This window comes from Saccostrea cucullata, unplaced genomic scaffold (genome assembly GCF_032062105.1).
Source record: "Saccostrea cucullata isolate Sc308-1 unplaced genomic scaffold, CSIRO_AGI_Scuc_v1 ctg583, whole genome shotgun sequence".
NCBI classification, from domain to species: Eukaryota; Metazoa; Mollusca; class Bivalvia; order Ostreida; family Ostreidae; genus Saccostrea; species Saccostrea cuccullata.
In genome coordinates this window covers 35,844-96,791 of record NW_026919895.1, presented here as the reverse complement: position 1 = coordinate 96,791, position 60,948 = coordinate 35,844, and the positions used below count along the sequence as shown (strand labels likewise).

The following is a 60,948-nucleotide window of genomic DNA, read 5'->3' as shown; positions in this document are numbered from 1 at the left end:
AGTCCAAGTCCTATTGGATACTGCTTATTGGATACAAAAAAAGTGTACACACGAGAGAGCATTATTTGGGTAGTTACTGTTCAAATCTTATTGGATATTAATCCTCGTGTCCGTATTTTATTGGGTTTTTTCTTATTGTTTTTTATTCATTTCAAATTTATTATATATTTAATATTTGCTGGTAAATTCAGACAAGACTGAAAACCTTTGGTTTTGAACCCATATTTTTGTCAATTTCTGTGATATAGCTCTTTTATTGTAACACCTAACTAATTTGTTCTTAGCAATAAGGATATACACCTGTATATTTCAAAATAACTAATATTAAAATATATGAATACTTAAATGCAAAAAAACTGAATTGTGAAAACACAACTCAACACATCTCAGACTCTGTTTAACCTTTCTTGAATAACAAAATTAAGTATTTAAGGAGAAACCTTTTTGAGTCATGACCAATTAATAATAAGCAAATGCCCATTACATGTTGGACAGAATGAAGGTATCCAACAGGCATTGGACAGGTGTCCTATACCTGTTGGGTTGTATTTTGACGAAGGGATTGAACTACCCAAGAACAATTGAACATGTGTACATTGTCCAATTCTAGTTGGGTTTCTTGAATCTCCTCAGCAAAATACAACCCAACAGGTAATGGACACCTGTCCAACTCCTCTTGGATATCTACATGTACATCCCACCCAACAGGTAATGGACACTTGTCCAATTCTTCTTGGGTTTCTTGAATTGTTTCATCTGAATACCACCCAACAGGTAATGGACATCTGTCCAACTCCTCTTGGATATCTACATCCTACCCAACAGGCAATGGACACTTGTCTAATTCTTGGGTTTCTTGAATTGCATCATCAAAATACAACCCAACAGGTAATGGACACCTGTCCAACTCCTCTTGGATATCTACATCCACCCAACAGGTAATGGACACTTGTCCAATTCTTCTTGGGTTTCTTGAATTGTTTCATCAGAATACCACCCAAAAGGTAATGGACATTCGTCCAACTTCTCTTGGATATCTACATCCCACCCAACAGGCAATGGACACTTGTCTAATTCTTGGGTTTCTTTTATCTCCTCATAAAATACAACCCAACAGGTAATGGACACCTGTCCAACTCCTCTTGGATATCTACATCCCACCCAACAGGTAATGGACACTTGTCCAATTCTTCTTGGGTTTCTTGAATTGTTTCATCAGAATACCACCCAACAGGTAATGGACATCTGTCCAACTCCTCTTGGATATCTACATCCCACCCAACAGGCAATGGACACTTGTCTAATTCTTGGGTTTCTTGAGAATCCCCTAATCAGAATACTACCCAACATGTAATGGACACCTGTCCAATTCCTTTTGGATATCTTCATCCCTTCAATAGTATATAAACTAAAAGGTATTGGACATTCTTCTTGGGTTACTCAAATTTTTTTTTCATAAGAAAGAAAACCCAATAGGTATTGGACATTGGTTCAACTCTTCTTGGATACAATGTATTACATCCCAACATTAGAATAAAACCCAACAGGTGATGTTTACCTGTCCAATTCTTCTTGGGTTACTTATACCCTTCATTAAAATTGTCAAATTTGTCTTGGATATTTATACTCTTGCATTAGATTGCAAACCCAATAAGTATGACATTTACCTTCCCTAGCTGAATTCAAATTTATCTGCATAAGCATACATAAGTCCAAAACATATTTAATACTTTAATTCTAACATTTCACATCTCATTCAGTGTACACTTTACAAATGATAGGAAATATATAAGCATTTTGCGCCTAAACTATTTGGCTTTTAAAGAATTTTATAACCATGTTTGCAAGATTTAAATTTAAATATTGGAACTTGGAGCAAGTCATTACAGGTAGAGCAAGATGCTGAAAACCATATTGATAAATAGATCACACCCTTGATAAAATATTTGCCTTCAGTTGCTAAGATTGTGTTGTACTATATGGAAAATTTCTATAATCCTGTTTATTACAGATACATGTACAATGCATATTTTCCCTGAAATAATAAAAATACTTCTGAGATGTAAAAGAATAGATTAAATAGTCACCGATGTTAAAAGATATAACATGATCTCATTAATCTGGTTTGGAAATCACAAACTTAGTTTTGAAGCCGATAAAACAGTGTCGCACCAGAAAACCCAGTTACAAGTACGATGAATGAATTCGTTGTATCAAAACTTTAAAATAATTGATGCACTATGTCCAAATCTTTTCGACAAAATGGGATAAAGATATTAAATCAAATCATCACTGTTATAAGTCTTAGAACTAGAGAAAAGTCATTACATGCCCAAATTTTACATATAAGACTTTGATCCTATATTTCAATAAATGTCAAAATGGTTTTATTTTTGTTTCTGTTCAATACTTTCTTCTTCAGGGTCTCTCATGGCCTATACTGTATGATACCTCCATTGACCCTGCTCTTTTACATTGCCATATGTTTATCCAGTAGCAGTGGTTATGCTCAGGCAATCTTTGAAATATTCCTCATTTCATGCATCTCCTTCAGTTCTGCCTCTGTCCATTTTATTCATTCTGCAATTAGATAAAGGTATTTCTTTGCACAAAATTTAATTAAAATTGATTAAGCTGGATAGAAGTTGAAAATATGAAAAATTACAGTCAAACAGTTTATGAATAACTTTCAGCACATCAGACATGAGGTAGTGATCCTTAAATAAAATACACCTACAAGATGAAGCTGTTTTATTCCTTTGAAGTGATATCTAGTATTGTTTCTTTTCCTGTATGCCACCTCTATCAGAACAAAATGTTATACATGTATTAACATAACCTATGACCGTATAGTATCCCAGTATTTACTTTACAATTAATTAAGTTCTGGAACCAACCCTCAGATGCCCTTAAAACAAATGATTCTAAACTGGCAAAGGTAAAGGGCATCTGAAGAATTTAAAATAAAATGATAGTACAAACAAGCAAACAGTGTGCATGAAAATGTTGGCAAACACTAAAAAAATACTAAGGTACTTTCTCAAACTTAACATGAATACTAAAGAGGTTTTATGTAGCTGTATTGCACATACCAAAAGCTTTCCTGTAGTTAAAGGTTGGTTGCCTAGTAGTTATGTAGTATGTACAAGTTTTTCCCTCTATCTCTTCTAATTTAAGAAGCGAAAATGTCTCTAAAAATCTTATGGTTGGCATGAAGTATCCCTGTTCATTTTACTGATTACTTACAATTGTCCTATTTCTGAGGGTCATCTTCTGATGGGTGTGTTCTCTGCAATGTTCACAATTGAAGTTCCTGTTTGACCTGTTAAGTATTGAAAATCCTCAATGAACATGATTATAGTTTTAATTTCCATTGTAATTATTGATTACTTTTATTAAAAAAAATCTAAAACAATTTATTGTAACATAATACTTGGGAAAATATTTATGTAATATAAGTGGAAAAAAGGAATCATTATCTCCAGTTATCCTAAAATCACAAGTAAGCATTAATCATATAAATTCACATACGTAAACCCATTAGCTTTTTGTGCTATTAAATCATAGTCATCGCTGTACAATAAAGGAAATCAAGTACTAATCCACAGCTTTGTGGCAATAAAGTTACTATCCCCGAGTAAAAAGTATAGAGGCAAAAATTAAAAAAGTAACATTGAAAAAAAATTCATCGTGAAAAAAGTGGGCCCGTTTCATCAAAAGTCGTAAAGTTAAGCCTTAACTTAGGCGTACTTCCGGGGATTACGCCAAAATTTAGTCGGGCGTAATTTGCGTTTCACCAAGTGGCGTAAGTCTAGTCGTAAAAGATACGCTTAGTCACAGGACTAAATCCTTGACAACGTTGCATTGCGCAGGCGCAAAAACATAAACATTGCACAAAGCGTACAAACATGTGTAAATTGTAGCACGTCAAAGTACAGAATAACACAAGTTATAGATAAATTAATACTTGCACTAATTGAAACATGCATGGGTTTATAGTGTTATGTAAGAGACATGCATCTTTTAAGAAACCAATTTTAGTTTGTTTTTTTTTACAATATTTCAATAATAAAAGTCTAATAAATTGAAAGGATGAAAAGGACAGTACATGTACTTGTATTTCGGAATTAAGCAAAACTATTCATTTTGGAAATTTAATTACACCCATACCTCCTCTTCCCGAAATTGATACAGGTTAATAACTTCGCCTTTGATAATAAATTTCATGATTCGATAAATACTGATTCTACTGACAAATACTAATAATTAAGTTTGAGACAGAATAAGATTTAAAAATTTTAATAAGAAATGTATATGCAAGCAAAAATAATGAAAACAAAATGCAAACGGTTTACATATGAACACATTTTGAGTCAAGAAATAAATTTTACACGTTTACTACTATGGTACATGTAAAATAATCCTCTCTGTATTTATTAATTTTTTATCAATTCAATTGATTCATAATTGTTCAGTTATAGAAAAAAATTCTTTACTATCTGCAGATTAAATATTATGTACCGTTTTAATAGTACGCAGAGAGAAAGAGAGAGAGGGGGGGTTGGAAAAATGACTACAAAGATATTCTTACAAAAATTCTTTGCTTGTGTGGTGTCTGTCTTTAAAATTTAGTTACAGCTACTTTCTATTTTGTTTTCATTAAAATGTAAGTAATGCAGGAAATCAAAAACATGTATATTTTCATCTTAAATGTGCTTTATATGCGCTCAGATTATCTTATACTATGTAAAATTTGCTCTTTTAAACAAAATTATGAAAATTAAAGATGTCTTCTGCATCAATGTTTGTCTGAGAAAAAAAATAGGAATAATTCATTCTTGAACTTAACTGTGTAATTATCACCATCTTACATCGATATCATAAAAGCAATAATTTATTACCACTTTCAAAAATCTCTCATTGTCTATGAGACCCCAACCCCCTCCCTGGGTTGGGTTCTATGATTCGCCGGGAACATCACTTGTCCCAGATACCTAGGAAAATAATTACTTTCGTCCTTAACTAAGTAATCTGTACATTCACCGTTAATTAATCTGCAAATTCGGGAGATTCTGAACCCTCTCTCCGACCCCCTCTGGATCCACGCATGTGGACAAGAAGTAAATAAGAAATGGACTCTTCAAACATGACAAAAACTATTTGGTTTTAAGATGGGTTATTTTTTTGAATTTTTTTTCTTAAATGTAGAAAATTACATGAAAGATGATAATTATGCTTTTGAAACCGATTTTTTTTTTTTTTTTTTTTTTTTTTTTTTCAGAAAATATGCTGTTGGAAAATATTTTTTCAAAATAGACAATTTTTATGGGTCTCTTTTTAGTAAATGAAAAATAAACTAGAGGTACCGTAAGCAATGAGTTCAATAAAAGATATCCCCCCGCCTTCCATATAAATATAATGGCAGTGTCCATGTTTTGCTGTGGGAAACCCAAAATATGTGTCGGATCAAAAAGTTCAATAATGCACAATGGTAATATATAATAAAGATTCTGTGAAAATTTCACCAAATTTCAATCAGTGATATGAAAGAAGTTGCGGATAGAGATGGGTACCCCCAAAGCGTAACAGATGGACGGACGGACATCCCGATTACTAAATAGTATATACATGTACATATACATGTACCGTCCCGCTTTTCAAGCGGGGTGTAGAAATACAGTTATATATGTAAATTGATTTACAATACCTTAGACATACAATACCACAATCAAATGTGTATGAATGCATTGTCAAAACGTAAGAAATCTCTATTAAGACAATCTTTTCTTCTCAGCAGAAATTTATCAAAATATTATTTGAGTATGTTATTACTCAAATCAACTACGTCCCCAAGTAGTTGTAACAACCCCCCCCCCTCCCCCTCTTCATAATATGTATAATTAAATAATGCATTGTTTGTATTTTAAATTCTTCTTAGAACCTTACTTTTTCTTTAGAACTCGCCAAAATTAATAAAAAGGCCTTATTTTAACTTTACGCCCTAACTTACGCCTACCCATGAGTAGACGTAAAAGTTTGGCCTAAATTTAGTCAGGCATAACGATACACTCTTTAATGAAATGCAAATATTCGTGCTAGTGCCGACTTTACGCCGGCGTAGCGCTACGACTGGGCATACGACCTTTGATGGAATGGGCCCACAGGGTATTAACTACAGATGATTCTTTTTAAAATTAAAGTTTAATTTAATTTTCGCTAGTAAAATTTAATCATATATAAATTAATGATTTAAAAAAATGAAAAAAATATTTTAAATATTCCTTTTCTGGTCATTCACTAGTTCGTCTAATTAAAACGAAGCAAAAATCATTTTGTTTTCATCTTGAATCATTTAAAGTCATATATGGCGTATGTACAATGAAAATTATTAGACTACAATTATAAGAACTTATTATTTGTATCATTACTTTATATAAACATGATAAAGATAGAAATTTTCCGTAAATTACAAAATCTAAGTCAATTGCGTTATAAAGGTATCAAAATTTAATTTGGATTCTCGGAGTTTTCTCCGACTTGGAAGAAAATATAAAAGATTTAAATAACACATTACAGAGAAGTTCTCCGTGCTCCGAATTGTATGAAAAGCTTTAATTTAAATGTATTTACTATATTTCTTTACTTAATTTTGTATTTTTCAAAAATATATTTTTTGATCAGTTACGCCATGGCTTTAAAAAACGCTACATAATTGCATGACACTTATCATTGAGCTGATTGAGTGAATGTTATGTATATAATTTAATAATGGGATATCTGTGAGGTATATATGTACAAGCAAATATTGCTATATTAAACAAAGGAAAGGGGGGAATTCAAATTAGGAAATAAAAGATCGTTTTTAAGTAAATCAGTCTTGTAGTACTGCAAAATGGATGCAGTTGTGGAGATTTATGGATAATATGAGCATGCTGTCTGGAATATTTCCATATTAGGGAATTTAATAGCAAAAAAGAGTGAAAATACCGGTGGTGCTTTTCATGTATTACATGTGTATTTTAAAATTCCTAATAGCCCAAGGGGATTCCTCAGTGCAGAAAACCACTAGGCCCATCCTCAAAAATGGAAGCCCCGGGTGTAGCGCAATGCTAATTACACACCCATCATGTGAAATAGTTATAGTAGCCCTATATCAATTTCAGTATTGTTTTAAATCAATTAAAACAAATGACAAAAACAATAATTTTAAAAAAAAAATCAAAATAAAGCAGACACTCAGTCAAAATCAAAGACAGAAAGAAGTAATGTTTTGACTGAAAGTTTTTCGGTAATACAATGAATCTCTTAAGTTACATATCAGATGAGATAAACTTACATACAATTATTTAGTTGTTGTCAATTATCCCATTTATCATCATCTCAGCTCAGTTTGCGATTGTAATACTGTCTACATGAACCGATAATTTACAGCTGATTTATGAACACATGATTGTTAAAATTTTCATTTCCCTTTCCAATATACATTGTCAGAACATACTTAGTTGGTTATGATATAAAATTAAATAATAAACACTTTCGATTTATTAAAGATTATCTAACACTATACGATCATTTACTAAATATTTTAATCTTCAAATAAAAATCAGTAAACGACAAATACTTCTCGCCCTCAAGAGAGTTAAAAAGACAGAGAAAATTCAAAATACAAACAAAAGCAACTTAGGATTAATTGTTCCGATATATCTATTTTGATTTTGTGTACAATTGTTTTCAAAATTACATTAAAATCAATTTTCCTTAAACAAGAACCCAGCAATAGATAAATATTAATAGAATAAACTTACCTTTTCTCTTGTCAATCAGAAAATCTTGTTGACATTAAGTGTTTCTTAGTCGCCATATTTTTTTTCCATGAAAACAAACGTTGTTATGATCAGGATCAACGGAAGTTGATTTTCGGAACTCTCGAGAATTTAGAGTTCCGAATGTAAAACTGAAACAACAAAACACGGTGCGTCCGTGAAAGCAACTTTTTTGGACACTTTTTTGGACAAATCGTCGTGTCCAAGTTTTGTTGGGTACTAACCTGCAAATACCCAATTAGGGTGTTTTAAGCATATTCAGCGACACTTCTTATTGGGTATACCCAATAAGCAAAAAGTACCCAATAAGTACAATCTTGGCATGAAAAATACCCAATAAATGCACTCTCGTAAACACGGACGGACGGACGGACGTACAGACGGACGGAAATACCGATTACTATATACCCTCCCGCTTTTCAAGCGGGGGGTATAATAAGGGGAAATACATGTAAGACATTCTTTTTGATATACTGTGGGATGTTATTGCAGCCCGGAGGACCGGGCTGCTCTATACATATAAGTTTAAGTGTTGGTGTATGGGGATTGAGGTGGGAGTAGTTATTCAGAATTAAAGGTTTTCTAAACATTGAAAAGTTTGTTAATCAGAATGTTCTTTCCCTTTATAAATTACGAGATACATAATATATTTACTTCCATAAAGTTAATCTTTAAAAATATTTATGTTTTTCATATTTAATATATAAAGTTGTTTATCATTTACAATCGAAAAAACGACAGATCCCTTTTTTTTAGAACGTCGAATTTTACTTCTCGTATAAAAACGTACTCTGCACAGTTTGTGTTTTATATTCTAAAATTGAAAATTAAATACATTTTTGAATATAGATGATGCATGTGCCTAACTTCAATTTATATTTTATGCAGCCTACATTTACTCGAGGAATTGAAGTTTAAAATGGTATCGTTTTTGTTTGATATTTATCCGACTTTAAGTTTTCAAATATTCGTGACTATCGTCTCCATCAATTAGACGCATGCCTTTTCACACATATCGAAGCGGTTTGATGATCAAGACTCATTTCCATTGTTTACTTTATATATTTCCCGGGCGACAATTGATGATTACATAAATGTTTTCTTGTAGTACTTTGAGAGAGAGAGAGAGAGAGAGAGAGAGAGAGAGAGAGAGAGAGAGAGAGAGAGAGAGAGAGAGAGAGAGAGAGAGAGAGAGAGAGAGAGAGAGAGAGAGAGAGAGAGAGAGAGAGAGAGAGAGAGAGAGAGAGAGAGAGAGAGAGAGAGAGAGAGAGAGAGAGAGAGAGAGAGAGATTATCCAATTCTATTTTGAATAGATTTAAACTTCCGTATTATTAATCACCAGATTGAAATCTCTTTTAATCTTGAACAAAAACATTGCTGACGAAGTGTCTTAAAAAGCTCTTTAAAAGACATTTTGTTTACATTCACTGCAATGTACGACATGGATTTAAGAAATTGAAATGTATTAACCTTAAACCTTTAACATTTCATGAAGACTGGTTTTGTAGATTTATCCAATTTAATCTCAATCAGTTAAAATGTTTCAAATAAGGTCATTTTTCTAGTCTTTCCACATAAGAGTATTTGTTTTGTAAGACGAACTCCTCTCTATCTTGTCAGTTTGTCCTTTTTCAATATTAGTTTTGTTGCAATGATCTTTGTATACACTCTGCATATATAATTCAAAGCAATATATTATTTTAGATACGTTTTAGTACATCCAGGGTTATCTTATGTTATCTCATGCAAATTTTGCAGAAATATAGCCCAGTATTTGTGAGATGCGTATAAAAAAAATTGTGATTTCTAGGATCTAGTGATAGAATATTTCATTAAGGTTATATACAAAAATATTCTGCAGCTTATTATCAGGAAGCAAAGGATGGTCGTGGCATATTTTTCATTCAATATAAAATTATACAAAGAGAAATATTCTGCTTGTTTCTTGTAATAACAAAACATGGACACAATGTCTCTGCACATGTATGTTCGTTTTGCATATGTCATTTGTGCACCGAAAATGTTTCATCAAGTTGTGCTCATTCTAAGTTTCACATGATCCCAATTTTCTCTGTCTTCCAACAAATTTGTAGCTTAAAAAAAGAATTCTTAAGGGTTTCATTGTCTGGGACTTAAATACTTGAAAGGAATTCAGATATTGCAATTGAAAAGTTGTGAGTGGAAACAAAAATCAAATATTCGGTGAAATTAAAAAGTTTAAGATTTCTTTATGTTTCTCAAATGTTTATACCAAAGCCATTGTTTCAATCTTCGAAAAATAAGTCGTTTGGAGCTACGTTATATTCGTCACGTGAACCGTAACCATCGATTTTTAATTATATTGAGTGAAACATTATGTTGCTAAATAAGAATAAAACATAGATATTTGGCATAAAACACAAAACAGTAAATTGTTTTAAAAAATGAATTGCATCATACATACATGTACATGTGTATCAATCATACAAAAGTGGGAGCACTTCATATCTGATAGGTTACTTCTTGAACAAATTACATGTACTTTAGTTTGAACGTATTTACGATACCAAGCAATTTTCGAGAATGAAGTCACCTATTTCACCTCTGGAATTTTCAAAGATCTGTATTTTAAACCTTTTTGACAGAATTCTATTGTTAAATGAATTCATTAGATCATTCACGTTCTTTATAATCACCTTCATATATTGAACTGTGTATTAAAATTGATAACTTTTACTGACGATGTACTACATGTATCTAAAGAATTCAGCTATTAGTATATTATTATTAAATCTCTTACAATTCAAGTAGAATAAAAATGTACACATATCTCATTAAAGTTAAAATTGGCTTCATATGAGTTCAATATTTACAGGGAATGCTTACTCCTCATTGGCACCTAATCCCACCTCTGGAATTACAATGGGTTCATGTTTTATGCGCTATTCACATATCTGAATTGCATAAATATATCTTTTTAAAGATTTATCACTGTTCATTATCTTAAACTCAAAAGATGTGTATTTGTTTTGAGAGGTGATTGTCTCCCCATTTCGTCACTGCTTCTTTGCGTTAATATTAGTTTTATTCCAGTGGTCATTGTACTTATGTCGATCATAGATAGTTCACTTCATTCAACTATAAAAAGATACAATGTGATCTGAGAGAAAGTTCCTTGTTTCAGGCAATTAAGACACTAATCAATAAATAAACTTAATTTGCGTGGACAAAAATAAGTCTTTACCATGTATGACAATAGGTTTTGCTGCATACGGAGTTTATGTATATCTCAGTTGATTCAATACGCAAGAGCATGCTCAATTTGTAAAACGTGGTGAATTATTGTCAAACAAGTTGATGAAACAAGATTATCAGTAGTCTCGTTTTAAGTCATCATTTCGTAGGTTCTATGTTGATACAATGAACTTGTCAGCTAATACAATTTATCATTGAGTCAAATGCTCACTGACGTTTTTCATACTATTTGTTAGTCTATTATTTATACACTGAATTGACCTATTCTGTATTGTTTTATGGACATTTGCACTGGAGGTCCCTGTTTGCTCTGCTCCTATTCTGTATTGTTTTATGGACATTTGATCTTGAATGCTGTTGGTTATCTCCATATATTTCATTTTTGTTAATACTTAAACACAGGAATTGATAATTGTGTATGCTCATTTCAGTTCAAATATGTACAAATACAGTTACACAGAATAGTTCCTGAAGTCTCTCTAATCCCTTTTGTCAGATTGCTCAAAGTGAAAGCTTTCACAGGGCCTTCTAGACAACATAACTGAAAAACTTTGAGATCTCACTAAGTTCTTGTGGTTATATAGGAGACACTTCAGCGCCAACCTTGTTAATTTGCTTTTTCCCATATAACTCACAGTTTCTCCCTCATTCGATTCTTTAACTTTTCATTTTACTAAATCATGATCAAGTTTAATGAGGATAGATGGGAATGAATGACAGTAGTTGTTAAAGGAATCATATGGTTGCATATATGTGATATAAAAATGTTAACATCCTCGTATTGTTTATATTTATTTGAATCAACTGCTCGGGAAAGTTGGATAATCCTTATGTAGTAAATGTTAAATTGAGTCATAAGCCTGTAGTGGGATGTTTGACAGACGAGAATGAAGTTTTTTTTTTTTTAAAATATATAAAGAAAAAAATATTATGAAAATTAAGGCGGCCGCCAGACATTTATATCATTAAGCACCCTAGGATAACACAATGTAGGTTCAAGTTTGGTTGAATCATGGCCAAGTGTGAAAGGATGGTGCCACAATAGAAAATCAAAACTTAACATAGAAATGTACAATACAAATCAGAAGTAGAGCAAACACAGACCTCCAAAGCATCAGAGGTTGGATCTTGTGCCATAAAGGAGTGAGCATCCCCTGCCTACCGGTCTTACCAACAATGTGCTCCTTGTCATGATCGGGAAATAACGGGAAAATCCGTAGACCAATAAGTGTGTAAATAATGGCACAAACAATCAATATGATAAATGTCAGGCAGAATTTGACTTAATTGTAGGTTGTGTTTGCGGATTGGTCATTGAACATTGTATCGACAATAGAATTATCGAAATGATGACTTCTAATTGAAGTATTTCTCTCCTTAAAGCATTACCTCACAATTTTTTAGTAAACATGTATTAGTATGCATGCATTCAAGAAGTGTTAGTGCAAAATCTTTTTTAAGTTGATAATTTCGAGTAAAAATTTCCCCAGGACAAACAATGCAAGATTTTTCATATTGATGTTTACTATCCCAAGCCAGAGTAAATTCAACTTTAATTTGGTAATGACATTGTTCTGATAGGAATGGATGACGTCATGGTTTAAAAATCTTCATCGAAAACTAAAAACTAAAAACAAAATCATGAAAAATCTGATGAAACATACATGTAAAAGGATCAAAGTGGCTTGTATGAGCGTTTTTGTCTAAGAACCTCTAATGTGACACTTTTGTTTACATTCATATGTACTTTTGCAATTAAGGAAGCTCTAAACATTAACGAAAACTTTTTTTTTTTCAGAGAAAAATATATCATATAAAGATATGCATATTAAAACTTTTTCATTCATTTAGAACATAGGGTACATTGTACATGCCTTATTTGCACAGGAAAAATGTTCAAAGATAATGGACTATTTGTGAGCAGAAATCACTGCTGTTTACTTTCCTTGGGAAAAATAATGAAAATGATTAATTAAACTTTTTACTCTTGGTCTTATATAATGCTAGAAATATTTTAATCTACTAAAAAGTATGTAATTAACGGTAAATAACCATTTCTTTAATATTACATCTAAGGACAGATCACTATAACTGCATAAAACTACCCAATAAATAGAGCTCTTAATGTGCAGTGTTTAGAGCGTCCTTAAAACAAAGAAAATCGCTTTAAATTCTTAACGTAATACCAATGTTTCCCTGATATATGTATTCCAGAAATAGTGTTTGACGCTTTCAAAATCATGCCAAATCCGGCGCTCTCATCTTCAGTCAATATATTTTTTGATTAGAGTGAAATAGTCCTTTGTGAATTCCGCTATAATAGTGTAGGTGTTTCAAAGTGCTCCATTTGATTTCGATTATACAAATCTTGATTTATGGAGAATAAATTTAGCATGGATTCCCAATGTCGCGACAAAACCATTTATTCTTATGAAATATTGCTTACAATGCATGTGTATTTCTTGTTATAAAATGTCAGAATGGTGTCTGCCTTGCATGATTAAAATGGCCAAATATCGCATAACTATCATTTCTTTCTAAAAAAAAATGTATTAGAAATATTGCTGTTTTGATCTAAATGCTTATTTTGAGAAAAAAACATGCCTTAAAAATATATTGTTTCAATCTAAATGCGTATTTTGTAGATTTATTTGCACTCTTATTTTATTGATGTTGATTCGGTGTCGCGATACGAGAAATGATCTAATAATTAGTCTTTATTTTTTAAAAAGACCTATGATTTATAAATGATGGACAGGCTAGCTCTAAATTTCTTATCAATATCATAATCATTGAAGTTAAAAGTTAAATTTATATGAATTTCATCTTTATACTGAAAAAAAAAAAATATACGAGGGAATTCAAAATTACATACTAAACTTTTTTCAAAAACTTTTTAAGCGATATATCATGGAAAAATCTACAATATGAATTTTAGCAAAACATCTGAGTAATCGAAAATCAACAACAAAAATAATAATATAGCATGGTATCTTTAGTCAGATTCATTTTTTAAAATATAAAATTTACAAATTTGGTCATGGAGCTAGTTAATTCTAGTAAATGTAATTGTGTACACTATATTGAGAAAACCCGAATTGTAAGAAAAAATATTCAAGTGAAGCATAGTTCCACCATAAATATATGGAGATAACGAACAGTATTCAAGCAAAACAGTCACCAAAATTGTAGGAAAGCAGAAAAGGACCTCCAAAACTTCAGGGGTGAGATCAGATGCCATGGAGGAGTGAGCAACCCTTCGCGACCAGTCACACCCACGGTGTGCTCCTTGTCATGATCGGGAAATTACGGGAAAATCCATAGACAATTCAGTGTGTTAGTAATGGTCTATCAAATAGTTTAAAAAACGATAGTCAGCATTTGATTTAATGAAAAATTGTATTTGCTGACAAGGTCATTGTATCGACCATAGAACTTACATTTAACATAGCATATTGTGATTTCTAAATGGTTTCATTGAAAAGAAGTCAGTTACAGAGAAAATAGTTGTAGTATTCTTTGAATACTCTCGAAGCACAGAAATTTTGAATATTCTTTGAATGTAGTATTCTTTGCATACACGCGGAGCACAGAGAAATCCAAATGTCGGATTAGGTGCCTAAGAGGAGTGAGCATCCTGACCCGTCACACCCAACGTAATTCCAAAGAATCGATAAAGACTGAGTTATTATTAATATTTTATAGCGACTGGGTAGTATTTTGGAGTATTGAAAGAGAAAAGGGGACCTTAAAGATCCTTGAGCTTGTTATTTTAAATATCAATGTTCTTCATTGGGTATCTTGCAACGAATAGTCGATGATATTGGAACTAATTGCATTGCGCCCTGTTAACAGCAGACCTTCCAAAGTGTAAAACACTTGCTGTGGTCTTCAACTCGACATTAAATCAAATGCATCTATATAAACGAATGTTATCAATAAGCAATGGTCACTTCAGTTCATATTTGGATTCGATATATCCCAGTGATCTTGAAATAAAAAACACCACAGAGTCTGGCGCATCTGTTTTATATTTGAATATTATACTACAAAATAAACGTTAATGGTATCATAACAGCCAAACTTCATGATGAACGTGGTGACTTTTTTCTTTTCTTTTTTTCCCCGTCAAATTCCGTTTTCATGTAGCAATATATGCATATCATCGTTAGATGTATATGAGGTTACATCTCCAAGTTTATTCAAGATGCAAGAGGAAGCACTACATACGAACAACGTTTAAAATTACGCAAGCTAATGACAATCAAGTTAATGAATCATGGATTTTCGGCAGTCTCGTTTAAAGTCATTATTAAGAAATTTGTATCGTCGAAACGATGTCATTGTTGGCAATTTCAATCAATAATCAAGTTGAATACTGAGGGGTTTTCCATTCTAATCGTTAGGCCACAGTTGACGCACTAACAAGTTGCACACAGATTTGTAAACACCATGAAAATCATACAAGCTATATTGTTTCAATCGTTGAGTCACGAAAAGACACAAGCAAAAGGAAAACAATGAAAATGTAGTAAACTGAAAAATCAATATTTTGGTTTTTGGATATTGATTTTATATTTCATTAATGAGACAGGACTATATTTTATATTTTCCTCGTTCAGCAAATTTATCAAAAACTTCTCCAGTTCTGAAATTTTATATCCAATTACAAAAATACTTTTCCCTCTATCCTCTTTTTCTCTCTTTATTTCACTCACTGATAATTATTTTAAGATGATAACCCTGGTATATTAACCATGAAATGTCACTTGAAATGTATACATTCTTGTCTCTTGAAAACAAATATCACGGATATTGCTATGGGTTCTGGTTTGCAAGGCTTTGAATGATAAAAGAAAGAAAAGATCGTTTTCATCATTAACAATTTCTAAAACAAGGTAGGTTATTGACAGGAAAGTTGATGAAACAAAAATATCAGCAGTCTCACGTGAAGTCATTATTTTGTAAAATTAATGGTAGATACAATTACCTTGTTAGCCAAAACAATTTATGAATTAACTCTTTATTATCTCTCTTCATTGAGTGACCAGGTTTTTATGTGAGTAAAAATAATAAAAGGCAAAGAAAAATTATGGTCAATACTTTTCAATACTTATTTTTTCAATTAATAAAAAAAGACTCCAGGAATAAGTCCACTAATGAAGGCAGCCTTTGATTTAATTTCTTTGGTTCACCAGAAAAATAATATACAAAGCTTTTCAATGGACACTAATGTTTTACATAAGATAAGCAAAACCGAGTCTCCTTGCACTCATGAAAAAGAAATCAAGAAATATTTGAAATCAAATAGGAAGCATATCACACTAAACTGATATAGAAGTATTGAATGCTACTATTTTGAGACATCTCTCAGAAAATAATATGATTGTATTCACAATCATCGATGATCATTATCATGACCATGGGTTATAAAAGTCGAGATTGTGGTCAGTGAACTAACATATCAATAAAAATCATATTTGTAGACAACGTCACAAAATTTACTACCCGTAAAACAAATGAAAACTGCAGCACAAGTAAATTACATCGAATCAACTTGAGGTATTTTAATCATAAGTTAATAAGAATACATGTTGTTCTTAAATTAAATGATCGATACAACAGGATATGTATCTATTTTCAAATTTGTGTTTCGGCTGACTCAATGCTCCATCATTTTCTAGATGAAATATGTGGATGTTAATTTCATAAAGTGTTGAAGATCTCAAGAGATTTGGTAACCTATAACCGACATGATAAATTGCAAAACAGGTAACTTCCAGCAGTTTTGCAAACTAATCACCATATAAACCCGCTATTAACATATTTTACTTGTGAAAGGCATTTTTGAATTTGAAAATAAAAGCTTGTATTATCATGATTACATCGCTTTACTGTTTGACCTTAGATCCATGATAAAAAAACCTATGACGGAATACTAGATTAAATGATGCCATTTTTTTTTTTATATTGATCGGGTCCGATAGCAACCCACGGAAAAGACTGATATGGAAGCACTGATGGCAGAATCAGAGAATTAATCAAACACATGATTGGACATTTACAGAAACACTAGTGACAAATTTAGGCCAAGGGTCAAAGCTTTAGAGGAATTAAAAACATCCGGAGGGAAAAAAATGTATTGATTATAAAGCATGATGTTTCATAGATTGGATTAGAAAAGAAGTGTATAGACACCGTCTATTATCATCAAAATCTCATTTGTGCGAGATGCTTTCTTACGGAAGGGTTTGCTCTACCGGAAATGCCGTAATACGCTTTCCAGCAGATGTCGTAATTTTACGGCACAATCGTTAGTATACAGATAGCTCTGTCGTATAGACTCTCTAAGCATCCTAGGAGAGATGATAACCGCCATCGAATTGTTTATTAAACCACTGATAAGAGAATGCCAGAAAAGGATTGCGTCATTTGAATTCAACTTCACAGGTAGGAGATTTTCAAAATTAATGAGTTTAACACTTAAAAATTGATTAAAAAATTCAAAAATATTTTTTGTCTGCTTTTTTCATCATTACCACGAGATAGAATATTATTATTTGATTTTTAATATTATTTTAAAATATGGATATTCACAATCAAATTCGTAATCAAGTTAACATTAAAAATGTAGATAAAGAATAGCAATCCTTTTTCTTCTGACCTTAGGCAGATGGGGATAATACTGGGCGACCTCGAATAATTTATTGTGATGGAAAAGAAAGAAAGAAAAAATTAAAAGATGCGTAAAGGCTCAGTTATTCACTATACTTAATAGCACTTACTTAAGCATAAAAATTCACCATTCATTTATCATATATATGTGTACTTATATGATTTTTTGGGGGAATTATCTTATTGAAGAAAGACGACGTGGATTTAGTACGTGTTTCATTTTTTTTTATTCTTATAATTGAAGATATACTTTGATGATAAACCTTCCTTTTGGTATTTGTATCTGGTAACTGACGTATACCGGGGTAATTAAAATTTATAATAATTCTTTAAAAATGTCGGCACCCGATTCCACCTCTGATGTTTTAAAAGTCCTTGTTTGCGCTGCTCAAAGATATCTATTGTTGAATGGACTTCTAAGCTTGAATACTGCTCGTTATCTTCATATATTTCATGACAAAAGTCTAAAGAATATTTGACAAAAAATGCTCCTTTTATTATAAGTTGCAATATATTTAAAAACAAATGCGCCCGGTATTTGATTTTTTATATATATTATTTCACACTTTATTCACACATTTTTTTATTTCACACTTTAATTCATCCATTTAACAGCTTTTTTTCTATTCTACGAGACATACTTTATCTAGGGGTCGTACATGTAACATAAAGGGTACTTAAAGAGGCTGGGTGGTTGTGGCCATTTTTAGACTATTTTGATCTCCTTTAGAAGAAGAGCTCCATATAAAGATATAACAAAATGATCAAATTTTAAAACTAAAATTTATGAAATTTTTCTTTGCCAAATGATTGTTGACAGCTCGTACATATCACAAAATTTAAGTATATCAATAAAGGAATAATTTGTACCCCCTTAAATACTTATGTTACGACCCCCTGATTTGTTTTCAGAATAGTGCTTGGGGCATATATCTATTTGTGATTTCTTTTTAATGTCCGAGTTCCGGGCTTAAGGAAACCTTTGCAACGGAAACAATTTTTTTTTGCCATATTATATATATTTTCTACCTATCGATTGTTGTTTCACATCCCATTCGAGAAGACTTTACTTATATCGAGACTCCTCCATACATGTATATCGGTGAATTTCCACAAATTCTGATCTTTACCCGTCTCTAACGGCCATTCAGCTGTAAGGTCTCATCCGAAAGACCCGCAACTTTCACTACAAGGTGCCGAGCACATAACAAAGGAATAGTTACTACATTTTTTAACGACATAGGTCAGTCACGGCCGAGATTCGAACTCACGACCTTCGGAAGACAGACTGAGCGCTCTAGCGACTTATTTTCTATCTATTAATAAATAAAGAGGAAATATACAACTTCATTTAATTATTGATTGATTGTATCTTGTTTAACGTTCCTCTCGAGAATTGCTCTGCACTTAGGGCCCTTGAGCAGGGAGGGAGTTTTTTCGTGCCAGCACCTACTGCCACAGCATTCGGCATTATTTCAGTGATATCTGTACGTCTGTTAAGCGGTCTTTCACAATGTGTGTAAGACATTCTTTTTCTGCACGATCTCAAAATGCCCGAGAACTGCGGTACTTAATAACGTTGCAAGTTTTTGTTGCATTTTATACTTTAACAATTACTTTTACGAAAAAACTATATCATTTTGCCCTGCAACAAGAGGTTTCTATGGCATTTTATACATGAAAACCTCTAACAGGAGGTTTTTAGCTCTAAAAGACCTATATTTTTTTTTCAAATTATAGACAGCTGCTTTCTTAAAAAATAAATATAGAATTTGTAAATATAATCTGCTTACCTTGTCATTGATAATTTTCAAAATTATTGTGTTAAAACATTCCAATTGTACACACAAGTATTCAAAAGTTAAAATGAAAATGATGCTTGAGTCTATGATTGACAATATCTATCTAAATTTTAGAGATCAGGTCTTCCAACATTCTGTTAGAATACCCATAGTTACCAATTGAAACCCGTTTAATATTTATCAGACATATTTTTATATTCTTGTGAAGCATGTATTATACAAACAGTCTACATATAAGACAAAAAAAACATATACCGTGGCCTTCAACTTGACATTTAGCTATATCATCCACGTATTATCAATCAACAATATTTACTATCATTCATATGTCGATTTTTGCCTACTCATTATATCACAGTGATTTGTAAATAAAGAAACCACGGAGTCTCACAAATAAGATAAACGTGACGACTTCCTTTTTCCATTCGTCAACTCCAATTACTTATGTAGCAAAATACATTAATTTATGACCTGCACAAGGGGGTTATGTCTGTAAAAAAGATGGAGATAAAAGATGGAGTATTCAAGCTCAAAAGCCCATAAAACAATACCAAATAAGCTCAGAGCAAAAACGTCCCCCAAAACATCAGAGATGGGATCAGCTGTTATTGAGAAGTGAGCATACCAGGCTGAAATTTATGACACAAGAATAGCAACAGTTTTGTTTGAAGTCATCCTTGCGACCAGTTTTTTTTTGTTAATATAATGACTCACATACATCCTTACTTCGAGACAACTGCTGACTGATGTTTTTCATACCAACGGATACTCCGTCAGTTACACACTAAATTGTTCATTCTGGCGTTATATAATTTGATCACGCGGCATATTATGTCATATCTCAAATAAAACTAAAAAAACGATATTTTAGTTCATGTGACCTACTCGGACTTTGTGTTACTACAACGTCAAATAACGTCACAATCAGAACTTTCCAAATGTTTCGCGCAGTTTGCTTTACATAACGATACTCGTAAAGTCTGATCATGTGACCTACTGCGAGTCATTAAATTTCATTGAAATTGAATTTCAATATAAAAGTATTGTCATATAAGGAAAGACGTCGACAATTGTAAATATATTCTTAATTGTTTTCGTTTTTTTTCTCTCGATTATAACAAGCAGCATTTGGCGACTGTGACCAGTCGGCAGGGGATGCTTATTCCTCCATGTCACATGGTCTGCATAGCACCTGTATTACACGTTCGTGTTTGCTTGGCTCCTGATTTGTATTATTTGAATGGACTTTTGAGCTTGAATACTGTTCGTTATCTTCATATCTTTCATGTTAAATGTTAAAATAATTTCAAGCATATCTGTTATGGTACACATTCAAATGCGGATAATACATCAGAAAGGCTCCCTACGTCATTTACAGTAATTTTTTTCGCAAAGTATTTGACGCTTTATGGCCTAAAAGGATGTTATGTGCATTAGGTCATATGGAGTAACTGAAGGTAAGGAATTTATATTGCACTGATTGTCTTTCAGGTCGAAAGATGAAAAGCCAAGCTTAATTTTGTACTCCCTGCTGCATCTACATATTTTTTCAGTCGTCATGCCCTCTTAAGTTATTTAAATTAGAGAAATAACTTTTAATTATATTCTTCTTCGGAACATACAAATAAAATTCAGGAAAGTCGGTTACGTTAATTTTTCCTCAGAATATCCTAGCCCTGCTATGTTTTTAAAACAATAAGCATTGGCTTATTGTTAAAGGAATTCGAAACGGCATGTTTATGAGACAGTTTACATGCTCCGAACTGACTTTCTTAAAAGTCTTTATCACAAATTAACCAGACCTTTTGCACAAGGATGAGACATTGATTTCCAAGAATGTAATTACAGGCGACGTTTGGAAATTTAGACTTAATAACTCAGTATATATCATTGACACGGAACAAGTTAATTAACATTCCTATCATCTTGTACATATTATTAATTTCTTTATCCCCGTAAGTTCATAAAACGATTGGATTTTTTTCTTGCGAAATAGACAAATGGTCCTGTTGGAAATAGATTTTCTTATCATCAAGGATATCTAGTGCTTTTTGATTAATCATTCACAGCTTCAGTTCAAGCGATTTCTCTGAAATTATAACCTTAGCGTAATATACTAAGGGACTCATTAATTGCACGATCTCTTAATTATATATAAATGACACAATACAAAGTCAAATAGGTTACAAAAAGTATGAATAAACTTAATTACATGTATATATAAATGACAAAATGCAAAATCAAACCGGCTACAGAAAATGTAAATGATCTTAAAATATACAAATGACACAATGCAAAAATCAGATAGGCTACGGAAAATGCAAATGATGCTCTCTGTTACAGTAAAATACAATTTTTATATTCTCTATTGACTCATATGAGAATAAAAAAAATATTTCTCCCCATTCATAAATGCGGATGAACGTGTACATCATTCTAAATCAGTAAGCATAGTTAATCCTTGAGGACATTGAATATTTGTCATAGGATCGATTGTTTTTTATTTTTAATATTCTTATGCATTACTCGTGTTACGCTTACCCTTGAGATACAGAAAAAGAATGCCATCAGCAAATCACTTAATACCAATTTGTCTATGAAGTCCTTGATGCGTCATACTACTACTGCACGATGACATCATTTGCAGATATGAAATATACAAGAGATAACGAACAGTAGTCAAGCTCAAAGATCCATTCAACAATGCAAATTTTGGAGCAGAGCAACAAGAATATTCTAGAACATCAGAAATGGGATCAGGTGCCATGGCTAAACGAGCATCCCCCGCTAACCGGCATTTTACAAATAAATATGTAATAATGTAATATTTCTTCGCTTTATACAAAAGGAACACTTCATAGGGGACAGAAGGCATTGAATTTATCTGCATTTATTATTTATCATACAACTATCGAAATAAAGACATTTAACAAAACTGTTAAGATTTTTGCTTTACCAAATTGTTTGTCAATAGCTTGCCTCATTTTACTTTATACATAGAGCACAGGTATCATTTAAACTAAAAGATATTAAACCTCATATCCTGGTGACGAGGGTATATTCCTACATAGATAAGGTAATTGACGATTGAAAATTGAAGTCATCACGTTTATCACGAACCTTTATTCCTAGGTTACAGATTACCATTAACGTCTTTTTCTAGTAAATTAGTCATAATTATATGAAACAGTTGTGTCAGATTCTGTGGTATCGTTTATTTTTAAGATTGAGCTCATAGATATTTATCGTGTGAACAAATGGAAGTAACTATTGTTGATTGAGAATTTTTACATCTAAATGTCACATCTTTTATTACTCTCATGTATAAGAATTCAAAATAAATTCTACTTTATATGAATACAAATTGAGGCGTGTTAATATGTTAACAACCAAACGCAATTGTTACCCGTGGAAATTTCGACAGATTGTAAGCAGACCTGGTCTGCAAAACACATAAATATTATCAATAAGAAATCCAACCATATTCTTATTATCAACCTCAGAGTACTTTTGAGAACAATCAGAATGTTTTTAAGAGTATGATTCTGCTAATGACCAGGAGAAGATAATTAAAACTAGTTCCATTAAAAAAATAGCAGCAGTCAATGATGTTGGAAATTTTGAACTTTAATTCATGTTGGGTACTGGTTTTACATAAAGTTGAAAAGTCTTAAGTTTTGTCGAATTGATTTCTGTACTTTTTTGTGGTTTCAAATTATATTATCCAAAAATCAATTGGAATTTTGAGTATCCACTTCTTATTAAAGTACATCATTTCTCGAGTTTTTAATGAAGTAGGACTGAAGTTTCTCCTTTGCTGCTGCTAATATGTTAGTGAGAACTAAAGAGAGAGGCTTGGTAAAAAAATTCTGGAGCCGGCAATCTACCTTATTTTGTAAGGATATTTATGAAGTTTGGGACTCCATCATAAGGATTCCATATATTGAAAAGAGGTGTTCGAAGGGCTTCAGCAATGGAATTGGTTTAAACACACTTTGAATATTTTATAGACCATTGAATAAAAAAGAAATATCCAGCTTTTAAGGACATAACGTTGTTTAAACTTTCTTGTCTTTTTGTTGAAGGGTTCCAAAACTGAAAGGAACTGTGTGCTACATTTAATTACCTATATATATTGTGGTGTATACAAAACAAATTTGGATGAAAAAAAAACATTTAGAATAAATGTTGGGCTATATTTGTATATTATTCTTTGAATTAAACAAAGTGTATCATTGATTAATATTCTTTTCAAAGCCCCTGTTAATACATGTTGATTTTTTTTTGCCTATGAATATCTGATGGAACTATTATCCTAAGATAAAAATATATTGAAAAATGATCGGTAGGAAAGGTATGATGCGCATGTCCTTAAAGGTAATATTAAGTTCACTATTAAATCCTTACGGTGGGTGTGACCGGTCAGCAGGGAATGCTCACTCTTCCATGGCACCTGATCCCACCTCTGATGTTTTGGACGTCCGCGTTTACTCTGCTCTAATTTTGTATTGTTTTATGGACTTTTGATCTTGAATACTGTTCATTATCTCCATATGTTCCTTTATTGAATTTTTACCTGTTACTCCAGCATGCTTTTTTTTTATCAATATTCTCACTTTTGTCCGAAAGCTACAAATATTGTTTTGTTACATATTATTGTTAACAGTTTATTGAAAAAAACCTGAAGCTCAAAATATGAACTTAAAGAAACTAATATGCTTTAAAGATATATAAAAAGGAATATTTTATTTTGATAAAAGTATATATGTATACATTGTGCAGAAAAAAATGTCTAATTCGAATAAATATTTTGCAATCCCAAATTTCGCTTAATATGATGTCAACTTTTAGTCTTGTTCAGTGTATTAATTTGTTTAAAGTGTTGTCTAATGCATAAACAGCAATATATTTTTTGAAACCATTATTTGACCAGATAACACAGTATTTACTCTGTATTTATATACACGAGTTCCAATCTCCGCCATTTTTCTTGACTCAATAATTCTTGCATAATATTATATATTGGATGTAAAAAATGAGATGACAGTTCTCCAAGTTAATTTTCATTGCTGTATTCTGTGCAAACATTATCAGTGTTTAAGATCAGAGTGCATATGCTTCAGGTAATATTTATTGGTAAATGCACTATAAATTGATTGAAAAACGAGAATGTGATATCTATTTATTTGTTTTATGTGCATTGATGCATTTGCACCATAATTCCATAATGTAATTAATGTTTATTATACAATTAGGTTTGTTCATAGAGATTGGCAAGCAATCACTTTAATTTTGCGTTGCATAGCAAGGGCAGATTTTTGAATTGAAGATTTAGCTTTTTCCGGTAATAAAACACATACAATGTTAACTGACTTTTTAATTCCCATTTTTTTTTAGGTGGCGTATATTGTAATGGAACCGTTGATGATTTTGGGGGTTGCTTCAATGTTACAAAGGCAGGACAGACGGAAAAGATACAATGTCCATTTTTCTTCAACAAGAAAGGTACCAAAATCTATATCATGGCATAGAAAACTCAATTTTTTACAACTTTATTATGTGACCTGAGCAACTGCTCACCCATGTAAACGTTCAAATAATGTAGTTTATTTATGTATAATGTTACAAAAACTTTCTTCGTCAAGCTTTATAATCAAAGTTTTCTTTTACGAATATTTTTTTTTGAATGTATAACAAACAAAAAAAAAAAAAAAAAAAATTGAATTCAGTATTCATTTCGCTGGATATACATGCATATACATCTTAATATTTAGTAATTTGAACTGTTTACATTAAAGAATGATAAAAAATATACATGGTTGAAAATTTTGAAATACAATACAATTGCTGATATCACATTACGGAAATTAATAGGAAATTCATGCTGTTTTGATTATTATAAAACGTAACATCATCATTCGTAGAAGGTGGATTTAGGCTGTTATTATGATAGCAATTATTAAATTTTTTCCCCTTTAATTTCGTTAGTTATTCTCTACATAAGACCGTTATTAATATGTGAAAAGGAAGGAAGAAAAAATATATAACAAAAATTGTATTGACGTTATTCAAAGTTGTAACTGAAATAACAATTAGTCTGTATAATTTCAATTTGAATTGTTTAAGGTATACTTTTTTGATAGAGTTCATTTTTGTTAAACTTTTTCTGTAGGTAAATTATCTCATTTTAATTTCATAATTTCTGTAATTTTACTTATTTCGTACTTTGTTTATTTTAAATCAATGCCTTTATTTCCTTTCTAAATAAACTGATAAAAACCTAACATGCGCCTTGCTGGTCGGTTAATTACATTATGAAGACACGAAATGAGATTATTAAAACTAACTTTTAAAAAATCTGAAAATGTCAATATCATCTAAGATATATACTAAAACTTTTTTTCTCAAACCTTTGAATATTTTTTTCAAAGAATCCATTAAGGCAATTCCAGCCAAATTTTAAACAAGGTGCATAACTGAGACGGAATCAATTTGATCGTACATTGTATGCTGTGTTTACGTCCCGTTCTAGATTTTTCCATTATTAAGGGATGTCACCATGTTCCGGTGAAGGGCTTCAAATTTAGAAAAATTTTGAGATCATCCATGTGAAATTAGGCGGAACAATGCAATATCTTATGTTTTCTTGTTAGGTTACATAGGGAGCTAGGGTTTGCCAAAGCTGCAGAACTGTAGTTCTCTGCTCGAGAAAATTCGGACGGATAAAACAGATCCATGCGTTGTTACGACCTTCGATTTTTTGTCGCCGATTTTTTGTCGCTCACTTCATGTATTATTTCTTATATATTATGTTTTCCCCAGCTTCATATATGATATCCGATGCGTAAATCGGAGGTTTTTTTTACAACGCATGGATCTGTAACTTTCTGCTTTATCTGTCCGAATTTTTTTCAAACAGAGAGCTATATTTCTGCAGCTAGGGTTTGTCACTGTAATGAAGAAATAGTTATGCTGATAAATCATATAAAATTTTCTTTTCTCTTTATAAAGATGACTTTTGGCAAAATACTTATTTCTAAACCTTACTTCATATTATATTTATATTTCTTTTTATCATTTCTTAGGTTTTGTATATAAAACGTGTTCAGCGAATGGAGAATGGATGAAAACTAACTATCAGAATTGTAGAAATCTAAATTTTGTAAGTTGAACATTTCACCTATTAATTTTACCATTGGCCATGCAACTTTGTTTTCAAGTACAATCTATTTTTTTTTTTTTGCATGAAGCACAGATTTTTGTTTTATATTTGTTATCAAACATTTTTCATGTACATTGATGAACACAATCTCAAAAACGCTTAACAGTTTTCACGAAGTACACGCAACAGTTACTTTTTTGAATGTACGAAAAACTTTGTGTGAAATACGGATCACTGTGACCGGTCGGCAGGGGATACAGACTCCTTCCTGGCACCTGATCCCACCTCTGATGTTTTGGAGGTCCGTATTTGCTCTGCTCCTATTTTGTTTTATGGAATTTTGAGCTTGAATGCTATACGTTATCTCTGTATATTTCATACATTAATACAATAGACCAATGACATGAGATTGTTTCAACATTGTTTTCTTTCAATCAGATGAAAATTCCTGTTTAATGTAAACTCAGTTTTCTTTATAAAAAGCCACTTTAAGTCAATTTGGTAAAAAATATTAGTTTTTCACATAACATACACAGCAATATCACATATTATATACCTTAAGTGATATTGCTAGAAGTCCTTTTGTCTTCTTTTGTATCCAGAAAGAACCTTTCAATAATATTATATTACAGTCATCAATATCACAAGAATAATGAACAAATTCATTCATTTGGAAATGTTATTAGTATCTCAATGACCCATCACACACAATTGTTGAACTCTTAATAACCTTGGTTTTCCTTAAGGATGATAACATGTCCTTAACAAAGGCTGGGTTATCGTTCTTCGCAGTGAATGCCTGTTTAGTTATAATTAAGACAAACATTACCTGAAGGAATATAATAAACCGTAGGCAGAAAAGAAAACAACATGTGCAATAATACTCAGTGGTTTTGAAGATTTTTATATATGAACAGCTATATACAAAAAAAAATCTTGAAATGCAAAATAAAAGAATATTTAGATTTAGTAAGGGATTAAACATGTGTAAGGAAACATTCCATAACATAAAGATAGCTAAAATGATTATCAATTTCAATGGAGACAATAATATTTCTCAGAGGGTTTAAAATGCAGTGTGGCTTAATAAATGTGTTTGAGAGTTCTAAACAAGAAGCATGAAATAGTCATCAAAATGAAAATTTATTGTTATAATGATGGCATAAATAGCGTGCCCGGTGTAATTTTTATTTTCTTCAAATAGGATCGCGTGCCCGATTTCATTTTTATTTTCTACCAATAGGAAGAAGACGAAGCTATGGCTCCTGTTTATGTCTTTATCGGAGGATATGCTGTATCCATCATTCTCTTAACACTATCACTCTTCATTTTCTATTATTTCCCGTAAGTATTCAGGCAATACTGCGATAAATGGAACGTGCCACTGCATGAAGACTACGGTCTTTGTGGAAGGAAAAATGATAAAAGAAAAAGATATTTCTATGCTAAATCAAAGCACAGTGTTATGTATATATACAACAAAATCAAACACAAACGAGTTTTTTTATATGCTTACAAAAAGTCTGATAATACCACATGGCCAAATATCTTATACAAAATCAGATGCGTAGTTTACAAAACAAAGTTTACATTGACCAATTGCAATATTATCAAACGTGTAATTTCACTAAAGATTTCATGATTCATAGACATATTTCATAAATAACATAAAAGGCCTACATTAGGTAGTTATTTTAATCACAAAATGAAAGAATTTACAAAGAACTGTATTTATGTGAGATAATTAATTTGAGAGAAAGCAAAAAATCTAAACGATAAATATACCTGTGTATTTATTTATCTATATTAGAAAATAATTTTTATTTATCATTTAAGTCAGCTACAGTGTGGACGAGTGACCATCCATAAAAACCTCTTTCTGTCCTACATCTTAACTGGAATCACGTGGATTCTCTATTTCGTTGTGGTCACATTTGACGGAGATGTGCTTCTAAGAAATCCGGTCTGTATACATGTAACATACGAGATGATAATACTGAATATGATACTTGTTGGAAATGTATTTTATGCCCTCGCATAAAAGATTCTGTGGAATATAGTTTTTGACCTGTCTCAGGCTGTCTGTCAATCTGTCTATTTGTTTGTTAATCTGTTTGTTCAAAAATATGCACAAAAAGCATTGCTTTTGTTTGTTTGGAGCTATATTTCTTAAATACCAATTCTGTATTTGTTTTAACTAGGCCTTTCTTTGCGTATCAAAGTATTTGAAATCGTGACCTCGAACTTGGATTTCGACCCAATTAACCTAATATTAACCTTTGTCAAAACGTTTGAGCAGTTGGTGCAAGGGCTTTGATATTTCTTATGGCAAGGTCTTTCCGGATACCTTTATTTCAACCCTTTCACCTTGTACTTGGGTTTGAATTTAGCGTTTAAAAAAAACAAACTTTAACGTTGACTTTAACTCTTTAATTGTAAGTGTTTTTGGCTTAGATATTTCAAAGGTATATTCAAGAAGAAGATTTTTAATCTCTTAATCTGATCTGGTCTTTAACTTGAATTTTGAGAAACTTAACCTTCAACTAAAGTTGACATACGGTGGGCATCACTGGTTCACAAACGCATCTTCCTTTTGATTTTGACAATCAAAATTATGTAAAGTGAAGTCTTTGAATTCAACTCCGACTTGCAGATCAAATCAAACCGTGTTTTTCAAATGTAATAAATGTCGATGAAGGGATACACAATACTGATTCGTAAGTGCAGAAATGATTTAGAAATCTGAAGACGATGATAATATGGTACATGTATCTTACTTGGAATTTAAAAAAAATTGTTCAAAAATGATATGCTTAATATCAGATATTTGAAGGCTATGTTAAAGAACAAGTCCATTATATTTTACTCATTCTCTTACTGATAGTGCAGTGAACTTGTTTTTAAGGAAAACAGATAGAACGGATGGATGTGAAATATCTTTTATAAGGAAACTAAATCTTTTCTCCATCTGTGAAAGAAATGTATTTCTTAATCAAATATATGGATTTTCAGTTTTTCTATTAATATTATAATAAAATAACCCGGCAATTTTTTTTTATGATTAAGCAAGTTACCGTTGTAGTAAGATATTGACATTTCTGTCCATTTTACAGGCTTGGTGCCAATTACTTCATGTAATTACGAACTTTTGTATGGTATGTAATTACTTCTGGATGTTTTGTGAAGGTTTCTATCTTCACACCATCCTACTAAGAGTATTTGGTACCGGAAGGAGGCTAATTGTCATGTGTCACGTGACCGGATGGGGTATTTCAATATTTTATGAAACTTAATCAGTTAATCTTGAATTCAGAATAACGCTAAATCTTGCTATGAATTTTATGTTGGAAAAAGATTCTAAAACTAATATTTCAACATGTACTGCATTTCATGAGCACATTATTATATAAAATTTATAATATTATTTTGATGTAAACTCCTATTTTTTATTTCTCTAATAATAAACCTATCATTTTTGATAATCCTTAGTATTTCCAATCATACCCACTGCAATTTATGCCACGATACGAAGTTCGGATCCATCAAAAAGTATAAAGTAAGTTTTCCTAAACATACAATAAAGTTAAAAAAAATCATTTCAAAGCTCTTTTGATTGAAATAAGACCTATTCCCAAACATCCAATCTGCGTAAAAATATATAAATTTTTAGCTACTCTATCGAAAGGGCTGTTCGTTCAAATACATGTAGCTATATGCAATTTGCAAGCCTTTAATAACTATCAAAATTACTCTTCTTGACCTCATTATTGCCTCATTATTACCTGTTTGCTAGGTGTTGGAACCCGTATAGTGATTACCTATGGATAATATATGGACCCATTATCGGATCACTTCTGGTGAGCTTTTCTCCCCATAGATATCTTTGTTGTCTTTAATATTCGGTTTAAGATTCATGATCACACAAGATAGTTCTTAACACATTTTGGATGATAAAAATATCGAAATTATACCTTAAAGCATAAAAAATTAATGGATATTTTTTAGAGACCTTTAATGATCGAATAACGAGAGTATTTTCAATTCAGATCATAGGTAGTAATGTTTCCGAACTATAACTGTTATTTTCAAGTTCAAACAAAGCAAATGTTCTTTCAAGGAAGAAAAAATAATCCAGTAAGAATATTAATTAAGAAAAGACTCTAAAATTACTTTTTCTCATTTGAAGTTAATGACTATTCATGATTTTAATCCTTAATCCCGATGTTGGCTTTGATTTTTTTCAGAAACCATGTTTATTAAAGGTAAAATACAAATGGTGTTAATTTTTTTCCAGTTAAATGCATTTTTTCTAATCAACATTGTTCGGTTGCTAATGACAAAACTGAAAAGAGTTCCAGAGGCTGCTCAAACAAAGTAGGTGTCGTTTTATAATATTTAATTAAGAAAAGATACATATATTTAACAAAAGTGTCATTGTCTGCAAGTCTGCAGGAGAAATAACACTATATGGAATACGTTATCATAAATTTCTTTGTTAAAATGCTTTTGAAATTATTCAATTTCAGTCAAATTCCAATTTTTGTGCTACAACTTTTGTGTACATGTAGTACTTCAAGTTAAAAGTTTTTATTTGAAGAATAGACATTAAGAAATAATAGAAATTTATGTCTTTTTTTTTCAGGAAAGCAGCCAAAGCTACATTGGTTTTAATACCGTTACTCGGTCTTCACAATCTTCTTTTACCTGTTCGACCAGATGATGGTTCTTCAATGGCGGAAGTGTATACTTTCCTAATTGCAATTTCTTTGTCTCTTCAGGTATACCTCGAAGCATACGTCAATGCTTGACCACGTGATTTTTAAAGTTTCAATTTTATTTAAGAAAAATCTAATCAATTTTATTTTTACAATTTTCTTTATTATTATAATATTTATTTATTATTTCTTTATAATTATAGTTACAAAATTATATATGTAAGAATAACATGTGGTTCTTTTCATTGCAAAGAATTTACTAGAAATTAAAGTTTCAATTTCATCTAAGAAAACATATAAATGAAATATAACACGTTTCGTTATTATCTAATATTTATTTTTCATTTCTTTTTTTAATCATAATTACATGTACAAAATGATATATGTGAGGGTTACCTGTTGTTGTTTCATTGCAAAGAGTTTACTAGTACTTCTGTTTTCAGGGATCTTTTGTTGCGGTTATCTTCTGTTTGTTTAATGCTGAGGTAAATATATCACATTCAAGGCCAATGACTGTATAGTATTCTACAGTTTACTGATTTATCTTTAGCCCATGTATACAATAATTTCTTCAGAATACTGCTATCACCGTACTTTTTCTATAAAATGCAACATGACAAAGTACTTCGACCGAAAAGGCAGGAGGTTAAAATGTAAAGATTGTGAGAAATAAAAATAATTTGCCCACTTAAACTTCTGCTTAAATATGATTATTAAAGAAAAAGGGAAGCAAATGGGGTGTTAAAGTAATAGATATAAATTTCTTATTCCCAGTTTCATATTTTTAAAATCAAGGTTACAACGGTATTAAAGAGGAAATGGCAGCAGCACATGTTAATGAGAGGAACAACCTGTATTAAAATAGGAAGTACTCACATCACTTCCTACTCTATGACGGAGAATGGACAGGCGGACGTCATCACCGATAATATGACGGAGGTACTATAAAAAGAATATATATGTACCTCTTTCTTACTTAATGGTGCAGTACTATTGTTCTTAAAAAATAATGTATAAGACAATTTAGAACGCAAAGTTATGAAATATTTGGATATGACGAACAGTATTCAAGATCAAAAGTCCATTAAACAATATAAAACAGGAGCAGAGCAATCACGGACCTCCAAAACAGCAGAGGTGGGATCAGTAGTGGGATCAGGTACCATGGAGGGGTGAGCATCCTCTACCGACCGGTCACATCCGCCGTGTGCTCCTTGTCATAATCGGGAAATAACGAAAAAATCCGTTGTCAATTCAGTGTATAAGTAATGGAGTAACAATAAGTATGAAAAACGTCAGTCAGCATTTGACTCAATGATAAATTGCATTTGCTGACAAGGTCGTTGTATCGACCATAAAACTTTCGAAATGATAACTTTAAACGAGACTGCTGAAATTCTTGCTTTATCAACTTGTTTGTCAATAATTTACCTCGTTTTAGAAATTGTTCATACGTAGAGCATGCTCTTGCGTATCGAATTAACTGAAATGTATAAAATCCGTATGCAAGTGGTGAAGGTATATTGTTACATAAGTAATTAGGGAGATACTGATAGAAAAGTTAAAGTCATCAGTGCTTATCATAAAGCTTGGTTGTTAGATTACCATTAACGTCTTTTTCAAGTAAAATATCCAAATATGAAACAGATGTGTCAGACTCTTTGGTATCAAAAATTAAAATAGAACTTACTATATGTTCAATGCGGGATAAATTTTGCGTTAAATCATTCTTTGAGATAATCATTATAATAGAAAAACCAATAACTGACTGTTTTCATTCTTAAAGATATTGAACTACAAGAATATTTTCATCTGACCAAATTAAAACAACTGAATATTTTTGTGTTGATCTTTAACACTGTTTAAAACTACTGAAAAAATGCTGACATTTTCTTCTTTTCAATATATTTGTAGGAATCCAGAAAGAATCGCCCTGTGAATGTTTAAACACTGGCCGCCATGAAATGATTGGTTATTATGAAAATCTGTGTGTGAAATATGTCCTTATGTATTCAAATTATTTTTTGTTCCTGTTGACTCGGTTACCAAACCTAAAAGAGTATGTTAGAAATATGGAAGGACTGGATGGATACTTTAAAAATGATGTCGCTATGTATAAACACCAAAACTCATTATCAAAATCCATGACATGCCATGTACCAACCTTTGCCTTGTTTTGGTCGACTGTCTCTCAAGTATTATGCGGACGTTAGACTTTAGCTACAACACATAATTCAAGACAAAAACAAGATGCTCCCAAATTTTTTCTTGTCCTTTATCAGTCTTAAATAACGATTTTATAGTATAACATTGTAAACAGGAATTAACATTATTCTGGGTTAACTGGACATGAAAAAACTATATTTAAAATAAAATAAAACGTTTTATACGATTCAAAAGATTTTGAATGATTCAGTAAGGTAAACAATATCTGATATAGAGACCGTTGGTCCTACATTTAGTTGAAATAAAAGACATTTCGATGAATAAGATTTACTGAAGGAAACTTGATGTTAAGATCAAATAGAAAGATCTTTTGGAATATACACCATTCAGATCAGACAAGCTTCACCGTGTGTACAATTTTGAGTAGAGTAAACACGAACCTTTTAAATTTCGGAGATTTTATTAAGTGCCATGGAGGAGTAAGCATCCTCTTCCGACCTGTCACACCCGCCCCTTGGTTCCTCATCGGGAAATAATGGAAAAATCTGTCGACAATTCAGTGTTTCAATAATGGCCTAACAATAAATATGGAAAAAGCCAGTCAAGATTTGACTTATTGATAGATTGTATTTCCTGACACGTCATTGTATCAACCATACGGCTTAGAATTGATGTTTTCTTGTTTCATCGACTCTTTTGTCAATAAATTATCTCGATTTAGAAATTTTTCATACATTGAACTTACTCTTCCGAATCGAATCAACTGAGAGAAATAAACCCAAATAAACCCCGTGTGCAGACTATAAAAGCATACTGCTGCATAAGTAAAGTAAGTTGACGATTGAAAAAATAAAGTCATCACGTTTATTATTAAGTTGGATAGTTAGGTTACCATTAACGTTATTTTCTAGTAAATTATCAAAGCATGAATGTGAACCAATTCTCAGTTTTAGTAGGAACCACAATAGGATAGCAAACAGATGCGTCAGTGTATGATACATGAATCAATTAAAAAATGTGTATCATACTTTCTGTTCTGTCATCATTGTCATAACTAGTTGCAGAAATGAATTAAAAATGAATTAAACGTTTTTTTTTAAATTCAAATCATACACCGATTTCAAAACGCCAAAGAAGGTTTGACTTTTAAATTGGACAATGATGGATAACAAGAAGAAAGAAGATTAAATCCCCTTGTAGAGTTTTTGTTCTTTCCTATTGCAGACAAATATACAAAAAGGGTTGCGTTAAGAATTTGGACATATGGTAAAAAATGATATTCCCATGATTATGTCAAATTAATTTACTAAATCACTAGTTTAAGACAAATTTTCTATAAGTGTAGCTTACAAACATTAACAAGGTGGATCACATGTTAAAGGAAATGTCGATTGCCTAACTTTGGAAAGTTACACGAGTACTTTTGTAGGACATTTGAGCAGTGAGGAATCTTTTTCGTGCTTGCACCTGCCAAAGATTATACGGTCGTCATCTGATGAAGAATAGGTCTTCACTTCAAACAATGATCATCCTACCTTAGACCTTAAGACCATTCCTTATCTGCCATTCTAGAGCAAACGCTATAACCATGTAGTCGACTTCAGACTTATTAAAGACAGATGAGCTTTTACATGAGACGACTGGGCTCTGTACGTTTACGTCAAATCGAAATTAATTTTCCAGTAAAAATGAATGGCATGAAACCTTGTATCATATATCAGCCAAGAAGATACTTCAGATCATGTATGATAAATTTTAGTAATTTTTCCTGATTAATATTGATTAATTTGTAATTCGTCCGAGAGAGAGAGAGAGAGAGAGAGAGATTCACACTAATGTATAATGTTAATCAGACTGATAATTACAGTACATATGATTAACTGGTTGTGCACTCCCAAAATAACCTATGAGGTCAATTAGCACAATAAGACTTTGAGCGATATGTTTTTTTCCTAATTTAATTTGATAATCTGCTTAACAGGTGTGCAAAAAGGATCCCGATGATAGCCTATTTGCAGCTAATTGATGAACTATCAAAACTTTAAACCTCGTGTATATCACACCACTGAAACACAAAATTAGTGTCGATTCAAGTGATTAGAGGTACGTGGCTGATGGATACCATTTTCTTTGAAAAATGTTTTATATTCCATTTGGGAATTTCTCACTAAAAAGGTGTTACTATATATACTAGTGAAGGGTTCAAATTTTAACCTTTACTCTGCACTCAAGGCCATTGAGCAGTGAGGGTTTTTTATCGTGCCATCGGCTGCCGTGACAAAGGGTATCGGTTTCTAAAGTCTCCCCCGAACTTTAACTTTTTGGCGAAGGAACTGTTGCTAACTATTTATTTTTGATCCGACTCACTCTAGGTCGGGGTTCGAACCCACCACCTTTCGATCACGAATCTAGGGATCTATTGACTGACCAATACCTTGATGGTCTGATCATGTTCTAGCAAATAAATAAATGAAAATTCAATCTGGTTATGTTAACAAATCTAAGATCAGGGAAAATATATCCTGGTGACAATTTAGAATGCGATGAATGAAAATTTCAATTACCAAATAATTACACGAATTTTCCGTTATGTCCTGATCATGAGGAGGAGCACACACGGTGGGTGTGACCGGTCGGATCGGCAGGGGATACTCACTCCTCTATGGCACCTGATCTGATGTATTGGAGGTCGAGATCCGTGTTTGCTCTGCATATATTGATTTTGAATACTGTTTGTTATCTCCATATGTTTCATGACACTGGCCACACTTTTTAAATGCGAATTATGTCCCCTATATTAGATCCACACAAGCAGAAATCGACAATTAGGAAGATCTCAGGTGCAAGCCTTAAAATGAATTCCGGTGAAGTAATTATTGGACATATTTATGTTTTTCTTATCTAATCAATTGATCCTCGAGCGGCTGTAATGAACACACAGCTGTCTTAATAAGTAAGACGTAGTACTATTGCTATAATTTTGTCTTTTCCTCAATTACCAAAATCAATGTTATGTTATTATATCAAATTGGTTACAACCCTTTCTTTATGACAAGCACTTGTCCATAGAAACTATTTCTTCGCGTACATGTGTATCTCAAAAGATGAAGAAGACATACAAAAGACGCTCTTCTATTCTTTAATTGGAAGATTTTTAATGATGATTTGGAGACATTTTTCTTCTATTCCTATATAAAACAAATTTCGTTTTCTCAAGGCTATTTTTAAGGGAAAAAAATAAATGAGGCCACCAATGTATATATTTGCGTCATGAACGCCTATAGAAATATTCTTTGAAGAAGATCCTTGTTTGGTTAAAACTGGAGAAAAGTTACGGTTTTAAAATGACATACGACACAAGCAGGCATCACGTGAAAAATAGAAGAGGAAGCCAAACAATATTTGATCAGGAGATCTCTAATTTTACATAAAGAAACGGTGAAACGGTGATAAATTTCCGTAAAAGCCCAACATTCTTGTCATAGAACTTACTAGTCAGAAGTTTCAAAGAAATGCAGTTTCTTTGTATACATTCAATTTTAATATCTGATGGCTGAAAACCGAATTTCATAGCTTGGTGCTATCGTAATTTGTTTTCTCAACAAAAAGTCTGTCTGCATATTCAGCTTTTACGAATCCAACGCAATTTCTTAAAATTTGTCACCCTAAAAAATGGGAAAAGCTTGATTGTAATACGGCATATTTGAATTCATCTCACAATATGCGTCGTTATCAAAACTCTATCCTTTTATTATGTGTCAATGAGATAAGCCGGAATTTATTTTTCCATTCATACAGTGTCGATACTTAGTCGCTAGGTTTACGGGTTATCTCCCCTTTTCTATGCATCAATGAAAGTGAAAGGTGGGTAAAGAAAGTATCCGATTTATTTTTACTTTGTTTTGTATTATGAAATATTTTATCATAATTTCCAGTTTTTAAAGTTAAGTTTAGTCAGATAAGTAACATGGATTATCCTATATACATTGATATTGCTCGATGGCAAATATTTGATTGGATTGAAACAGATCGATTTGCCACCCGTCCATACTTTAACGGGTGAAACACAATATAGGGCGCATTTAGAATACCACAATGTTATACATGATTTTAAGAAATGTTATTTTCTTTACATGCAATTTATTGTAATTCATTTATAGGAATACTTATAAAGGACTTGTGTGCAAAATTTTGTTGATCTAGCCTTAACAGAATTTAAGTAAATGCAAAAAATGTACCCCCAAAATGACTATTTTTCAGCGTTATGCGGTTGCGCTTTGAAATTACAGCATTTTTCAATTGAAATAATTGTTAAATATCATACATTTTCATGCCACTGATCATTATCAGACTTTAGAATTTATTTTACAAATTATTTTGGTGCTTGAATTTTCAGTATTGAATAACAACTTTTGAAGATATGAAAGAAAATGTAACAGGGGCGCAATGTTATACATTTTTCACATAATTTTACCCCTCTCATTATGCCAAATAGAAATAATGTCCATATTATTTAATTTTTCAGATTTATTGTCTAAAAACACAGTATTAATGCTCTGCTACTTACAGAAAAAAAGTTGGGTTATGTAACCATTGTAAAGAAATTTCATCATGTTTTAATGTGGAAATTTAAGTTTTTACAAAAAACTGTAGTGTCCGTAACCACTTAAATTATGTGAAATTGGAAGGCTCTACAAATATCTTAACAAATTTCCTAAAGAGGCATTTCATATAGATGCTGAGATGTGTTGTAATTTTCCAGATCATCACCACTGTTTCTCTGTTATGATCACAAATGTGGTTACGGACACTACAAAATCCTGTAGTGTCCGTAACCTGTACTTGAGGCAGTTTGAAACAGGCTGTGTTAAAACACTAATGCTAGTATATTCACAAAAGTCTGAGGTTTGTTTAACAAGTTAATCAATGTACTTTATTTTTTCTCTCATTTTGATAATGCAACTTATTTGGGAAACCCAGATTGCACCATTCCATATACAAGAACCTTGGTGTTACATCACCTTGATATTGGCAGATGCTATTGACATCCTAGGATTTAAGTCAAATAGCATTTCATTATTTTTTCATTGTTTTAGTCAACTGGTGTTACATTTAAGAAAATCTTGTTAGAATTCCTCTATTTAAGGTTAGGTTTCATCCCATTTTAAATAACTTATATAGTGTAGTGTCCGTAACCCAAAAGTTGAAAAATGAATATCTTTATTTTTTCTCCATAAAATTTACAGATAAATTTTTGAACCAGTGTATTATTAAATTTAGAGATAAAAAGGTGTTTATTGGCTGGAATTCTTTTAGATTAGGTGTTTTTTTCCGTTACTGCTAGAACTTAAAATAATGACTGGGCACCCAAAATGACATAAAAATAGTTAAAAATTATCATCATGAGTTACATAATCCATATTTCTTGTAATATATTGCATCAATTGTCTAGTTGCTTATTAGGTAATATCTTAAAATGTGTTAAATGCAAGTGAATTTGCATTCAAAATGTTAAACAGTAGGGAAGTAATTTGGTTACGGACACTACAAAAAAATTCAAAAAAGAAAACAACTAAAATTACACCAATTTCAGATAAATTATTGTATATTTAACTGTTTGAAGAAAAATAGAATGCTTCATAGAATAAAAAAAATAAATTAAAGAAATATAAGTGAGCTTTATTCTTCAAGGTTTGACTTTTCTACTTGCACATAACACCTGTATAAAGTTATAAGTGTATATATTTATTCAATGTATATTGGTTATGGTATGCTTTTATCAGATGAAGTTGAGATCCGAAAAATAAAAAAAAATCGGGAGAAACAGAAACGACAAATAAAATCCTGAAAAAAGTTAGGAAAAGGGCTGAAAAACAAAAACTTCATCCTCAAGCCTGTGAAAAATTTAAGTATTGTGTAGTGTCCGTAACTGTTAAATTTGGTTAATTGAATTCGTTGATCAGTGTACCTATATTCTAAATAGTTTTCATAAAACTTTAATGAATTAGAGAACTTCTCTTATACACTTCAGATATATAGTTATGTGAAAAAAAAAAGTTTCAGGATTTCTTAAACTGGATTTTTTTTACTATTGGCATTAGTTCTGCGAGTGAATTGTTTTTACTTGAAACAATATCTAATTTTCATGCATTTTGTATTTAATAATCATTTAAATCTGATTTCTAATAGTTCAGAAGTTTATAAAATGTTTTTTTTTACCACAAACCAAAAGCCAATCATAGATATTTGGGTCTTGTAGTGTCCGTAACTTAATGAAGCTATCAAATTATTTTAGAAAATAATAAAAATGATATTTCCTATTTTAATGGAAGTATTTATATTTCAACAAAGGCATAAAAAATGTTATTTATAAATAGTTCTTTCTTTATTTATATTGGTTTTAAAGAGTTCACATAAATTGAAATACTACCATTTTAAACAAAAATGAACAAAGTAAGAACTGTTTTCATATTAAAGTATAATGCAACCTTTTTTAGTACAACTTTTGTCCATATTTTGTATTTTTATATGTTGTTTGTTTGTAAGCAGTTGAAAAAATTAAAGTTTATAAACAGTTTTCAATATTTATTTAAAAAACAACAACACTTGTAGTGTCCGTAACCTGTGTAAATGAGGTTATCATCAGCTTGTAAAAAACAAAGTTCTAATGTGAATTTCACAAAACCGTTTATGTTTCAGATCCTTGAGATAATCTAATTTTTAGAAAAAAAAATTTTGGACCAAAATAAAGACATTAATTTTTTACCCTCAAGTGCAACCTTACTGTCCCCTTTATTGTGTTTCACCCGTAAACACTGGCACATGGTACAAGAGATAACAATATGGTAATAATAACCAACCTCATCAGCAGATTTTGAATGAAGAAAAGCGTACTTAGTTAAATAATATTTGAACAAAATGAGCTAATGTAAAAATAGCTCTGAACTTCAACTTTATTCGGTCCATGTTATTCAAGGTCATTGGTCAATAAAGATCCGTACACATGATAGCCTATATTTAGATACTTACGTCCCTTGACCTATCTTTAGGGGATTTAGAAATGGGAATATCCATGTTTATAATTCTTACAATATGAGTATGCTTTTGTAGCTTTTGGTTTGTTGCATTTATCAGTTTATTTGAAATATTTTGTGATATTTTAAAAAATAAATGTTCAAGGATAGGGCTACCCTAGCTGTGCCATACTACCTTTTTCCTTAAAACAGTGAATAAATAGGAAAAAATACAGATTGAGAATCAATAAAAGTTTGAGGATAAATCTATTGCATCATGTCTTTAGAAATGTTATTTAGCTACATTCACAAAGGGACATATATAAATTTTCATTCAAGGCCATTCAACTTTAACAAGGGTCCAAAGAGAGGCATGAAAGATATGGAATTGCGACAAAGCCAGTAATCAATTGTGAAATAAAATAGTTTGAAGTAAAATACAGAACAAGTTGTGGTGCTTTTGAATGTTATATTACAATAATGCGTTTTATGTATATGAATTAAACATCAAGTAAGATGTGTATTTGTTTATACATATTTACAGTTGTACACATGTTATGATAAAACTCAAGGTAAGTAAATATGAATTATGACTAAATAGATTTTGAGTCAAAAATTTCAGTTGGATGAAAGCATTACAATGAACAATTCAGGCTGTAAAATTGGGGGGCATGGGTTCCATCATACTTCAATGCACCCGAGTTGAATTGTACATTGTCTGTCAAATCTACATAATAGTTATATTAGGACCAGCAGCATCCTCACCTATTCGGATATCACTTCTCTTAAGGGGCTTGACAAGGAGGACAACTTCAGACTCAACCAGAACAATAACAATGTGTCGGGTGAAACACAATATAGGGCGCATTTAGAATACCACAATGTTATACATGATTTTAAGAAATGTTATTTTCTTTACATGCAATTTATTGTAATTCATTTATAGGAATACTTATAAAGGACTTGTGTGCAAAATTTTGTTGATCTAGCCTTAACAGAATTTAAGTAAATGCAAAAAATGTACCCCCAAAATGACTATTTTTCAGCGTTATGCGGTTGCGCTTTGAAATTACAGCATTTTTCAATTGAAATAATTGTTAAATATCATACATTTTCATGCCACTGATCATTATCAGACTTTAGAATTTATTTTACAAATTATTTTGGTGCTTGAATTTTCAGTATTGAATAACAACTTTTGAAGATATGAAAGAAAATGTAACAGGGGCGCAATGTTATACATTTTTCACATAATTTTACCCCTCTCATTATGCCAAATAGAAATAATGTCCATATTATTTAATTTTTCAGATTTATTGTCTAAAAACACAGTATTAATGCTCTGCTACTTACAGAAAAAAAGTTGGGTTATGTAACCATTGTAAAGAAATTTCATCATGTTTTAATGTGGAAATTTAAGTTTTTACAAAAAACTGTAGTGTCCGTAACCACTTAAATTATGTGAAATTGGAAGGCTCTACAAATATCTTAACAAATTTCCTAAAGAGGCATTTCATATAGATGCTGAGATGTGTTGTAATTTTCCAGATCATCACCACTGTTTCTCTGTTATGATCACAAATGTGGTTACGGACACTACAAAATCCTGTAGTGTCCGTAACCTGTACTTGAGGCAGTTTGAAACAGGCTGTGTTAAAACACTAATGCTAGTATATTCACAAAAGTCTGAGGTTTGTTTAACAAGTTAATCAATGTACTTTATTTTTTCTCTCATTTTGATAATGCAACTTATTTGGGAAACCCAGATTGCACCATTCCATATACAAGAACCTTGGTGTTACATCACCTTGATATTGGCAGATGCTATTGACATCCTAGGATTTAAGTCAAATAGCATTTCATTATTTTTTCATTGTTTTAGTCAACTGGTGTTACATTTAAGAAAATCTTGTTAGAATTCCTCTATTTAAGGTTAGGTTTCATCCCATTTTAAATAACTTATATAGTGTAGTGTCCGTAACCCAAAAGTTGAAAAATGAATATCTTTATTTTTTCTCCATAAAATTTACAGATAAATTTTTGAACCAGTGAATTATTAAATTTAGAGATAAAAAGGTGTTTATTGGCTGGAATTCTTTTAGATTAGGTGTTTTTTTCCGTTACTGCTAGAACTTAAAATAATGACTGGGCACCCACAATCACATAAAAATAGTTAAAAATTATCATCATGAGTTACATAATCCATATTTCTTGTAATATATTGCATCAATTGTCTAGTTGCTTATTAGGTAATATCTTAAAATGTGTTAAATGCAAGTGAATTTGCATTCAAAATGTTAAACAGTAGGGAAGTAATTTGGTTACGGACACTACAAAAAAATTCAAAAAAGAAAACAACTAAAATTACACCAATTTCAGATAAATTATTGTATATTTAACTGTTTGAAGAAAAATAGAATGCTTCATAGAATAAAAAAAATAAATTAAAGAAATATAAGTGAGCTTTATTCTTCAAGGTTTGACTTTTCTACTTGCACATAACACCTGTATAAAGTTATAAGTGTATATATTTATTCAATGTATATTGGTTATGGTATGCTTTTATCAGATGAAGTTGAGATCCGAAAAATAAAAAAAAATCGGGAGAAACAGAAACGACAAATAAAATCCTGAAAAAAGTTAGGAAAAGGGCTGAAAAACAAAAACTTCATCCTCAAGCCTGTGAAAAATTTAAGTATTGTGTAGTGTCCGTAACTGTTAAATTTGGTTAATTGAATTCGTTGATCAGTGTACCTATATTCTAAATAGTTTTCATAAAACTTTAATGAATTAGAGAACTTCTCTTATACACTTCAGATATATAGTTATGTGAAAAAAAAAAGTTTCAGGATTTCTTAAACTGGATTTTTTTTACTATTGGCATTAGTTCTGCGAGTGAATTGTTTTTACTTGAAACAATATCTAATTTTCATGCATTTTGTATTTAATAATCATTTAAATCTGATTTCTAATAGTTCAGAAGTTTATAAAATGTTTTTTTTTACCACAAACCAAAAGCCAATCATAGATATTTGGGTCTTGTAGTGTCCGTAACTTAATGAAGCTATCAAATTATTTTAGAAAATAATAAAAATGATATTTCCTATTTTAATGGAAGTATTTATATTTCAACAAAGGCATAAAAAATGTTATTTATAAATAGTTCTTTCTTTATTTATATTGGTTTTAAAGAGTTCACATAAATTGAAATACTACCATTTTAAACAAAAATGAACAAAGTAAGAACTGTTTTCATATTAAAGTATAATGCAACCTTTTTTAGTACAACTTTTGTCCATATTTTGTATTTTTATATGTTGTTTGTTTGTAAGCAGTTGAAAAAATTAAAGTTTATAAACAGTTTTCAATATTTATTTAAAAAACAACAACACTTGTAGTGTCCGTAACCTGTGTAAATGAGGTTATCATCAGCTTGTAAAAAACAAAGTTCTAATGTGAATTTCACAAAACCGTTTATGTTTCAGATCCTTGAGATAATCTAATTTTTAGAAAAAAAAATTTTGGACCAAAATAAAGACATTAATTTTTTACCCTCAAGTGCAACCTTACTGTCCCCTTTATTGTGTTTCACCCGTGTGCATACATGTAGTAATTTAGGACCTCAATTGTTCACTAGCTGATATGGATAGGATTCGCCAATTTTTTTTTCAATTAACTACTTGTATATATCTAGCTAGGCTAGCTACTACTTTGCTGGTTGATATATATCAAAGGGTTCAGATTAAGTAAGATGGGGTCAAAGGCATGTTTCGCTTATATATTCTTTATTGACAATTTGGTTTAGTTCAAATTATACATAAAGGAAATAAATGAAGGTCAGGCTGTTCGTTCATTTGGAAGCCGTCTCCAGTGTATATGAACATAATTATGAATTTTCTTAGCAGGGCCTGTACCTTAATTGAGTAGGTTTGATGATATCGAAGAGTGCGCATGCGTGAGAGTGTATGGTCGCTGAAAATTTCGGCAGGTTAATTTTGTGATTTTTTGTTGAAATTTAACGTTGGAATTGTATTCCGGATTGTGTCATGTGTGTCATGTGTACCTATGAGTTCTGGAAAATCCGGTAAGAAGTCCAACAAAGGACGGAAAAGAAAAAAGGACATTAATGTAAGTAATGAGGAAAATCATACTAAGGTTAGTGTGCTGAGTACTTCTCAGACGGAGTCCAGCGATAGTGACAATCTATTCAGTGAAGTGGCCAGAGATTTAAGGGTTTGTTTTTCCACACCGTTGAACACAATGAATACAATGAATCCAAATTCAGCAATGAATCCAATGAGTGCAATGAATTACAGTGTTTCCCCTGTAGGTTATCAACCCCCCAACCCTTCCTTAGCCCAGCCTGCGGGTTTTATAACACAAACTGACTACGGAACAAAAATTGATAACCTTGCTCAAAAACTTGACCAAATGTTTCAAAAGCTGAACAAACTTGACAAAATCGAGTCTAAAATCAATTCATTTGAGCAAAAAATGGTAGGGGTTACCAGCGATGTGACTGAATTGAAAAAAACGGTGAGTGAATTAGAGAAAAGTGTGAAGTTTACTTGCGATAAGGTAGATGAAAACGAAGTCATTGGTAACGAAATCAAAGACAAACTACAATCCATGCAAAGTCTTGAAAGATCAAATGCTAATTTAACAGCAAAATTGGAAAATCTGAGTTCTGAGGTAAAGGAACTTAATAGTCGACATATTGAATTACAAGCTCGGACAATGAGGGACAACCTGATTTTCTACGGAATTCCTGAGACTGATGAGGAAAATTGTGAAGACAAAGTAAAAACATTTGTGCAAGAAAAATTAGAGATACATCAAAATGTAGAATTTCATAGGGTCCATCGGATGGGGCGCAAGGTACCTGACAAAGTGAGGCCAATTGTCGCAAAATTTGTTCTGTTCAAGGAAAAGGAAATGGTGAGGAAGGCAGCATATAAATTAGCAGGAGATGAAAATAAACAATTCGGAATCAGTGAACAATTCCCCCGTGAAATTAATGAAAAGAGAAAAAAACTTTATCCTTATTATAAAGCTGCGAAGCAACAAGAGAGGAAAGCGCAACTTATCTTCGATAAACTTATCATTGACGGGAAACTTTTCACACCCGACGAATCAGACGAGGAAGAAGAGAATGGTAACAATTTAAAATTGCCACTAGGACGTCATACAGATCCGCGCCTGTCAGCAGCGGCCGCGGAATTTACACCGAGACCCAGAGGTGGGGGCCGAGGAGGATCCAGAAGAAGACCGGGACGTCGTAGATAGGAAGACCATGGAGGGTTTTGTGAAGACGCGTCCGGATATTTTAGTGAAACATCAAACTCTGAGTCTGACTCTCTTGAAAATTCTATCAAACAGCCTGGTAAAAACGTTATAACAAAATCTTCGGATACAGTGTTAAAAATACTTTCTATTAACGTATGCGGTATAAACAGACGTCTAAATTACCCCGAATTTACCGAACTAGTGAACCATTACGATCTGTTATGTTTTACTGAAACCAAAACAGACGACCTTGACACCGTTGAGCTGAAAGACTACGTATTGTTATCTAAAAATAGACACGTATGTGCGCGAGTCCGATCAGGTGGGATAATTGTTGGGTTTCGCAAATCCTTGTCAGAATTTATTACACCAATAGAAACAGACTGTAAATTTGTTTACTGGTTAAAGGTGAAGGGTGATTTGTTTAAATGTAAAAGTGATGTTTTATTTGGTATTGTATATATCCCTCCACAGGGATCACTGTATAGTTCTCCAGAGGCATTTGATGAAATAGAACTAGAGTATTTAAACTTAATAAATCAATTTGATTTTGTTTGTATGACAGGTGATTTTAATGCTAGGGTGTCTGACAAAAAAGATTATTTTGAACAAAATGAATTGTCTGAATACGAAATTACTTTAGATGAAGATTGTGATAATTTAAGCGATGTTAACAAGTTGGGTACATATAATGTAAATATTGACAGAAAAAATAGTGATAAAAAGACAAATGCTTATGGATATCAGCTACTGAATTTTTGTAAGGCAAATAGTTTATATATAATGAACGGTAGAGTACCAAAAGATGAAGAAAGGGGGAAATTTACAACTACAAGATCAAGTGTTGTTGACTATTTCATATGCAATGCTGATTTTTTTTAAATTTGTAAGACATTTTGATGTATTAGATTTTAATTGTTTGTACTCGGATATTCATATGCCCCTGACATGTCATCTAAATTGTATTACATGTGGTGAAAATGAATTAGAAAATGTGCCACAAAGAAATTTACCAGAAAGAATTAAATCGTGGGATCCCACAAAATCGAATGAATTCTGTACCAACATAAGTGCACTAGAACTGCTGAATATTGAGCAAACTCTAGACAACAAAATATCAGACCCTGATAAAATTCATAAAAGCGATGTAGATCTTCTGTTTAATAACACGGCTAATCTATTACTATCCGCGGCAAAAACTACATTTGGTACATTTTTACCACGCACTTTTGATACTGATAGAAATAAAAGAACTAAACAATGGTTTAACGATGATTGCTACAAGGCAAGAAAATTTTGTAGAAAAACTAAACGTAGATACAAATTATATGGATCTAATATTTTCAAACAACAATTGGACGATGCCCAAAGAAAATATAAATCTACTCTAAATAAAGCATACAAAGATTATAGAGCTAAATTGCAACGTAAAATCAAAAAACTAAGAAGTTCAAACCCAAAAGAATATTGGAATATTGTAAATGGTAAAGGACCTAAAGAGCACCATAACATAAATATTGTAGATTTTTATAATTATTTTAAGAATGTTAATGAAAATGAACACGAATCAGAAGGTTCAGATGACGAACTAGACAATCATATTGTGGAATCGTTTGCTGATAGTTCCTTTATTAATGACCCTATTACCCCAGATGAAATTCTGAGTGTGGTGAAGACAATTAAAAACAATAAATCTCCAGGACCTGATACTGTTATAAATGAGTACATTAAATCTTCTATTAACGTTATGGTGTCGCTGTATGTAAAATTGTTTAATCTAGTATTTGATACAGGTATTGTCCCAGAGGCATGGTTAGCTGGAAATATAAAACCAATCTATAAGAAAAAAGGTAGTTATACTGATCCACAAAACTATCGTCCTATAACGTTGTTAAGTTGTCTTGGAAAAGTTTTTACATCTGTATTGTGTAGAAGAATGACCACATATGCGGATAATATTGACCTTATTAAGGAAAACCAGAGCGGCTTTAGGGCAAATTATTCTACCATTGATAACATGTTTGTACTTCATTCATTGATAGAACTGACATTATTTAAGAAAAAGAAATTATATTGTGCCTTTATTGATTTTAAAGCTGCATTTGATAAAGTATGGCGAGTAGGACTGTGGAAAAAGCTTGTAAAATATCATATAACGGGAAAATGCTTTAAAGTTATTATTAATATGTATAATGATTGTAAGTCTAGAATATCTCATAACAATGATTTTTCTGAATATTTTCCTTGTCAAAACGGAGTTCGCCAGGGTGAAAATTTGTCTCCTTTTCTTTTTGCTTTGTATCTAAATGATTTAGAAGAATTCTTAATAGAGAAAAATGTTATTGGATTGAAAAATCTGTCTGAAGAAATTGAACAAAAGCTAGATGTATACTTAAGAATTATGATTATGCTCTACGCAGATGATACTGTATTGATGTCTGAAACTAAGGAAGATCTCCAATATCAACTCAATTGTTTTCAAAAATATTGTGAAAAATGGAAATTACAAGTGAATGTTGATAAAACAAAAATTTTAATTTTTGGTAAGGGCAGACAATCTTCTAATGTAGTATTTACTTACAATAATAATGAGATTGAAATTGTAAAAGAATTTAAATATTTAGGAGTGTTTTTTTCAAGAACTGGTTCATTTTATAGTACTAGAAAATATAGTGTGCAAAGAGCAACAAGAGTTATGTACGCCATAATAAAAAAAGCACGAGAATTAAATTTGTCCATTGATTGTCAAATTGATATGTTTGATAAAATGGTTATCCCTATCCTTTTATATGGTTGTGAGATATGGGGATTTGAAAATGTAAACATTATTGAGAAACTTCAACTAAAATTTTGTAAACTTATACTTCATCTTAAGACATCTACTCCAAATTATATGGTTTATGGCGAGCTTGGTAGATATCCATTGAGTGTAAATATTAAAATGAGAATGATAAAATTTTGGGTAAAACTGTTGAAATGTAAAGAAACAAAATTATGTCACATTTTATATAGTTTTCTATACAGTTCATCAATGTACAACAATATTAATTGTAGTTCTAAATGGATTGAATGTATACAAAATATTTTACAAGAATGTGGTTTGAACTATGTCTGGATGTCTCAAAATGTAGAAAATGAAAAATGGTTGTTAAATATAATTAAGCAAACACTCATTGATCAATTCATACAAAACTGGAATTCAAATTGTGATGCATCAAGCAAAGGCAAAATTTATCAGTTGTTCACAAATAGTAATTTTACATCTAGGCAGTATTTAAATATCAATGTGTCAACTAATACTATAGTTACATTAGCAAGATTTAGAACCAGTAATCATAAATTACCCATAGAAATAGGCCGATGGAGTAATATACCCTCAAACCAAAGACTATGTACTCTATGTAATAATGATATTGGAGACGAATATCATTACATTATGTCGTGTCCAGCTCTACATGAAAGTAGAAAATTGTTAATCCCATCAACATATACAACTCGACCAAGTGCTTTCAAGTTTTCAAATTTATTTTCATGTAAAAAAGTATCCGTTATCAATAACCTTTATAAATTCATTACTATAGTTAATAAGAGAGTTACCCCTCCAGGTTAATGTATACCATACAAATACTAAAGTTTTGAGTCCGAACATTATTTAATCTAAAACAATAAATTTCAACTAGTTACACTATGTAAATCTATTGGGTTTATTATTGAGAGAGTTGGCTGCTTAATTTAGGAAACTGTCATTTTTTATTGTTGGCTTTATTTTTCTCACGCATGCTGTATTATATGTATTGTACATAATTTGTGTTTGTATTTTCTCTATACTGTTGTACGGTTTACGAGAATAAACTATTGAATTGAATTGATATCACAATATAAACACATACATTTAATATCTTCTCACCCCTTAACTGCATAAAAGCCTTGCATTTTATATAATTGTGTTTAGTAAATGAAAAGTTTTGTACCATCTTAATTTAACATGAAAAATCAGATAAACTTGTTTTACTAAAATTATTATATAGATTATTTCACAAATGCTGATTATTTACACAGAGATTAATTTCAGCATGGGCTTTTATTTCCTGACAATGTTCTAAAAACATATGGGTCTAGTCACTTGTTTATTAATATTTATACAAGAAGAGAGTTTTAGGTATTTAAATATAATTCTACAAATAAAACACTATAAAAAGAAATTAAATAAATAATAATAATTTATAGGCTAATTGAAGCACTGTAAAAAACTTGTCAAGATTATTAGAAATTAACATTTATTCCTTCTTTCTCATTAGGGAAAGTAAACCTTAAAATAGGAAATGCAACTTAAAAGTCCCTGAACTTTTATCAATTGTACTCAAGTTATTCAGTTTTGCAAATTACAGAGTTCTGCAGGTGATACAGTCAAAATGCAGGCTCATTTGAATAAGGCTCACAGTGCTGGTTCTTTCTATGTTTTTTCCTTATGGCATATGCTGCATGAATGGTCATGCAATAATAATAAATAAATCAGTAAATAAATAAAATAAAAAAAGGTTATAATAAGACTTATAAGGTGTAAACTGGGGCTTAATTTTTTGTCAGTGTTGGTTTCTGCGGTGTCTCTAAGTTGTAAAATAAAAAAAATTGCTACTTCACACAGATAAAAGTTTCTTCAGTTAAAATTCTATATTCACAGATTTTAAATTTACAAAGGGTAAATTGTCTAGGTAACTGGTTTTATTTATCAGGAATTATAAAATAATAAGAAAAAAAAAAATGAAAATAAAAAACACTTAATGCGAGATTACCTAACAGTATAGGAGATACAAATTCTTTAGGAAGGCGGGGGGTGTTAGACACATATTGTTCCACAGGTTATGTTACAGTAAATAAATAAATAAATAAATGAATAAATAAAAGCTTACACATATGCATATATCAGGGGCATTTCCTCATTGAAAATATCAGTTCAAACTCAATTGCCATTGGCATGTAATCTGATATGTGTTTATCCCTCATTTGAGCTGTTAGCATAATTATTTTATGATTACAGATTAATCTCATATGGGATTAAGATGCATTAGTCGGTGCATATGTACATGTAGTTTACATCCATGTATTAGCTAGTGGGTACAAATACAGTTTAGCTAGGGTATACAATTACAAATCCACATGTGTGTAGGAGTTAAAGTTTCATAGTACTAAGATTAGATATTTTAGGGTATTAGATAAAGGATAGGTTTCCACTGACGTAGCATATTAATTTTCATGCTCTCTATCATATATCCATTTTTTACAGCCTTAAAAGGAATTTTGAAGTCTAAATAACCTATTCTATAGCATATTTTTGCAGGGGGAGGGGGGTACCCTCCCTAAAATTCACAAAGTAGGAAGCTTAAGGTGTGATGAGATCATGCATTTTTGATAGAGCATCAGCTGGGAGGGGATTTAGAATAAAGGTTTTAGTCATATGTGTCTTACATATCTGGTGCAGTCCATCTACATTTACAAATGCTTAGGGGTAAATACAAAGCACCCTATTGTCTTTCTTGGCTTGAAAGGTAATTAGTATATACTTGGCTTGAAAGGTAATTAGTATATACAAGATTTAATCAATTTTAAATGATCCTTGGAAGAGCTTGGTTTCAAAAATAAGTGGTACATGTATAACCTCATTCCTTCAGAACTGGCAAGATACATTACAAAATATCAGAAAACATGTTCTGCAGTTTACAAATTTTGGAATGTGAAAACTCTTAAAGTTATTGCCAACAATACAGGAACAGCATAATCATGCTGAAAGGGGAGGGGGGGGGGTTAAAGAGTATAGGTGCTCATTCATCTTTTTTGTAATCTCTGCAGTAAGTATTTTACAATATTTTTTTTTCAAATTACCTAAAAATTAAATAAAAAAGAAATGAAATTCAAATAAATAAACAAATAAATAAAAAGGGGGTGGGGGTAAATCTACCATAGATAAACCGTTTTTTCTACATAATTTTCCTACATTAGTCCAGTTAGTTCTTTCTTGCTGACTCAGAAATATAACTGGATATTAATAATAGACATAGAGACCCAAAGCAATATAACTTGGAAAGATATAAAATAAGGGGGGGGGTGCGTTAGGCACGATTAATTTGAAGGGAAACGAGAATTATTTTAATGCAACACAGATCTACAGTGGGTTGCTGGCTGACGTTTTTCATACTTATTGTTAGTCCACTATTTATACACTGAATTGACGACAAAGAACTATATGCGGTATTAACCAACATTTGCCCCCCAAAATCAAACTTTGATGGAGTAATATTTAATTAAGTCCTTAAACAGGGGAGTATATGCTGACTTCAAAGCACAGAATAATTTCATAAGTAATGACGTCATATGTACGTAATGACGTCACAAATATGACGTAATTTCAGTTTTTTTATGAATTTTGCAGAAAAATGTACATATTTCGTCGATATTTTGAATAAAAGTCACCGAGCGCATGTGTGTTCAGGATAAATATTTTGATATAATGTGTAGAATGATAATATCAATGAAATATGTCAATATTGTTCCTGAACACACATGCGCTCTATAAATTTTAAAGCTTAAATTGTTGAAATTTTGTCCATTTTGTCCTCTTTCTGGAAAAGGATATAAAATCGGACTAGTTTGTGACGTCATAAAAACAGAAATTGTGAATACACTGCTCTGGAACTATAATATTTTCTGTTAACTTATATTTCTCGTACAATTTATTGAATTCAGCACATTTCAGGAAGTTTTCAAAATTTGACTTTTGTGGGGGCAAACATATGCAATATACCGCATATAGTTCTTTTTTCCGTTATTTCCCGAACATGACAAGGAGCACACGGCGGGTGTGACCGGTCGGCAGGGGATCCTCACTACTCCATGACACCCGATCCCAACTTTGATGTTTCAGAGGTCCGTGATTGCTCTGCTTCTATATTGTACGTATTCATTTATGGACCTTTGATCTGGAATATTGTTTGTTATCTCCATATGTTTCAATTGCCTACAAGGTCATAGTATCGACCATAAAACTTACGGAATGATGACTTTAAACGAGACTGCTGGTAATCTTGTTACATCAACCTGTCTGTAGGTTACTTTTCTCAATTTAGAAACTCAACTGAGAGGTATAAAACCCTTTACAGGTAATGGAAAAAAATGCTGCTTATGTAAGGGAAGCTGACTATTGAAAAGTTAAGTCGTTACGTTTACCACAAAGATTTGATAATTGTTAGATTACCATTTCATCTTTTTCAAGTAAAATATCCAAGTATAATATAACTGTGTCAGACTCCCTAAAATGTTTTTGTTTACGTATACCGAGATATATCATGTCGACATCAGAATGGAAATTATAACCAGTGTTAATAGACAAGACCTTGTCAATATTATACATCTTGCTTGACATCCAACAAGAATAGCTTTCAAATTCTTAAGGTTTTCATTGAATAGCTTTCAAATTCTTAAGGTTTTTATTAAAAAAATAAAAATAAAACCTACAATGATAGAGAAATAACTGCAATTGTATTGCAATTAGATATTGATTCTTATATATGAAAATGAAATGTCAGAAATGATATATAATCATGTTTTTTCTTTCTTTTTCTATTATATATAATTTTGATAATTAGATATTGAAAAAAAAAATGATACCGATACAGGGAGCTCCTGACACCCAGGTAAGGTATTAACAGAGGACGTCAGCAGAAGTTTTGCCTCGATATTTTTTGTATGTAATTCAGAATAAACATATATATATCTTAAAAATCCATTTTGTTGGTTCCGAGTATTTTGGAATGTTTAATAACTTTATTTTGACTCAAGAATAGGAAGTTTGTAACATACATGATTACCATTTTGGTTGCGTTGCTAAAGAAATATCATTTTCAAGGTAAATGTTAATGTCGTAGAAAGCTTAAGGCTTTGAGCAGAAACAAAGAAAAGGATAAATAATGAGACCAATTAGACTGGTGAAGTACAATTCTGAATGGTGAAAGAGCATCATAGTTTAAGTATAAAATTGAAAAGAAAATGTTTGGATAACTGATGTTTACGAGAACAAAAACGACTCACTCGTCCTAGTTCCTTCCGGTGATAATGACTTTTTTCCAAAATTAGACCCGCCTAAAACGAAATCATCACCAATTAGCAATAGCTCAGGTGGAAGGTTGAAAATTGATTTCCAAGAAAGTAGAAACCGAACACAATTAGGAAATAAGTCTTTACTAATCAAATGATGTAATGATTACTTAACTAAGATACAAAAGTCTTTGATAATTAAATTTCCTTCTGCGTATGTTTTTTTTTATCTTTTGATCTATTTTGTGATAAATATATATTTATACATTTTGTATGGTAAGATTATAAGTGTCTGTTATAAGGATTATTCGTTGATGAAAATGACATTGAAGTACATTATTATTTTCTGAACATAAAGGACATGTCTTCGCATAAATAAAAAAAATACAAGTACTTTGCAACCTGTCTAGGATAATTTCAAATAAGTACACATAGTTAATCCATATCTGACCACCACATTTGATTAATGCCGGTGTTTTCAAAAAGTTCTGATCAATATTTAGAGTATAAAGGACAATGCAGTAAAAAAATGAATTTCGTCTTCTACATTATTTCTAAAGCAAAGTGTGCAAATTCGATCCTCAACAGATTCACCATGATATCTACCAGTTTCTATTCGTAAAGGTAAAATGCCACATCTAAATTGTGCTAAAATTGAACGTAAATATTTAGGCATATCACGTACTACATAATTTTCCCTACCAAACGTTGTTTTAAAATTAACATATGTCCGCAGTTTGGGAATGCTTAAAATTTCATTGCTCCAAAGGTTTGAGTAATAATTGTGTATTTTTGATTGGACCATATTTATATCTACTACATGTATAAGCTTTGACTCGAAATAGTAATCCAGCTCTAGATGGTGTAATATATCTTTCAAATCACTGCACCAGTTATTCCTACACTTATTGTAATCAACTTCAAATACAATTCTTGTAATTCGATCATTGTCAAAGGATAAAACTCTATTCCAATATCTGATTACATTTATCCAACGTCTATATTGACCTGGAATCCATCCAGTGTCTCCATAAACCCCCAATGTAGGAGCAAAACGGTGAACCCCAATAAAATATCGAATAGCTCTGTTAATATACTGTAGACGTACTTTTTTTCACGGGGTCATAATTCCGCGGAATCTCAATTTCTGTTTAATCCACGGGTAGAAAATTACGCGGATTTCTTAGACTGTCACTATATGCCTTACATTCATATTAAGTACGCTTGGACAAATTTCCGCGGAAAATGTGTGACCGCGTGCAAAGCGTGAATTACTACCACGCGGAAAAAAGTACTTCTACAGTATATTAAGTCATTAAGTCATAAAAATATTACGATATCAATGTAAGGTTAGCTTATTTCTTACCGGTAATTGCTACTTAAGAGCATGCTTCAAATACGACCAGTTTTACATGTAAACCGAGGCAGACAATTCACACTTTACTTGATATAAAAGGGATTTCAACGTTAAATAAGAATTCAGAAAAATCTTATCTTATCTTATCTTTCTACCCTTTTAATCAAGTAAATTTGTTCATGTAAATTAGAATAGAACGTTTTTTTCACCTTAATTAAATTAAAAGGATTCTCTTCATTGAAACGCTGTATACAGGGAGATTTTCGAGCCCGTTTTATTTTCGCCCAAGGCACAAGTGGGCGAATTTAAAACAGGGCGTATTCAAAGAACACGGCATAATTTCTTGAACAATACTGTGACTTGGCGAATTTAAAACGGGGCAAATCGTTTGCAAGTGTGAAAGGGCGAAAATATCACGGGGCGAAACTGAACTTGTATACAGTAATTTTCCTCATCTAGAAATGAATATAAAATAATATATTAATGACACGCAGATTTTCTAATGAACACATCTATATTAAATACAGTATCTTTTTTTCATTTTAAGAATATTTTGTCGAATAATAAAATAATAATTCATGTAGTCAATCCTACAATTATTCAATTATGCAAAAAGGGATTCTCTTAGTGAGTCAAAATGGACCAAGTGAACCAAAAGATCTCCGGGTATTTTCGTTGAAAACATTTTAAGCAAACACGGATTAAAAGAATGATATTGACTCGAAAAACTGTTTACCAGACAAATGACTCCTAAGATATTCCAAAGCAGTCCCCTGCATTGCATAAAAATTGTGTATAAAAGAAGCTCATAGGTATATTAATCCCAGCTTAGAACATCTCTGAGAAATACCATTCCTCCTTGTCTCTGAATACTTGAGCGTTTTAGCAAAGCAGAAAAAATATGACCGTGGCCATCTTGAGACAAGTATTTCTATGCCTGTTGGTAGTAATCATCCCTTTTGCAGTTGTTGAAGGGTATTCCTGTTACCTTAATAATGGTCAAGAATTTCATTTGACGACGAATAAGGACACGTCTTTGATGAAATGTTGTTTTATGTGTGCAGCAGAACCCAACTGCATAGACTTTAGTGTCTGTAAGAACTCCAACATGGTCAATTGTACCCTGTATAGAATGGACGATAACTCGAGCTGTGGGAATCCGGACCAGAGCACTGTGTGCATTCATTACACAAAGGTATAAGTTTCCTTCTTTCATACTTGTTTGTTGTAAATAATCGTGCTAATTTATCAAAATGTTATTGTTATATTAAAACATGCCCCCTTGCACGATTTTTAAACCGAATCGTACGTTACAGCATTTTTTTTTCAAATTGTGCATTTTTTACAAAAGGGTATCAGTTTCCCTCCTTTATTTTTTTTATTGTAAATAATGATGCTGACAAGTATCAATCAAAATGTTATAAAAGATTTTAAAATGTGACATATGTTCCCGTTTTTATCGTCTTTTAAATAAAAAAAAAATGGAGGAGCAATTTTGCAGGAGTAAAAAAATTAAAAGCTCACAAAATCAAAACTTTTATTACTTAAAGTCATTCCCTGTATTTCAATTGAAGTCCAGGCAAATATTGTAAATGAAAGTGTATTATAGACTTCTGAAACAAACACAGTCTTGAATTCTTTAAATATCTTGTTACAGTGTTTTACATATTGCAATCTAAAATCGGATAGATTCAATTAACAATTCAAATGGAGTGATATTTGTTTAGAATATGTCATTTAACAAACCTTGATTTTTATGTATTGCACAAGTTTTCATGTATTGGGCAAAGTTTTCAGTACAAAAGTTAAAAATTTCAATAAAATCTGATGATTATTTTATTTGAACAGACGTCAAACGGCACAAAGCATGAAACAACTTCGACAACGCTATCAACAAAATCTACCCCAACAACAACAACTGTTACAACAAAAACAACAACGACCCCCAAATTTCCTCTGTGTATTACATATCCGGGATTGTGTCAGAGGGGTTTCTTTTGGTAAACAAACTCTTAACGGCCAGAAACTATAAGATTAAACGTTTTGATGCATAAAGGAAATTTATTCATGTAACCTTTTCTAATTTCAGCGCAGATTGCAGAAGTATTGAATAATTCATCTTATTTTCCATGTACAAGAAGTAATGATTGTCATTGAAAAAAGTGCTATATTACAAAGACTATTCATGTAAACTTTTCTAATTTCAGTGCAGATTGCAAAAGTATTGAATAATTTATCTTATCTTCCATGTACAAAAAGTAATGATTTTCATTGAAAAAAGTGCTATATTACAAAGACTATTCATGTAAACTTTTTCTAATTTCAGTGCAGTTTGCAAAAGTATTGAATAATTCATTTTATATTCCATGTACAAAAAGTAATGATTTTCATTCAAAAAAAGTGCTATCATTACAAAGACTATTTTGGAGTTTACTATGGACTTGTTTTTTTTTCAATGTTTCTTTCATGCATGTGTTTTTCCATGCATTTCCAGAAAAAATCTTAACATGTTCACTATTATTGTTTGATTGATTAAAGTCCCTCTCGAGAATTTTTCACTCATATGGAGACGCCATCATTAATCGAGAGAGTATATATCAGAGAGTGATCATTTATTTTTCCAGAAAATCACAATGGATGAAAGTTGAAAATTTTAAATATATATTTTGTTTCTCAGAGACTGTGCAATCCTGTTAAACCATATTTTTATTTTTTCATATTGTCAATTTGGATTCTTTTGATAATCAAACAATGGAACTGGTTGTACAAGTTTTTACTGTATGAATGAAAGAAGAAAAGAAGAACGTTAAACTTTTTTCATCAAAACACCGTTTATAATGATATATTTGGAAACTTTCACATTTATACTGATGAAACTAAGACTATCAGTAGCCTCGTTTAAAGTCATCGTTTCGTAAGTTCTATGGTCGATACAATGAGCTTGTCAGCAAACACAGTTTATCATTAAATAAGTCCAATGCTGATATAAAATATATAGTCCATTATTTATACACTATATTGACGCCGGATTTTCCTGTTATTTCCCGATCATGATAAGGAGCACACGACGGGTGTGACCGGTCAGCAGGGGATGCTCACTCCTCCATTGTACCTGATCCCACCTTTGGTGCGTTGGAGGTCCGTGTTTGCTCTGCTTAAAATGTGTTTTGTTTTACAACTTTTAGCTTGAATACTCTTCGTTATCTTCATATATTCCATGTAAATGGTTTTTGTCAAATACATTTCAAAACTCCATTTAAAATCCATTCACAACAAAGCAAATAAGAAGTTAGAACCTCGTCAAACATTCATCTTTGGATTCCTTATTTGAAGCATGCTTCATTGTCAAAGAGAGGATTTGGAAAAAAAAAGTCTCGTTTAATAATGGAACAAATGAGAAGAAAGATTACGTTGTATTGACAAGTAAATAGAATTCTGTAAAGAGGACGTGAACTCGGACCCCTCAGAAATAAAAGAGGTGGGATCAGGTGCCGAGTAGGAGTGAGCATCCTCAGACGACCGGTCAAACTAACTGATTTATAGGCGAGAAAGTGTGAGGGAAATTAAATAGAAGCATGAGGTTCAGACATCATTCCAACATATTTATTAGTTGAAACAATGACGAAATCTAAAAGTATTATGTAAAAATATATACTTAATACAGAAAAAAAGGTTATTTCATTTTTCGTGAGATAATGAGATAGCAAAAAGGCATTCAGTCTCACAGTCAATTTATACAAAAAATTTAGGAGCAGAGCAATACGAACTTTAAAAACAAACTACGCAAGAAAAACATGAGGAAGATCAGGTAGCCTGGGGAATGACAATCGCCTGCTTACCGGTTACATCCAAAGTATGGTCGTTGTCACGGTCGGAAAGATCTGTAGAAAATTTAGTGTGCAAATGATAGCCAAACTATAAGTATAGAAATGCCAATCTGAATTTAATAAATGAAATGTTGTGTTTGCTGAAAATATCATTGCATAGACTAGCAAATTTCCTTCATGATGACTCTAAACAAGATTATTGAAATCCTTGTTTCATCAACTTGTTCGTCAAAAAACTTACCTCGTTAATGAATTGTTCAAAAGTAGGCATGCACTTGGGTATCGAATTAACTTAGAGATATTAACTACATATATGCAGATGTTAAGGGCACATTGCTGCACAAATGAGAAGTATATATCCCGAGTGCTCTATAACTATTTTTATGAAGAAAAGAAAATATAACGAGAATTAATACCTTATAATCATGGACTAATTGTCTACATGGGGAAAAAATGTTCGCAGTGCTAATAACAACTTTTATTATATGATTGAATAATTTCCATCTCTCTGATTGGCTGAGATCCAACTATGTTAGAAAAATATTATGTTGTATTGACCTGCACGTGACGTTCCAGGTCAATACAAGGATTTATTTCCTCTACATTGATCTAAAAATAGAATGGAAATTCCAAATTGATACAAATTGTTTTAAAAAGCTGTTTAAACGACTATGATTTTTATTTTCATGTGAACAAAACATAAGCGAATATATATTTTAGGTGAATAGCGGTAACCCCCCCCCCCCACTTTTACTGAACAACAATTTTTTTTTTCTTTTTGGCTGTTAGTTTTCCCTGATAATACATGTACTCCTTCCTTTAAAAATCTATCCTATAAAATGTCTGACATTTTATATTTCTTTCATGGCAACTAAAATTGATTTTTTAAAAAAAATTTAAAATTGATACGACTGGTAAGGTTTATTAACATTTTAATTCTGCTACTCTCTTGAATTTGGCTAGGACGTATAAAATGTATTAGTAATGAGCTGTATCATTTTATCAGTGAATCATATAATAAAACAATTATTTTAATTCAAAAGAAACTTTACATTCATTGTAATTATTAACTTTCAGTCGGACAGTTACATGTACGATGGCTAAATTTTGTAATTGACTGACTAAAAACCAGCAATAATGGTATAGTATTTTAACTACATCTTTAAATTATAGTATTTCACTTGATAGTTAAAATCATTACGCTTGGTATAAAGCTTTGTTGTTAGGTTACTCTTGATGTCTTTCAAATATCCAAATATAAAATATATGACGTGTGTCAAACAATATGATGTCTTTTATTTCAAGATCACCGGGATATACATGTATCATACTGACTAGTGAAAGGGAGTTACTGTTGTTAATTGAAAATTATCGTCAATATATTGAAATGGCCACGTAAATTGTCACAGTAAATATTTTCTTCTATCCATATTGCATTTGTAAAATAAATCTGTCTTATATGAATTAAATAAAAAGATATAGGCTACCTAATAACTGGGTGCAACTAAAATGTAATACTGCGAGAATTAAAACGACCTGTTAATAGACCTGATTTCTCTACATTACGTATCATTTAGAAACTCAAGCCTCTTTAAATATTAAATTCATTCCTTTAGAAATGATTTTGGAATGATTTTGAAAATAACCCATTTCTTCACTTTTTATTAAAAAATGTTTTTTTTTGACTCGACTTTAGTTAATATTTCTATCTTTTTTTAAAGACTGAAAATTAAACATAGATTACACCATCGAATTGAGAAGAAAATTATTTACTTTTTTTCAGAATTTCCTTTCCCTCTT

The 60,948-nt window shown here is 31.3% G+C and overlaps 1 protein-coding gene and 2 long non-coding RNA genes across 3 annotated transcripts; 2 read left to right on the top strand and 1 right to left on the bottom strand.

Annotated features, from left to right (window-relative positions):
* Positions 1-2,239: 2,239 nt before the first annotated feature.
* Positions 2,240-8,113, bottom strand: LOC134239808 (uncharacterized). Its single transcript, XR_009986302.1, has 3 exons — positions 7,806-8,113; positions 3,247-3,322; positions 2,240-2,580 (listed from the first exon to the last, which is right to left on the bottom strand). It is a non-coding gene; the product is annotated as an uncharacterized LOC134239808 (long non-coding RNA).
* An 8,978-nt stretch (positions 8,114-17,091) lies between these two features.
* Positions 17,092-33,408, top strand: LOC134239798 (calcitonin gene-related peptide type 1 receptor-like). Its single transcript, XM_062721944.1, has 13 exons — positions 17,092-17,507; positions 24,932-25,039; positions 26,620-26,696; positions 27,940-28,040; positions 28,533-28,659; positions 29,810-29,963; positions 30,186-30,252; positions 30,490-30,553; positions 30,991-31,070; positions 31,339-31,474; positions 31,855-31,896; positions 32,207-32,350; positions 33,326-33,408. The coding sequence occupies exons 1-13, from the start codon at positions 17,423-17,425 to the stop codon at positions 33,356-33,358; spliced, it is 1,218 nt and encodes a 405-aa protein (XP_062577928.1). The 5' UTR covers positions 17,092-17,422; the 3' UTR covers positions 33,359-33,408.
* Positions 33,409-56,291: 22,883 nt separating this feature from the next.
* Positions 56,292-57,240, top strand: LOC134239790 (uncharacterized). Its single transcript, XR_009986295.1, has 2 exons — positions 56,292-56,516; positions 57,170-57,240. It is a non-coding gene; the product is annotated as an uncharacterized LOC134239790 (long non-coding RNA).
* The last annotated feature ends 3,708 nt before the right edge of the window (positions 57,241-60,948 follow it).

Coding starts and splice junctions, on each gene's coding strand:
- LOC134239798 (XM_062721944.1), top strand. CDS start 17,423: ATGATAACCGCCATCGAATTGTTTATTAAACCACTGATAAGAGAATGC. Junction 31,071..31,338: donor CCAGAGGCTGCTCAAACAAA/GTAGGTGTCGTT, acceptor TTTTTTTTTCAG/GAAAGCAGCCAAAGCTACAT. Junction 31,897..32,206: donor TCTGTTTGTTTAATGCTGAG/GTAAATATATCA, acceptor TTTAAAATCAAG/GTTACAACGGTATTAAAGAG.